The 72,089-nt window shown below is 34.5% G+C and overlaps 2 pseudogenes; one reads left to right on the top strand and one right to left on the bottom strand.

Moving 5' to 3' along the window:
• Positions 1-18,157: 18,157 nt before the first annotated feature.
• On the top strand, positions 18,158-19,242 carry LOC120149263 (annotated as a pseudogene).
• Positions 19,243-19,650: 408 nt separating this feature from the next.
• LOC120149308 lies at positions 19,651-27,640 on the bottom strand (annotated as a pseudogene).
• Between the last annotated feature and the right edge of the window lie 44,449 nt (positions 27,641-72,089).

Genomic DNA, 72,089 nt, shown 5'->3' on the forward strand with positions numbered 1-72,089 from the left:
ATCTTCTATTCTAATGCCATTTGCGTTCAAAACCGGGCTAAAACCTCAACCATAGGAATTTGATCCTATCTTCTAGGACAATTCTTTTATATTGACTCGGAATACATAGCCAACACATTAGGATTAGATAATGTAGGCTTAGACAATGAAAAACAAATGGTAGGTTCTCAGTATAAAAGAAGGGATAGTGCGAGTGTTTTAGATCTCCATGATCGTTGCCTTCATCTAATGATCTCTTGGTGGTTTTGACCATTCGGAGGTAGATACTCCACTCTTTGAGCCTTGGATCTCTTTTGGATACATTATATCCAAAATAATCTTAAAATAAACCTACCTCAGATTATCTTTGCTGAAATTATCGAAATCATAAATCTTGCTCCTAATAAGAAACTATGTTCATCTCTAGTTTACGGTTTCATTCTGAGTAATCTGTTTTCGAAAGACGAGCTTAGGGTTGGCCTTGATGCCGCTTTTTCACTCAAAAATCAAATCAATCTCTTTTCTTTAACTAAATCGGGATGGAAGGTCAATGAAGAAATGGGTTTATGGGTTCGTACCAGTGAGCAACCTCTAGAAGCTGACGAAGCCAAAGATGAGCCGGAGCAGCACGAGGAGCAAGCACAGCAAGAAGATCAAGTGCCTCCATACTTTTGATCATTTATGGAGAATCTTGATATGAGGTTTGTATCCATTGAATCACATCTGACTACTACCAACAAAATGATGAATCATCATTTTGACACTTTAGACGAGAGGATCGATGCACTTTCACGTGACGTGGCCAATATTTGGACACACTTATCTCCTCTTGATCCACCGATGGACGATTAGGCCCTGTTTTCTTGCTTAGCTTCGACCTTATTATTTTCAACATTTTGAATGCTTTTCGATTATTTTACTTTGGTTGTTGGATGTTTGAATTTGTTTGATATTGTTTTTGGATGATTTGAACTTATCTATATATGTGGAATTTGCTTAACGTTTAATTTTGTGCATCATTTACATCATTTTAGATATATAACCAATTTTACCATTTCACTTTCGCTTATGAATATTGATTATGAAACTAATGGTTAACATCTTCTCTTGATTGTGATCTTAGTAGCTTAAGCTTTAAAATTCTAAATTCAAGTGGCTAATGTTTTTCAAAACCTTGTTTAAAAACGTTTTAGAGTCTTTTTGATTTAACAAAAAAGGGGAGAAGTGTTAAAGTAAGGGGGAGTAATTTCAAATCTTGATTTCAAAATTTATTTTCAATTATAAAATCTTAAAATTACTAAAATGTTTTGTTATATCAAAAAGGGGGAGATTGTTGAAAACATCAAATTGATTCAATTATTCGAATATCAAAATATTACTCCAAGTTTTTCAAAGATCAATTTCAATCCTTACAAAAGTGTAAAATTCTGTTTTAAACTTAAAATATTTTTGAAACAATTTTACAAAGTATTTTGAATGAAAATTGAGCCAAAAATTAATTTTCCAAGGGGATGTACCAATGCACTCCATGATGCATCGATGCACACCCATTTTGAATGCATTTTGTGTACCGATGCACAGACCATGCATCGATGCACTCCTAGCTCTTTGAAACATCGAATGTAATTAGTGTACCGATACACCCCTAGTGTACCGATGCACTAAGTCTTATAACGGTTGAAATATTTGAATTTTACACATAGTGTACCGATGCACCTTGGCTATGCATCGATGCACACACGCACCCAACTGTTTTATTTAATTGTTTTCACACAATAACGGCTCTATTGACTTCACCAATGATCCCCAATGTTCATAAGTAATTCAAGGTGTATTTAAACAAGCTTAGAAATCATTGATCAACAACAATTAAGAAAAGAAGCTAGAGAATGAAAGAAAAAGCATCAAACCTCAAGTTTAAGCATTTCAAGCCAAATTTTCAATCAATATTCATTTTGCTTTCAAGAACACTTATTGTGCTCAATTGTATTCATTTTTTAGTGTTCTTTCTTTGTTCTAGAATTGTGCAAACATCTTACCTTGTGAGGTTTTTCTGTGAGTTTGCAAATTTGTGTATTTCTCTTTAGGAGAGAGTGTTCTCAAGAATTTGGGGTATAATTCTTGAGGGAGTTGTAAGATTACTCTTTGTACTCAAAAGAAAGAACAAATTAGTGAATTTGTTGGAAAATCCTTAGTGTGGATAGCTAAGGAGTGGACGTAGACTTTGGTTGAGAAAGTCGAACCACTCTAAATCGTTGTGCAAATATTTTCAATTTTCTGCAAAAGCTTCCACCAAAATTTTTATTACCAATTCACCCCCTCTTGGCTATTTCGTCGATCAATTAACTCAAAAATTGGTATCAAAGCCTCACTCATTTGAAGGTTTAATCGCCTCTTGAGTCGATTTGGGAAGAGTTCTATCAATATTCAAGTCATCAATGGCCTCCACTTTAAACTCTGACTTCAGTCTTGATTCTATGCCTGTCAATAAGCCTCCTTTCTTCAATGGAGCTAATTATACTTATTGAAAGAATAAAATGAGGTACTTCATTCAAGCAAGTGATATGGGAGCATGGAATATCATAGAAGACGAATACTTCATTCCTTCAACTCATTCAAGATTGTGGAGTGAAGCAGAGACAAGAATGTTCCAGCTCAACTCAAAGGCTATCCATATTATATTTTGTGCTCTTGGACCAGATGAATACGGGAGAGTTTTATCTTGTACAACCGCTAAGGAGATATGGGATAAACTACAAGTCGCTCATGAAGGCACAGACGAGGTAAAATAATCTAAAATTTGTCTTCTAACTCATAGCTATAAAAATTTCAGGATGAAACTGGATGAAGATATCAAAGCTATGACGGATAGATTTTCCATGATTTTCAATGGTCTCAAATCATATGGAGAGATCATTCCAAACGAAAAATTTGTGAGGAAGTTAGTTTACTCTCTTACAAAATCTTGGCAATCAAAGAAGACAACAATCATCGAGGGTGAAAACTTAAAGTCTTTAACTCTTGAAGAGTTAATTGGTTCTGTAATCACTCATGAAATGATGCTTCAAGATGAAGTAGACCTCGAGAAGATTGACAAGAAAAAGAAGGAGAAGGAGAAAAAGAAAAACGTGGGAGTTGCTCTCAAATCTACAAGAGATGAGAGTGATTTGGATGAAGATGACGATGACGATGACGATGACGAGGAAATGTCATTATTTGCAAACGATTCAGAAAACTGATGAAGCCCAACCAAGGAAGAAAATTCAAACGAAATAAAAGCTTCAAAACTTAATCAAAGGAGAAAGACCCGATCATTTGCTACGAATGCAAAAAATCAGGTCATGTCAAATAAGATTGCCCACAATTAAAGAAGAAATGTTAATCGAAGAAAAAGCACAAGGCTCATGTGGCTACATGGAGTGATGATGAAGGTTCCGATGAAGAGGAACAATAAGTAGCTAACTTGTGCTTGATGGCCATCAAGGAAAGCTCTTAGGTAACCTCTAACTGATTTAATTTCAAAGATTATTCTTTTGATGAGTTGTTAGAGGAATATAATGGGTTGGCTTCGGATTATGAGATTATTTTTAAAATACAAAAATGATATTTCAAAATTGAAAAATGAAAATAATTTCATATCCAAGACCATCAATGATCTTGAAAGTAAAATTAAAGATTTGCAAATCAAACTAGATGAGTTTGAAAAGAAAAATACAGATTTGCATAATTTACTTTCAAGAGTAAATGATGATCATCAAAAGAAAATTGATGATCTTAAAGCTTCTTTTGATAAAGTTAGAACAAAACGTTTTGAAAATGGAGAAAGTTCAAAATCCAACTTTGTTAGAAAAAGTTTTAAAAACTACAATAATAGAGGTCCCCGAAGAACCTCTAATGGAAAAATCATTAGAAGTATATGGGTTCCTAAAGACTCATTACTACTAAAGATAAGGATATCCTACATAAATGGATACCTAAGGGGCCTAGAATTTTTGAGACTAATGAATATGGACCCAAAAGAAATTGGGTACCAAAAATAAAAAATTAATCTATGTTTGTAGGGAAAGGAGAATTACTACAAGGCACGAGAAACAAGCTCAAACTCATGGTACCTTGATAGTGGATGCTCAAGACATATGAGTGGAGACAAGAGTCGGTTCATCGAGCTTAACGACAAAAATGGAGAAGAGGTGACTTTTGGTTATAATTAAAAAGGTCACATTGAAGGTATAAGTATTATAGGTAATACCTCTTCCATACAAATTAAAGATGTTTTATATGTGAATGGATTAAAGCATAATCTATTGAGTATTAGTCAATTTTGTGATAAAGGATACAATGTCTTATTTGAAACAAATGGTTGTAAAGTCATTGACATTGCATCTAATCAGATTATGCTTGTTGGTCATAGAATAGGAAACATTTACATGGTACATTTAGATTCTATTAATATGACTAATTTATGCCTAGTTGCTAAGGATGAGCATGATAGTTGGTTATAGAGCATGAGTGTTTTACAATTACTAATTCAAGGAGATTTAGTAAGAGGGTTACCAAAGCTAAAATTTGATAAAGATAAAATATGTGATGCTTGTGCTAAAGGAAAACATCAAATAGCTTCCTTTAAGTCCATTAATGATGTATCAACTAGTAGAGTATTACAATTGATCCATATAGATCTTTTTGGGCCAATTAAAACTATTAGCTTGGGTGGAAAACAATATTGCTTTGTATTGGTAGATGACTATTCTAGATATACTTGGATTCTATTCTTAAGTACTAAAGATGAAGCACTAGAAAAATTCATCACGTTTCCAAAAGATCCAAAATGAAAAAGGTTACTCTATAACTAGTGTTAGGAGTGATCATGGTACTGAATTTGAAAATCTTGGATTTACTAATTTTTGTAATTATAATGATATTAACCATAATATTTTAACACCAAGAACCCCTCAACAAAATGGAGTTTTTGAGAGGAAAAATCGAACTTTAGAAGAAATGGTTAGAACCATGCTTTGTGAAAACAATTTGCCAAAATATTTTTGGGCGGAAGCCACAAAATATCGCTTGTTATGTTATTAATTGAGTAATGATTAGGCCTATTTTAAAGAAAACTCCATATGAACATTTCAAAAATAAAAAGCCTAACATTAGCTTTTTTCATCATTTTGGATGTAAATGTTTTGTTTTAAACAACGGTAAAGAAAATCTTGGCAAATTTGATGCTAAAAGTGATGAATGAATTTTTCTGGGTTATTCCTTAAATTCTAAAGTTTATCGGGTATTTAATAAAAGAACTTTATTTGTAGAAAAGTGTATACATGTTATTTTCGATGATATTTCCCTTCCGAGGAAGGATTCTTGTGTGAAGGATTCTTGTGTGAATGATGATGTAGGTATTGTAAACACAAATGACATCAGACATGACGTTAGAGAACCATCATCAAAGGAAGAAACGAAAGATGAGGAAATTCATGTTCTCGAGAATCCAACCATTGAAGAAAGGGAAGTCTCTTACCCAAAAGAATACAACTATGTCAAGAATGGTGAGATAATAGGTGATCCATCCAAAGGGTAACAACTCGATCTTCTCTTAGAAATATATGTAATTATGTTGCATTTATCTCATGCATAGAGCCTAAGAATATTAAAGAAGCATTAAATGATGAACATTGGATTATGGCTATGCAAGAAGAGTTAAATCAATTTGAGAGAAGTAAAGTATGTACATTAGTTGAAAGGCCTAGTAATAAATCTACTGTAGGTACTAGATAGGTTTTTAGGAATAAGCTTAATGAAAATTGTAATATAGCGAGAAACAAGGCTAGACTTGTTGCTCAAGGCTATACTCAAGAAGAGGGCATAGACTATGCTGAAACATACGCTCTTGTAGCTAGGATGGAAGAAATTAGAATGTTAGTAGAATTTGCATGTTTCAATGAATTTAAATTATATCAAATGGATGCTAAAAGTGCATTTTTAAATGGTTTTATAAAAGAAGAAGTGTATGTGGAACAACCTCCTGGTTTTGAAGATTCAAAATTTCCATATCATGTTTTTAAATTGACGAAAGCTCTTTATGGCTTAAAACAAGCTCGTAGAGCTTGGTATGAAAGATTGTCAATTTTTTTAATAGAAAAAGGTTTTTCAAAAGGGAAGGTTGACACTACATTATTTTTAAAGCATAAAGGTAAAGATATATTAGTAGTTCAAATTTATGTTGATGATATAATATTTGGTTCTACTAATGATGTTCTTTGCCAAGAATTTTCTAACCTAATGCAGAGTGAATTCGAGATGAGCATGATGGGAGAGCTCTCATATTTATTGGGACTCCAAATCAAAAAAGAAAAGATGGTATCTTCATTAATCAAGCAAAGTGCATCAAGGATATGCTCAAAAAGTTTGGATTGGAAAATGGGAAACCTCATGCCACTCCAATGAGCTTATCAACAAAGCTTGACAAAGATGAAGGAGATAAATGTGTGGATGTTAAATTATATAGATCCATGGTTGGCTCATTGCTTTATCTAATCGCAAGTAGACCTGACATTTTGTTTAGTGTTTACTTATGTGCCAGATTTCAATCATGCCCTAAGGAATCACATTTACTAGCTACTAAGAGAATCTTTAGATACCTTAAGGACACTCCTAGTTTAGGACTTTGGTATCCTAGAGATTCTAGCTTTAGCTTGCATGCCTTCTCTGATGCGGATTATGGAGGATACAAATTAGATAGAAAAAGCACCTCCGGTACTTGCCAATTCCTTGGAAATATGTTGATTTCATGGTTTTCAAAGAAACAAAATTGTGTTACATTATCTACCACTGAAGCGGAATACATTTTAGCCGGTAGTTGTTGTGCACAAGTTTTATGGATGAAATAATAACTTTTAGATTATGGAATTGAAGTTAGTACAATACCTATTAAGTGTGACAATACTAGTGTTATTTGGCTCACTAAAAATCACATCCAACACTCTAGAACTAAGCATATTGAAATTAGACATCATTTCATTAGAGATCATGTCGCTAAAGAAGATGTAATTCTAGAATTTGTTGATACTTTACATCAATTAGTGGATATTTTTACAAAACCTTTAGATAAAGAAAGCTTTTGGACACTTAGGAAAGAAATAGGTTTAACTGGCCTATCTTCACTTAGTGTTTAAAATAAGTTTAGCACTTTTAAATTAGAAATGAAAAATGGTTATAAAAATAATATATTTGATTGCATTCTTTGATATTAGTTAGGGGGAGTTTATGATTCTTAGTGAAAATTAATTAGATGTTCAAATAATGTTTAAGGATAGATTTGATTGTTTGAACATTGTTAATTTTTGTGATATGAGTTGCCAATACCACTAGAGCTAATTAATTTAGCATTTTAAGTGTTTAAAATGGATTTTTGACATTTTCGTGCTTCATGCATCGATACACTAGACTATGTACCGATGCATCCCTTGAATGTGTATCGATACACCATGAAGGTGCACCGATGTACTCCTTGAATGTGCATCGATGCACTATGTTGTGCATCGATACACCCATCAGGTTTTAGGTTCTTAAATCCCTAAAAATCACATTTTCTCAAAAACCCAAAACACTCTCTTTGCCACCGTTTGAAACCTCTCTCACCCTACACTCCAATCTTGCTCATTTTCAACGATTCAAGTCGGAATTAACTCGTTTATAAACTTCTAATCATGCTTGCATCAACAAACTCGTGCAAAAATCATCACATTCTCACAAAATCCAAACTTTTCAAGGTAATATTTCAAAAACCCCTGTTTTATTAATTTTTGAATTTAGGACTAGTTTTAATTAGTTCTAGGTTAAACAAAGTATCAAGCATTGATTGTTTAATATTTAGAAACTAGTTTTTACAATCAATTTTATAGAAAACACACAATTTTTCAAAAAAATATTTAATTTCGAAATAAAATAATTAATTATTATTTTCAAAATTATTGTTTTAATTAATGTTTTTGATTCGGTTATGTTGTTTTCATGAAAACTATATGTATTATGTTTTTCAAACATTGTTTTCCAAATAGTTTTCAAAACTTTTCCCATTAGGATTCGGTTTAGAGAACCTTGAATATTGCGGACTCAATTGAGTTTTGGGATTGATTATATTGCATACATGTGTTTCAAATTTGCAGGTTATCTATCCTATTCTGATTTCTTAAACCATGTCTAATCCTAAACGCCCTAGGTCATCATCGAGTCGTTCGAGTCAAAACCGATCTCTCATTCCTCCTCCACCACAAAATCCAAATCCAAACGAACCTAAATTAACCATTCTTAATTCTTGCTTTAACCAACCCGGTCGTCATCGAGATGAATTATATCATAGGCTCGTTAATTCTTTCCAATCATACAAAATCTGAGAAGAACGTATCCCCTCCATTCAAGCAATGGTGGATATAAACTTTAAATATCGTCCTATCCTCCATTCCTGGAAGTTTGATAAATTGTGTCAAATTAAGCCCATTGTTTATCACCAATTAGTCCGCATTTTCTACTCCAATACGGTATGTGTCCAAAACGAGCGTCGAACCGAAACCGTAGGAATTCGATCCTATCTCTTAGGTGAAGTTATTATATCAATTCGGACACAATAACTAATGCATTTGGTTTAGACAATGACAATATAGATAATGAAAGAGACATTGTGGCTACACCCTATCAATCTAAGGGTAGTGTAAGTACCTTACGAACTCATCACGAGCGATTCCTTCATTTAATGATCTCTTGGTGGTTTAGACCATCCGAAGGTAGGTACTCCTCTCTTAGGGTTATAGATTTATGGTGGATACATTGTATCCAACATAACAAGAAAATAAATTTGCCACAGATTATTTTTGGTGAGCTAGTAGATACCGTAAACATTGACCCATCCAAAAATGTACAAACTTTAGTTTACGGTTGTCTCCTCAGTAACCTATTTATCAAACTCGGGCTTAAGGTTTCGGTTGATATTCTCATCCCTCTTCAGAACCAAATAAATCTCACATCCTTAAAGAAATCAGGATGGAGAAAGGAAGGTGACCAATGGGTTCGAACCTCTGAGAAAACACCGGGAGCTAGCTCCTCACGAGCTCCACCTACTACGGCACCGACAGCGGACGATGATCCAGAACTTCATCAACTTATGCAAGATATCGACGATATTGATAATGAAGCACCCGAGGACGATCCGACACTACAAGAGGATCTAATATCTCCATATTTTCGATCATTTTTGGAGTCATTTGATCTAAGGTTTGCATCCATAGAGTCTCATCTAACTGCTATGAGGGCTCAACAACGGGAGATGAACGAACGTTTAGATGCGCTCACACTCGAGATGCGAGCACGTTATCCTCCTCCTCCAGATCCTCCTTTGGATGACTAGACCTATCTTGATTTAATTTTCTTGGATTTAGGACTTATTGTTAAAACATTTTGAATTCTTTTGGATTGATGTGTTTGGATGTTTGAATTTTTTTGGATGTTGGATGTTTAACTTGAATATTTGGTTTGGTTAAATTTTTAATTTGAGCTTAATGTTTATTAATTTTTGCATCATTTACATCATTTAGAATATGACCACTTTACCATTACACATTGTTCATGAATATTGATTTATGAAACTAATGGCTAACATTTCTCTTGATTGTGATCTTAGCAGCTTAAGCTATATTTATTTATTTCAATTGGCTAATATTTTTTTAAAACGTTTTATAGAGTCTTTTTGATTTAACAAAAAGGGTGAGAATATAGTAAGGGGGACTAACTTTTACTTTTTACAAATTTGGTTTCAAAAATTATTTTCAATAAAAATCTTAAAATTTTCTTAAATGTTTTGTTATATCAAAAAGGGGGAGATTGTAAAAAAACATTTTGATGTTTTGATATAAAAATTAAGAGTTATTGAATTTTAAGATTTCACAATCATTTTTGAAGAATATTTGATTCAATTATTCGAATATCAAAATATTACTCCAAGTTTTTCAAAGATCAATTTCAATCCTTACTAAAGTGTAAAATTGTGTTTTAAACTTAAAATATTTTTGAAACAATTTTACAAAGTATTTCAAACCAAAAACGAGCCAAAAATTAATTTTCCAAAGGGATGTACCGATGCACTCCATGATGCATCGATGCACACCCATTTCAAATGCATTTTTTGTACCGATGCATAGACTATGCATCGATGCACTCATGGCTCTTTGAAACATCGAATGTAATTAGTGTACCGATGCACTAAGTCTTATAACGGTCGAAATATTTGAATTTTACACATAGTGTACTAATGCACCTTGGCTATGCATCGATGCACACACGCTCCCAACTGTTTTATTTAATTTTTTTTCACTCAATAACAACTCTATTGACTTCACCAATGATCCCCGACGTTCAGAAGTAATTCAAAGTGTATTTAAACAAGCTTAGGAGCCATTGATCAACAACAATTAAGAAGAGAAGCTAGAGAATCAAAGAAAAAGCATCAAACCTCAAGTTTGAGCATTTCAAGCCAAATTTTCATTCAATATTCATTTTTCTTTCAAGAACACTTATTGTGCTCAATTGTATTCATTTTTAGTGTTCTTTCTTTGTTCTAGAATTGTGCAAACATCTTACCTTGTGAGATTTTTCTGTAAGTTTGCAAATTTGTGTATTTCTCTTTGGGAGAGAGTGTTCTCAAGAATTTGGGGTATAATTCTCGAGGGAGTTGTAAGATTACTCTTTGTCCTCAAAAGAAAGAACAAATTAGTGAATTTGTTGGAAAATCCTTAGTGTGAATAGCTAAGGTAGTGAACGTAGACTTTGGTTGAGAAAGTCGAACCACTCTAAATTGCTGTGCAAATATTTTTAATTTTCTGCAAAAGCTTCCACCAAAATTTTTATTGCCAATTCACCCCCTCTTGGTTGTTTCGTCGATCGATTAACTCAACAAAATACCTTTTTCATTAATATACTTTCGGTATATTTCTCTTCCTTAACTCCTTATATACCAGCCACCGACCCTTCCTCATATCTTGCCACCGATGTCACCTTTCTCACATATATATAATTAAATAAACTATCTTGAGCATGAAAAGAACCTATCTAGAAAGTTATTTTATGAAATCATTTTGGTAATTATGTCCCGTTAAGTCAATCATCTTAACCATAATATTTCATGCTTAATTTTAACTATTTTGATTATATTTTTAATGAGCCAAATATCATATTTAATTGAGTTAAATTAAATTTTATCACTTAAGATAATTTTATGTATTTGATTTAACAAATATCTAAATCAAATAAAATAACATTGTGTCTTTGTGTGTGTGAATCACAAATATGTTCATCGTCCATTAATGATTTGAACAATAAAATCATTTTATCAAATATTTAACATTGATAGAATCTGATATTAGACGTGAGAATTTTCTATGGTATTCAATGGAACTTTTTATGAAGTTCAATGCTTTCACTTGGAACATAAAATAAATAAATTGTGTTAAAGAAACATATCACAGTCCAAGAAAAAAGAGAGGCCAGAATCTGATGAGAAAGTAGAGAGGGCAACTTCTCATCAGCAGACCATATCTTCACACCCCCATCTGTTATACATATATGCATCGAATATAATCTTATGCCTATGTTTATTCACGCTGCTTAGACAAGTCATACTACGAACCGAAAGGCAATAGTTATAATCATTGACAGGTCTACAAATTATTTTGAGGATCAATAAATATATATTAATTATAAAAATATTTATATGTGATAGACACAAATTTAAAAAAAAACATCATTAATAAAATAAATAATTAATATAAAATAATACAGATTTTAAAATGAATTCGTGTTTACCTTAAATACCTTAGGTGCCCGCCCTAAAAAAACCTTATCCGGCGGTAGTCCAAAAAGCAAATGTAAGTTTTGGTCAAAAACCTCTTTTTACATTACTTTTCTTACGATTTTTTAAGCATAAATTCCAAGTTCTATTTGGAAGCTTCATTGCATTGAATCATTGAAAGGTACAAGCACGCATCGTTATATTTGGAAAAATATTTCATGCAATAATGGTGGAAAAAAATAATTCACAAACGGAATTTTAATATTATTGTAGATATTCGTTTTTGTGGATTTAAAAAATATTATTTATTATTATTATTATTATTTATTATTATTATTAATATTTTTATTATTTTACAGGAACCATGTTCAACCCCATTTCCAACAAATTACCCACTCAAACACTACCCAACAACCTCCACTACTCCCATAACATCCATAACCCCATTAACTTCAACTCCTCACCTCACGTCTTTTGCTTTGGACGAGGGGTCTTCATTTTGGGATATAAATAAATGCGTGCATGGATGGAGAGGTGGGAGCACTCAAAGGATGCTGGCCAACCACGAGTTTAGCACCAAGTCTTTGAGAGACTTCATGGTGAAAACGCTCCAAGAAGAAGTCGACGATCGGCTGGCTCCGTTGTTTGGATCGGCAGCGGAAACCGATGAAGTTATTGATTTGCAGGACGTGTTTCGGAGGTTTGCGTTCGACAGTATGTGTAAAGTGTCATTGGGTTACGATCCTTGTTGCTTGGATCTTTCGAAACCCATACCGCCACTCATTAAGGCGTTTGATATGGCGTCGGAGATATCTACCATGCGAGGAATGGCACCAATGTTCGTGGTGTGGAAAATAAAGAGAGCATTTAACGTCAGATCAGAGAAGCAACTCAACGAAGCGATCGAGCTCGTTCATGGATGTGTCTCGGAGATCATTCGGAGCAAAAAGAAGGCTCTCGAAGAAGCGAATGCCAAAAAAGTGTCGCTGCCGTTGGGTGTGGTGAAGATCTCCTTTCCAGGCTGTTATTAGCCGGCCACGAAGAGGAAGCCGTGAGGGATATGGTGGTCAGCTCCATAATGGCCGAAAGAGACACCACTTCCTCCGCCATGACGTGGCTGTTTTGGCTGCTCTAGAAGCTAAAGCACCATGGAAGGAGTGAGGAGCAGATTTTGAAGGAGGAGCTGAAAGCGTGGAACCACTGCTTCTTAAAGAAATATTAAGAGTTGAAAAATTGGCCGGTATGGTACCAGTTCCGGTAGCTGCTATTATACCCGGTTCAGCTTGTTGTAAAAGCCACTCGATTGTTTCTAGGAATGGCAACGGGTCGGGTTCGGGGCGGGTTTTGCTCGTCACGTCTCCGAATTCGAAATGAATCCCCGTCTTCGACCACGACCCGATCCTCGATGGATTTTTTATCGTAGCGCCCTGTCGGAGATTTTTTTGTCCCGTCCCCGAACCCGACCCAAAATATTATACCCAAATCCGAACCCGAAAATATTTTATATATAATTAATATAAAAAATATAAAATATTATATATATAATTAATATAAAAAATATAAAATATTATATATATATATATATATATAATTGGGGCGGGTCGGGGCGGGGATACCTTACCCCGAATCCAACCCGAACAAATCCCCGAAAAATATCTCCGAACCCGAACCTAACCCGATATCATTCAACCCGATCTGACCCGAACTTGACCGGATTTTAAGTTTTCCCGTCGGATTCGGGTCATACTGCCATCCCTAATTATTTCCCTATCGGAGGCTCAACATTGTTGTTCTTCCTGCACTAGCCCTTGTAAAAAAAATGCCAAAGTGGATGATCATGTGGTGTGATTTAATGAGCGTGGAGGATCCAAAGCCAGTTTCTTTACACGTAAAGCATGGAAAATGTAACAACTTTTGATTTATTCTTTTTATTTTTTTTTTCATTTGATTTATTTAATATTCTTTTATTATTTCTTATCTGATATCTTTGACCTTTTAGGGATAATTTCAATTGATCAAAGGTAATTATTGTGAATTGAATTTTTAAAATTTAAATTTTCGTAATTAAAGACAACCGACAAATTAATTGGTACCGAAAGAGCGGTTTAAGGGTGTTGATCCTTCATTAACTCTAACTGACTCCGAACCCAACATATTTCTGGTAAAATGCAGATCAGGTAAGATGGTGTCCGATCAGCCTAAATATTTTTTTAAATGATCGATGGCGACTCTAACTAATTATTTCAAGTCGAAACCCAATTCCAGGCCCACCAGAAAGACGGCCGCGACAATTATTATTATGGTATTAAAGGTTTAGAGTTTTATAATTTACAATATAATATTTAACATTTAATATTTAGATTTAAGGTTTAAAGTAGGGATGTTTAAAAATTGATTTAAATTATCTAATCAGTTCACATGCTGATTCGAATGAAAATGATTGAATATTTAAAATAAAAATATCCTAATTCACGAGTCAATTACTCAACCCACTATTTTTTTACGGGATTTTAAGTCGAGTCTGGATCACAATATTTTTAACTAGATATTCGACTAACTGATACCTACTTCATTTTCATTTTATTTTTATACTATCTTACTCAAATTCAATAATACTCACCGTTTAGTTCTTATTGTTTAGTTAAATTTATACTCATGTAGACGCACGCTCATTCCCCAAAATGCAAAGCCAAACAAAGTGAATTTATAGATTTGTTTTTAGAAATGGAACTCAATTAAAAACTCCTTCTAAGACCTATGAGGGGAAAGAGCATCCATAGAAAATCTATTAACCTGAAAGAATATCGTTTGATACATCAGAATCAATAACTTGGGACAAACCGAGTCAAAAAACAAAATGTCCGGAACGAAGGGCCCGCGAAGCTAAAGTATGAGCAATCATATTACAAGTTATGGAAACATATTGAACATCAAAATCCATTCCTAACTAATATATCACGAGCTCCTCATCTGAACGCCTCAACTTGTTAACAACCATCATAGAATCGGACTCAAAAGTCACCTTACTCCAGCGCCTATCTTGAGCAAACCGTAACCCAACAATCAAAGCGTGGATCTCAGCAAGGTCGACTTCTGTACAACCAGGTGAGGACATAGCCATCCCTCATAGGACGTTCCCTAACGCATCACGTGCAACGACTCCAACAACAGTCAATCTTTTATGGGATCAAAAGCACCATTAACATTGATTTTAACTGCACCTAGCTTGGGGGAATCCATCGGTCAGGTACAATGCAATGACTCAATGTCCGCTCTCTCCTGTTTGGTTCATGGCCTTTAAGTACTGTTGATGAAGCATCTTACTTTGGCAACTAACAAACAAGGTGGCTGATAAGTATCATCATGGACCTTAGCTTTTCGCCCATTCCAGATATTCCAAATAAGCACTAGAAAGCCTGCAAGACCTCTCAAATCAAGTGTAGATATCATAGATTCCAACCAATTCAATGGGAAAAAAGCTGACTAGAGAGATGCATCAGTGAGTCCTGAATGGGAAAATGTTACTTGTGCATAGTCGTAATCCCATAAAGCATGGACAACTGTCTCCTCCTCAGTGGAGCACATAGGACATAGACTGTCCCCTATCCCAGCTTCACAGAGACAGTAGCCAACCGGCAGGCCTCTATGTGCAAAGATCGTGACCTTAGGGAGGACTTGAAGTTTTGTGATGATCTTCCATACCTTAGATGCAGTTGTAACAGAGTGTGTCAGCCTTTGTAACCACCAATATCCAGACCGGACTGAATAGAAATCAGAGTCGTGGTAGCCCCAGATTAAAGAATCTTTACCAATTGGCACAATAGATGTAGACAAGATTGGTTAGTATCCTCTAAAGTGAAGACTTCATGAACTTTTGTTCCTCCCAACTAGCACCATTCGGTTGCATGAATTCTGTTGCACAAAATCGATTCATAGCAGACTGCAAGTAATCCCTTGTAAGGGTGGCACTCTGTGTTCCCCCCTCTTATCATGGACCAGATTAAGCTTTCTACCAATTCCTATTCTCCAGAACAAGGCCCCAAAAAGAGCTTGAATTGTTTTACGGAGACCTTTCCAAGCATAAAAGCTCTCGTCTCCCATCAGAGTATTAAGCAAACAATTAAGACGTTTAACAAGTCTCCATACTTATTTACCCAACATAGTAAGTTAAAAGTATGGAGATCCCTCAAACCTAAACCTCATTGACATTTTGGCTTGCAAATGGTAGACCAGACCACCATCGACCAATCACACGCAGATATTTTCTCAGTCCACCAATACCGTCGCATGATCGTCGATATTTCATTAAACAAGTTTTCAAAGAGTAAATGACATGACATAGCATATTGGGGCAAGGCTTGGGCAACCGACTTCATGAAGACTTCCCTTCCCTCATAAGAAAGTAGTCCCTTTGTCCAGCCAGTGACCCTAGTTGTGACTTTGTCCTGTAAGTATCCAAAGGTATCCATTTTATTCTTTCCTAGATGTAAATGAAGGCCCAAGTAGTGTCCGAATTCACCCCCTGAATCCTGAAAATAACCGTTATTTGTTGTATGTGGCCTTCAATAGTCTTTGGACTAAAATATATAACAAATTTATCCAGGTTAATTCGCTGACCAGAAGAAACAACATATACACTGAGAATTTCCTTGATGTAAACTGCCTCACGCATAGAGTTTTTCAAAAAGACTAAGCTATCATCAGCAAACAATAAGTGTGAAACTCATGGTCCATTCTGCGGAGCTCTCATTCCTTTAATTAAACTGCTCTAATGTGCTTTATGAAAGAGTGTAGAAAGTCCTTGGGTAACAAAGAGGAAGAGGAACGGGGATAACGTATCCACTTGCCTTAATCCCCTTGTAAGGGTGAATTCTCTCCCCAATGAACCATTGACTCTAGAAGTAAAGGTGACCAAAGCTATACACCTCATAATTAAATTGACAAACTCACATTAAACCCAAGTTTCAGCATAACGCCATTAAGAAAAGTTCACTCTACTATGTCGTAAGCCTTTTCGATGTCCAATTTAACGACATCCCCCTTATTATTACCGTTCTTAGAAGAGTTCATGTAACGTAGAAGCTCATGTGTGACAAGGATATTGTCATATATTTGTCGATATGAGATGAAAGGCTTAAGACGGTTGACATTGGCCTTGGACACTATCTTATAAATTACATTACAAAGATTGATCGATCGAAGCTGTTTCATAAACTTGGGAATCAGGATAAGAATTGTCTTATTGACCGAAGACATACTTATTTGTCCCTGTAGTAACTGCAAACAAAGGTTAATCACATCTTCGCCCACAAGATGTCAATGTAATCGGAAAAAAACTCGTAGGAAAAGTGTAAACGATTATGTTATGAGGTTGATGATATTTACTTGTTAATTCTTTATCAATTTATAGATGATCTTGTATTTTTATTAAACTAAGGTGATTATAAAATAATATATGTTAGTACAGCCGTTGGTGTTCGAACCTGTGATATCTAGGAACAATAATGATTCTTTTAACCAATGAGATAAGTTGGTTAATACAATTATAATATATTCTATTTAAGTGTTTGATTAAGATGATTTTTTAAATTATGTAACTTTTTGAAATATATGCATAAAAAAAAATGGAACACTTTTAATCATTGTTTATATATATATATATATATAACTCACCAAATCTTTAAATTTTAAATTTAGTTTTATATCGATACATTTAAATTTATAAAATCGTTTTTTAATTTACTGGTTTGAAAATTCAATTTTTTGTACAAAAAATATATTATTATAATATAAAGATTTGATAAATATTATTTTACTGTAAAATATTTCACAAATTTTATTTTGACCCTATAAGTTTTTTTTTCAATTTCATCATAATGATGTAAAAATAAAAAAAAATTCATTTCAAGATGAAAATATTTTATCTCGTGCTCGTATATGCGTGAATACATGTGTTAGGCACGTATCACATTTTTCTCTCTCTGTTTTTTTAATAAAAGTCATGATTTTTAAATATTTTTATCTTATTATTCTTTTTTATTTTATATTGATATTGAATGATACAAATTTTAAAAATTTTGCTCGAAATTTATATTACATCAACAAATACACATCCTATATAATGTGTGTTTTAGAAAATATAATACTTACCTAAATAAATGTTAAATAAGTATTATTTTTATAAATTAATCTGAAAACCAACATAAATTAATATATTTTATTTTCACTATCTTTCTTTAAAAAAAAAAAACAAATGTGCCTGTAAAATCATAAGAATAAAGCTGAACCGAACAATTTGGTAAATTATTAATTTTCTTCTCATAACGATAAAATGCGGTCACTACCAATTTACTCCGCTCACTCTCTCGACACCATCCCCAATTTCATACCTCACCTCACCTTTCTCCTCCTCCACATGGCTACCTCCGCCGAGCTCATCAACCCATCTGTCACTCGGCTCGGATGGATCGGAACCGGTCTGATGGGTCGATCTATGTGTGCTCATCTAATCAACGCCGGCTACACTCTCACTGTCTTCAACAGAACCCTCTCCAAAGCCCAACCCCTCGTTGACATGGGCGCACGCCTAGCTCAAACCCCACACGACCTCGCTGCTCAATCCGATATCGTTTTCTCCATCGTCGCCTACCCTTCCGACGTCAGCCTAGTCCTACTCGATCCTACCACTGGAGCTCTTTCTGGCCTACGTCCGGGCGGGATACTCGTCGACATGACCACATCGGAGCCTTCTCTCGCCGTCGAAATATCCGCCGCTGCTTCGTCTAAGAATTGTTCCTTGATCGACGCGCCTGTCTCCGGCGGAGTCCGCGGTGCCAAGAACGGTACACTCGCGATATTCGCCGGTGGAGACGAAGCTGTTGTGAACAGGTTAAATCCCGTTTTTACCCTCATGGGAAAAGTCAATTACATGGGGCCGAGCGGGAAAGGCCAGTTCACGAACTTGCGAATCAAATCACGATAACATCGACGATGGTCGGATTAGTGGAAGGAATCGTCTACTCACACAAAGCAGGGATGAACGTGGCGTCGTTTTTGGACGCTATATCGACCGGGGCGGCCGGCTCAAAATCGCTGGATTTGCACGGGAGCAGGATCTTGAAGAGGGATTTCGAACCGGGCTTCTTCGTGAACCATTTCGTTAAGGATTTGGGGATTTGTTGAAGAGGGTTTCGCTCTGGCTCAACAGCTCTATTTGTCGCTTAAGGCTCATGGGGAAGGGGATCTGGGTACCCAAGCTTTGATTTTGGCTCTGGAGAGGGTCAATAATGCGACTCTTGATTCCTAAACTTGGTAAACTTTTGAATTTCTAAAATACTCCATTGATGAACCATGCTCGAATACTATGTCAAACTTGAAATTATGCAGTGTGATCGTTTGTTTTTATAAAAATGGTTCAGTTGTTCAAATTGTTTTTCATAGCTGATTGCATTTATCTGCTGCCATTAGTAGGCTTTTTTATGTGCTTTTGATGCTATAATGACTGTGAAACCCCGGTGTCTCTATAGCGAATCTAGACGGAACCGTTTCGGGTATATTAAGTAAAAGAATGGGGCAATGGCCTACATTATTTCTTTTAATTCTCAATGAACCGAGATCAAAAACTCAGAACAGTAGCTTACATATATATGCCTATCTTATTACCTTATAATTCAAGCTACAACAGCTTATACATCGCTGCATTGAGTATAATCCTTAAACACTGGAAGTGGAGCCAAGTTACGGATGTACTCTTGGATCCGGAGATGCAAAGTGAGAGTGGAATAAGAATGCTAAAGCTGAGAAAGATTATACAAAAATCCAAATAGTTGTGATTCTTTAACCTACCTATATAATTCAACTATCTTCAGCATTCCTCGACTCCAATGTATTGGGAGTGAAAGGCTGCCAAGAGGGCTGCCCCAATGCCAAAGCCATCGTTGGAGTGCTCGACGGCAATGTTCTCAGAGACTTCTTCTCCATGCAGGTCCTGAATTTAGTGTATTGCTCATACAATCCGTCATCTAAAGCTACCACCGTCTTCTGCTTTTCACCACCTTTTACCGTGTCTCTTCCTAGTTTCTTGAGGATGCCTACGATTCCTGCAGCAGATAAGCGAGCACCACGAGAAGCAACAATGTCGAAGTTTCCTCAATTTCTGGGAGTTATTTGATACCTGAAATGAATCAAATAATACACAACGTAAACATATAAAAGAACCTATAAAAGCAGTGGGTTCACAAGATAAAATCACATTTAATCTCATGTAAAACTTATTATATACCTCCAATATATCATTAAGTTTGGCCGCGACGACTTTCAGTTCCGGAGATGTGTCATGATGCATTGCAGACATGTGAGGAGTTCTGCATATTTAACAAATAAACGTTAATAGCTCTTAAAGCTCTCATCAGGCCGAAAACAAAGCCTGTTATATTCAATACATCACAAAACCAATCGTCTTACATGACAAACTCAATACACTACCAAGTACCATAATCCGTATGTATACATAGCTATACGCATCCAAGATATGTTGTAAAATACGAAGCTATATGTTGCGGAATACGGCTATCGGATAGAGCAAAATTGCAATTGATAATTTGAGAAAATAAAAATAAAGATAAAGAAGACACAAATTTTACGTGAGAAACCCCTAAATAATATAGGGTAAAAACCACGGGCAAAGATAGAAGAATTTCACTATGAGAAAATAGGAATTACAACTTCTCTCGATCTAACAAGGAGAAAACAAGAATAATTCTCTCTTGATAAAAAGGAGAAAACAACTCTCAAGAAAACTCTCTAAATTCTCTAGTATTGGGAGAAAGCTAGAACGATTTGGGATGATTTTGAAGCTAAATGGGTTAGAATATTTATAGTTGAAGCTTAAGGAATAATCGTGTAAATACCCTAAAGTACAGGGACTAAATTTGGTAATCTCCCCTTTCCAAATTTTCAACAAAAACTACTGTGAATAGTGGAAATCTGACAATGCACCATTCTGTGCATTAATGCACTGATCTTTGACTTTCAACAATCTCCCAATTGAAAATTTGATTGGAACAATCATATTTTCACAACATTCTTTCTACCTTGTACCTTCATGTTGCTCACGTTTCTGACAAGCCACAAGAGGATCGACACCAAGTAAATTTATCAGCATTGATTACCTTCATCATGAAATCTGCTATGTTGTCTTTAGTATGGATTTTCTTCATATCTACCGTCTTTCTTCCACCTTTTCACGAATGAAGTGGTATTGAACTCGTATGTGTTTTGTCCTTGAATGAAATGTTGGATTCCTTGCTAAATGCAAGGCGCTTTGACTGTCACAAAACAGAGAGACATACTCTTGATTGTGCATCTTCAACCATATTGTTTCTTTACTGGCTTGTGTAGCTGCTATATATTCTGCCTTTGTTGTGGATATAGCCACAACTGACTGTAATTTTGAAACCCAGCTTACAGCTCCACCAGTAACTTTGAACACATATCCTGTAGTAGATTTGCTTTTATCCAAATCCCTTGCATAGTCAGAATCAACATACCCATTGATAAGTAAATTTGATCCTCCGTAATATAATGTAACATTTGAGGTCCCTTTAATGTATCTCAAGATCCTCTTTACTGTATTCCAATGCTCTTTGCCTGGAATCACCATGTACCGACTAACCACTCTCACTGCTTGTGCAATGTCTGGTCTTGTGCATATCATAGCGAACATTAAACTTCCCACTGCCGATGTATACGGTACTCGAGACATCTCCATCTACTCTTCTTCACTGCTAGGACTCATACCGGAGGATAATTTGAAGTTAATAGGAAGAGGGGTAGAAATTGACTTACAATCTTGCATGTTGAATCGTGAGAAGATCTTCTTCAAGTAATTCTTTTGTGAAAGCCAAATCTTCATATTACTTCTGTCTCGGTGAATTTGCATCCCCAAAATCTTGTTTGTTGATTTCAAGTCTTTCATTTCAAATTCCCTAGCCAGTTGTACCTTCAATTCTTCAATATCATCTTTGTTGGATCCTGTAACCAACATGTCATCCACATACAACAGCAATATAACAAAATTGTTATCATCAAACCTCTTGAAATAAAAACAAGGATCTGCATTAAGTCTGTTGTATCCAAGACAAATAATGAAAGAATCAAATCTATTATACCAACACCTCAACGCCTGCTTTAGACCGTACAGAGATTTGTTCAACCTACAAACAAAGTTCTTCTTTTCTTTTTCTTCAAAACCTCCAGGCTAGAGCATATAAATCTCTTCTTCAAGATTTCCTTGAAGAAAAGTTGTTTTAACATCTAGCTGCTCTAGATTTAAATTCAATGTAGCACATATTGCCAAGACTAATCGAACTGTTGTTAGTCGAACCACAGGAGAAAAGATTTTATTGAAATCAATACCTTCTTTTTAGCATATCCTTTGACCACCAGTCTTGCACGATACCTCTCCACTTGATCATTACCATTTCGCTTGATTTTGAAGATCCATTTGTTACCAATTGGCTTCCTTCCTAGTGGTAGTGGCACAAGGTTCCATGTATTATTTTTATGAAGGGCTTCAATTTCTTCTTGCATCGTCATCATCCATAGTGAAGCATCTTAGCTGTTTATTGCCTCCTGAATGTTGATGTCTCACTGTCCTCTAATGCAGTATGCAATATTTCCTTCTATAACATAATCTAAGTGCCAATTGGGACGTCTTCTCACACGATCTTATTAACAAGTTATTGGAGCTTCAGAACTCTCTGGTTATTGTTCATCATGTTCTAGTTCTACTTCAGAAGAAGCTCCTAGTTTAAACTCTTTTTCCACATGTATCTGTGTAGTCTCTGACTTTTCAGGCTATCATATTCTTCTTTTCTTTGTAGTTTATCTTCTACAAAGATAACATCCCTGCTGATGATCACTTTGCGGGCAGTGGGATTCCACAAGCGATACCCCTTTACTCTATCATCATACCCCAAGAATTTACATTTCCTAGATTTTAGATAACACTTTGAAATTTCTTGGGAGTTGTACATCACGTACACATTACTTACAAATACATGGAGGTTTGAATAATCAGCTGGTTTACCAGTCCACATCTCCATTGGTGTCTTTAGCTCTATTGTAGTTGATGGAACTCGATTCACCAAATAATAGGCGGTATTGACTGCTTCTGCCCAAAATGATTTTTCTAGACCTACAACCCTTAATTGCTCTTGTTCTTTCTAACAAGGTTTTGTTCATCCACTATGCCACTCCATTTTGTTGAGGAGTGTTCACCACTGTGAACTGTCTTTTGATGCATTATTTCCTACAAAAGTTATAAAATTCTTCACTTGTGTATTCGCCTCCATTATATGTTCTGAAACACTTGATCTTATTTCCAGAATCAAGTTCCACCCGCTCTTTGAAGTTTTTGAAAGTTGAAAACACATCTGACTTCTTCTTAATAGGGTACACCCAACATCTCCTTGAGTAGTCATCAATAAATGAGACAAAGTATTTTGCTCCACCTATGGATGTAACTGGTACTTGCCATACGTCAGAATGAACCAATTCTAGAACACTTTTGCCTCTAGAAATTGACGTGTTGAATTTCAACCGGTGTTACTTACTTGTTATGCAATGCTCACACAAAGTAAGTGATACATTTGTTAAGTCTGGCAGTAGCTTTTGCTCTACAAGGACTTTCATTCCTTGTTCTAACATGTGTCCAAGTTTCTGATGCCATAACATTGCAGAATTGAAATACATGAGGCAACAAAGACTTTTGCTTCTAGCAAAGTCTCTCCCTTCAGCATGTACAAGTTTGTTGCTATCTTTTTGCCTTTCATCACCACAAGCGCTCCACGGAACACCTTCATAATTCCTTTCTGTGTTTCAATCTTGCTTGCATTATTATCCAACAATCCGCAGGATAATAAATTTTTCTTCAGGCCTTTCACGTGCCACACATCTCGAACAACTTTAATTGTTCCATCGTACATCTTCAATTTGATGGTTCCCACGCCAACGATCTCTAAGACATGATCATTGCAACTATACACAGATCCTCCTGAGACAAGTTTATAATAATGAAACCATTCTCTTCTTGAGGTCAAGTGATATGTTGCTCCTGAATCAATGAGCCATATATCTGCAAATCTTTTTCTACCTTCCACGATGGTTGACACTTCACAACATAGAGCATCTCCATCATCTGAAGTGTTTGCAGTATTGCCTTGTGGATTGGAGTTTTTACCTAGACTCCAACAATCCTTCTTCAAGTGACCCTTCTTTCCACAGTTGTAGCACTTTAAATTATTTTTGCTTCTCGACTTTGATCTACCATGTTTGTGACTGTTGCTTTGGCCATGTTCTGTTGATCTTCCTCTCATCGTTTTCAATGCTTCTTCTTGTTGCAGATTTACTTATCTTCCTTGTTCTTGCGTCGATTTTATTCTTGTAAAACAGCAGCTGCAACGTCATCGAAGACAAGACTGATGACATTACTGTTTGTCAAGTTGATGATGAGTTGATCATACGAATCAGGTAGATTTTGAAGTATAAGTTCAACACGTTCTTGTTCTCTTATGTACATCTTAAGGATGTAAGCTGAGAAAATAAAGTGTTCGGTGTGTTTAAGTGCTCCGTCACTGAAGTAGATTATGACATACGGAGAGTGTACAATTTCCTCTTAAGGAAAATTTTATTGTGCAATAATGTGGCCTCGTATAGTTTGGTGAGATGATCCCATATCTCCTTAGATGTGTTCTTCTCCTCGATGCTTGACAATACTTCATATGCTAATTCTAGATGAAAGTTTTCCATAGCATTCTCGTCCATTTCGATCCATTTGTTGTCATCTGTGAAATCTACCGACCTTTCACTGATAGCTACTAGACAACCGTCTTTCCTCAGGATGACCTTCATCTTCAATTTCCACAATGATAAATTTCTCTCATTTAAATTTTCAATATAAAATTTCATTTCCATACATTCTAATACGGATAGCTCCCACTATTTCACTATAATGAATAGTTCTCTGGAACCTTCAAAGAATGGGTAATAACTTCTTACTTTTTTATGTTGGAGGATCTACCTTTTGGTAGCAACCACAAAGACAATAAGTAGATTTTAAACACTCAAATCTAGCTCTGATGCCAATTATTGCAAAATACAGCTATCAGATAGAGAAAAATCACAATTGATAATTTGAGAAAATAAAAATGAAGATAAAGAAGACACAAATTTTACGTGAAAACCCCTAAATAATATAGGGTAAAAACCACGGGCAAAGATAGAAGAATTTCACTATGAGAAAATAGGAATTACAACTTCTCTCGATCTAACAAGGAGAAAACAAGAACAATTCTCTCTTGATAAAAAGGAGAAAACAACTCTCAAGAAAACTCTTTAAATTCTCTAGTATTAGGACTAGAAACTTGGGACTGAAGAAACTGACTTGTTCTCCGGGGTTTAGACTTCCAGCATCGAGTTATTGGTCGTATTCCGTTAGTGGAAGGTGTGAAGACTGAAAGTTACCCCACTCTATGTTGATAACCTTAAGAAATGAGGGGGAAACTTTATAACTCTCGACAGATATAGTAATAAGAATCACCAAGTACATTTATTGAATAACACAGAAGAAGTCTAGCATGATGAGGTCGATTGAACGTCTATTTCATCGAACATTAACAGAAGCAGAGAACATGTATACTAATACGACTTAAATCTCCCCTGATTTAGGTAAAAGACCATGCCATTTCAAAATTATATGTGCACGCTCCATATAAGTTGCATTCGTGCCCGTACCCAATATAACATCATCAACAACATCCTGGTCGTTGTATCTACCACCAGCCAATGTGCTAATCGTATCATTGACCTTCATAATCCATGGAGAATTAGGAACATCGACTCAAAAACATGTAACCAAGTAAATGCACCGAGTCGCATCCATGGATGGTAGAACAAAATTAGACTCACCAAAGCTGCCACACGCATATCGAGGTTAACCCTTTCTATGGCTTTGGTCAATTCTACAACATCTTCTCCAACTTGGCCAAGAAAAAACATTCAAGATCATTAGAATTAAAAAACAACAATATAAGACTATCAAATTCGAGCCAATGTTATTAGAATTAACTACATCTTCAACCGAGAAGCCCGAGCGATATCAATGTTTGCTTGACGGGAAACGAGAAAGTGAACCCCAAATCCCTTTATCTACCGGGTAAACATATAGACTGTCACTCTTTGCATCAATAAATTTTGCAAGTACTGAAGCAATATAATCGAATAATTCCTGAAACCACATTGCACAAAGAATGTTAGAGAGGAACAATCAGACTATAGGCATGATTTTATACTGCTAGGCCAGATGGAGAAGGGTCTCACATCTGAAGAACCAGTCATCAATTGTGGAGGAATATAAATTTCCTCGAATTCATTATTAACGACAAGGCTTTCTTTATCGCCCAAGTGTACACGAAGAACACATAAATTAGTGCCACCAAGCGGTGGCGGATCTAGAAATTGAAAAATGGGAGTTCAAAATTTTAATACTCGATTCAAATAAATTTAACACTTTTCTCAAAATAATGGGTGTACAATGGGTCCCCTATGGAGCCATGTACATCCGCCCTTGCTACCAATGTCGAGTGCATAAAATACACCTTTCTCATCACTACAAAGTGGAACATGAAAAATGCTATTAGAATATGTCAAAACTATGTCACTTAGACTCGAATGTAAGAGCCATATATGCGTGTGTAACACAAGTGTTCCAATTCCAATGTACTGATTTTCATCGTACAAATGAGTTAAATACGACTGCGAGTACTTAAAAAATGAAGAGTCGGAGCAACATAGAGTCGAATAACCCGCTTAACTACAATATCAATCCGAATCTCGAGTGTCTTTTAACTACAACAAATCGTCATGTCAAATTAGACACAGAATGAAGTCGAGAATCATTAGAGGAGAATTTTCATCATAAAAATTTCAACAAAAGCGGTAAAGGAAGCGCCTATGATCAAGAATTAAAATAAAATAAAAAAACTATTTATCCCATGGATTAAAAGAAAAAGTTGGATATTAATGGATGTTGGATCTCTCCTTAATTGGAGAGGTTCTGAAAAATTCTAGAGCTTTCTAGAGAAGTGTAGAATTTTCTAAACATTTTAGAGAACTCTAGAGAAATTTAGAACTCTCTAGAAGCTTGTAAAAGAGTGTGGAATCCTCTGGAATATTCCTGAGATGTGTAGAACCTTGTGGAAGAATATGGAATCCTCTGGAATATTCTGGAGATGTGTAGAATCTTATGAAAGAGTATAGAAGAATATGAAAGGAATAAAGATTCTAGAGTTTCTTAGAGTGTGTGGAACATTCTAGATAATTAATCTCCACCATTCATTGTGGAGGTGGAGTAGTATAAATAGGGGTGAGAGACTTCATTCCTAACCATCCCAAGAAATTCAAAAATCCAAAAATACTATGAGAGTCCACTTCTTAGAGTGAGAAACTAGAGAGTTAGAGAACCTCTTTGAGAGAGAAGAGAGATAGCTTGGGAAGTCTTTATCCTCAAGCTTGAGTGAGCCACCGAGTGTGAGTCAAATTTTGTGAACACATCATTGTAATCCTACTATTCTTTTGTATAGTGAAATAATCTCTAAATTGGAGAATTATACTCTTGTGCTCTCTTTACTATCCTTAATCTCTAAGTTCCTATCTTAACTTCACGAAGCGGTAAAGACCGTGATTCACAACTGTGGTATCAGAGTGAGGTTCATCCTTAGCCGTAATTAGCTCGTGCAGTTCAAGATGGAGGATAACGTTGCTCATGATGGAGACATGTTTAAGCTCACAACCAATAACTACTCATATTAGAAGCCGATGATGGAGGACCACCTGTACTGCAAGGATTTACATGAGCCCATCATCTACAAAGACAAGGTAGAAGGAAAAAGTGATGCTCAATGGGACCTACTAAATCGGAAGGTCGTTGCTATGATCCGTAAGTACATTGTAAAATCTTATTTGAGCATGTTTCTACTTATACAAATGCTTATGAATTACAAATCTTAAGTCCATGATTCAAAAGAAAATGCCTCGTAACAAAGCCAATTTAGTTTGGCTGTTAGTGAAATTGGAGTATAAGGATAGTCAAAGTATGATTGGGCACTTAAATAATTTCAAGGGCTCGTAAATCAATTAACAAAAATCGAGATGAAAATTGATGATGAGTTGCAAGCCCTTCTACTCCTTAGTTCCTTACCAGAAAATTGGGATACACTCATTGTTACACTTAGTAATTCAGGTCCGGAAGGAAAGCTCACCATGGATACTGTTAGTGATAGCTTCCTAGGTGAAGAAGCAATGAGAATGGAATAAGGTGAGACCATTCATCTCGAAGCTAATATTATTGAGAATTGGGGTAGGAATGAAACTTGTGGACATAAAAAAATTCAAGATCTGCATCAATCCCGAGATAGATCCAAGTCACGCTCGAAGATTACATGCTACTACTGTAGAAGGATGAGCCACAAGAAAAGGGAATATCGATATTTCAAGAGAGACCAGAAGGCTGGTATTGTTAAGCCAAACCAAATCAACCCAACGAAGAAGCAATAAGAGAACAATACTTGATGTAGGCTGAATCTACACGCTTTGGTGAAGAGAGTAGATAGCCTTATTATGTCCTGATCTAGGATTGACAAGTATTTGTGTCCTTAAATTAATAAGCTTGGCTGCAATAAAATAAGAAAGAAATATGATTAATGATGGGTTTAAGAAATGAAAAATAATATAAGTAATGGAAATGAAAAAAGAAATGAAATAAAGATATGATAGAGATGGTTGCGGAATTGATGGTCTTGATGTATGATGATGATGGTGTTGATGATGAAATGTAGATGGTGATGATGTTGTATCTCAAGCACGCCAAAGAGGAAATAATGCTATGAAGCACAATCCCGTTCTTCACAAACTTACTTGAAGGGTGTGATAGTGTCTTCAACCCAGTAGATATTAATCTAGGAATTTTGGAATCAGGATGGAAGGAATGATGCCACAAGTATATGAATTATACTTGTTTAATCGATAAAGTTCACAAAGAACTTTGAAGAGAAATTAAGTCAAAAGGGTAGTTTTTATATATGAGATGAGATGATTACAAATGAAGGCAAGCCTCTCTATTTATAGGAAATGAAAGGGCTTGGCTGAATGGTTACATAGGTATTCGGTTGGTACATGACTTTTGATGGAAGTACATGATGCTTAAAATGAATGGATAAGTCCTTTGGGCTTGTGATGGTTCGGCTAACCCTTCATGAAGGGGCTTGATGGTTCGGCTAAGGATGAGAAGACATCTTCCTTGGCCGAATGGGCATGATTGTTCATCTTGGTGCAATTTTCTTCTCTTTGGTCAAATGGTGATGCCCCTCCTCATGTTGGTACCAAAATCTCTCATATGCATGGCATGTGTTGTGGCCGAATAGGTATGAAGCTCTATGTCTTGTCTCTTGGTGATTAAAGCCTCCAATGGTTGTAATTTCTTCACCAACGTGCTCTTGGATGAAAAGGCATCTTCATGGGGCAACATCATTCATGAAAGGTCATAATGTTTGGGAAAGGTAACCCTTCATGTTTGAGCTACTTCTGGTGTGAATGAGTTGGCCTTAGATGACTTGTAACATGGTGAATGTTTGGGCAGCTCCTTGTGAAAAGGTACATCCTGAGGTGGCAACTATTCGCGAAAAGGTACGATTTCACAAATTTTGACTTAGGACATATTTGAAGTGTCCTAAGTGGCGATGATGATGGTGCAGCTCCCCAGTTGAAATGAGGTCATCTTGTAGTTCAAATCTTCAGCTCAATCCAGCTATGAGCTCACGGGCCTCCGGATAACTTTTCACCAATGAGTCCTTATGCTCTCCTAAACGTCCCTATATGAGTTTCCTTGCTGTTACATGCTCCATTTAGCTCCAATTATAGCTCCCAAGTGTTGGCCAAATATGCCTATATGCATAACATAAGAAAATAAACTAAGTATATAAACTTATATAATGTGTATATTAGAAGAATGTGACTATAATAAATAATACTAACTTATATCTCACATATTAATGAATAAGTTATTATCATAATAACTATAGATATAATATATATATATATATATATATGATAATAACTATAGTATAACATATGCAATAAGCAAAGTTAGAAAGTTTCTTCCCTTGTAAGGTTGAAATATCCATTGTAAATATGATGCTGAATTGGATCACATCATCCTCCCCTTCTTTTAATCGATTTGTCCTCAAATCGAATGATATTCTTTTCCTTGAGTCATTCCATTTGATAAGTTCCTTTTTGAAAAGGTTCATATATATTGAAAGAAAGCTTTGGAAGTTCTTGACCTGAAAAGAAAGAAAACTTTCATTAGTAAAAATATGATCAAACATATCTAAAGTTAAGAAATATTTCCTGTAAAATGTATGTTCAAAGTTCATGTATATTGAAGTCATTTTGCTTTGAACGTTTGTGCCCTTTTGCATTCCTATAATCATGCCCCTTTGTTCTTCAATTGATTCATGAAAAGTGATGACTCTTGGAATGGTGATGTCATTATAGTCTTCATAAGTCACGTCCCTTGAGTGAAGAATCGTCTCCATTTGCCTTTCATTGGGTATAACTCTTGATGCCTGAAGGGTTACATCCTTTGGATGAAGAATTACCACTCTTTGCTTTTCAATAGTCGCACCTCTTGGCTATTGAAAGGTCACGTCCTTTAGTCCCCCAAATTGATAGATTGTGTCACTTGGATCATCCTACAAATCAAACGAAACTCTTACATAGTTAAGGTTAGAAAAATCTTCATCGACCTGGCGTCTCGTCAATAAACATCTTTGTAACAAGCACTTAGATGTATAAGCACTTATTTTTGGACTAGTTTCCTCCTGGTTTGCCTTCGATTTTCCCTTCCTCATAGCCTAAACACTTTGTTTCATCTTGATTTGATCAATTTGGACTTTTTTAGGTGTCAAGGGTGTTAGGATAATCTTCTTTCCTCCATGGTTGAACGAATACTGGTTGGTAAAACAATCATGGATAGTCCTTCGGTCATATTGCCATGGTCTTCCAAGGAGCAAATGGTTAGCATGTATAGGAACAACATCGAACATAACCTCGTCCTTGTACTTACCAATTGAGAAAGGAACCATCACCTGTTTGTTGACATTAAGTTCTCCTCGTTTATTTAGCCATTATAATTTGTAGGGATTAGGATGCTTCAACATTTTCAAGCCTAATTTCTCAACCATTATGGTACTTGCTACATTGGTACAACTTCCACCGTCTATGATCATGAAACACACCTTTTCATTCACATGGCAGCGGGTATGAAAAATGTTTTCCCATTGTGTCCCCTACCACTTGAGCACGTAGGCTTCTTTTGACCACTAGGGCTTTGCCTTCCACTGGAGCACCAATTTCTGCTTCTTTCTAGACTTCAGTTGGTATTGTTTTTTCCTCCTCATGGTCAGACTCAATTTCACCATTTCCAAGTAGTAACATGGTATTTCAGTTAGGACATTATGTAGAGACGTGTCCCCTCCCAAGACATTTGAAGCATCGAATGTCTCTTGATCATTCAGAGGTCTCTTTTCCTCGAATATCCTTGTTGTGTTGGGGAGCACTTGATGATTTGGCCTTTTCTTTGGTAGGAGTAGGAGTAGACTTCTTCAAATTTTTGGGACTCCATATTGATGGTGTAGTCATGGTAGTGTGTGATATAGATATTCTCCGTAATTGCCTCTCTATTTTCATAGCCATTTGCACCATTTCATCAAGTTCTATATAATGGTACAAGTCTAGTGTGTTGGCAATCTCGAGATTAAGTCCAGCAAGAAATGTAGCCATGGTTGCTTTACGATCCTCCTCAATATTGACTCGGATCATTGGCACTTCCATTTTCTTATAGTAATCTTCCACACTTCGTTGGCCTTGTTTAAGGTTCTACAATTTCTGAAACATGTCCCGGTGATAATGAGTAGGAATAAAACGTTTACGCGTGATACCTTTCATTTCAAGCCATGTTGTGATTAGTCTCTCTACATTCCTCCTTCGGGTAATAGTAAGTTGATCCCACCAAATCAAAGCATAGTCGACAAACTCCATGGATACCAAGCTTACTTTCTTGAGTTCGGAATAGTTGTGGTAACTGAAAACATGTTCCACCTTCCTTTCCCATTCAAGATAGGCTTCAGGATCAGTTTTCCCTTGGAATTGAGGAATTTTGATTTTGATGTTCCTCATATTATCATCAACATTGGCACGCCTAGGTCCTTGTATCAATACTGGTGTTTTTTCATCATAATTGTTTAGGACATCATCTTCTGGAAGAGGTTGTTACCTTCGAGGAGTATCATTGTTCCGAGCGTGTGGTTGATCTTATTTTTTGTCTAGTTTCTCATGAAGAGCATCAAATTATGTTCTAAACATTCTCATCATTTCTATTCTAAACATTCTCATAATTTCTCCAATCAGTGTTTGCATTTGTAAGTTTGGCTGACCTGTATTTCCTTTAGGACTTTGAGACGTGGTTAGTAGATAAATAAAACAAAAGTAAACCTTACCACCACACTCGCAAAGTCTCACAAGTTCACTCCAAAGAAATAATAAGATCACTCCACTCAACACTCGTGTTTACTCTCGATAATATAATTTCGGCTTTTAACAATTCCCCTTATGATCTCACTCTCTCAATTAGCCTTTTTCCACTCAATTTATCTTGCTAAGTCCTTTGAGAAACTTACTCAATATTAGAACAAGTTAATTCTTTCCTTGTGTGCGCCGGCTGCAAATAGGTTAGGGTAGAAACAATAGAAGAAAATTTAAAGGTAGAAGGAAGGTTTTATGGTATTAAAAGAAGGAAAATGAAAGGATAGAAAAGGAAGAGGTGACTTACAATTCAAGAAACAACACTTACTGCATCATTTCTCAAGAAATAATAAGGGTATATTCTCTAAGTGTAGATGGCCTCTTTGATGTTCTTGCAATGGTAAAGCACTTTCCTTGGCTTGCTTTCTTTTTGACTTTTTCTCCTTTTTTTATTTTATTTTCTTTTCTGAAATTTTCTTCTTTTTGTCTTTTATTTTCTTTTTGTACTCCAATTTTGTTGGAGTCTTTTTCTTTTGCATTGCACTCCAATGACACTTTTGTTGTCAATCCAACTATGCTCTGATTACCGCTTGATGTAGGTTGAATCTACACGCTTTGGTGAAGAGAGTAGATAGCCTTATTGTGTCCCGATCTAGGATTGACAAGTACTGATGTCCTTGAATTAATAAGCTTGGCTGCAATAAAATAAGAAAGAAATATGATTAATGATGGGTTTAAGAAATGAAAAATAATATAAGTAATGGAAATGAAATAAAGATAGGATAGAGATGGCTTCAGAATTGATGGGCTTGATGTATGATGATGATGGTGTTGATGATGAAATGGAGATGGTGATGATGTTGTATCTCAAGCATGCCAAAGAGGAAACAATGCTAGGAAGCACAATCCCGTCCTTCACAAACTTACTTGAGGGGTGGTGATAGTGTCTTCAACCCACTAGATATTAATCTAGGAATTTTGGAATCAGGATGGAATGAATGACGCTACAAGTATATGAATTATACTTGTTTAATTGATAAAGTTCACAAAGAACTTTGAAGAGAAATTAACTCACAAGAGTAATTTTTATATATGAGATGAGATGATTACAAATAAAGGCAAGCCTCTCTATTTTATAGGAAATGAGAGGGCTTGGTTGAATGGTTACATAGGTATTCGGTTGGTACATGACTTTTGATGGATGTACATAATGCTTAAAATGAATGGATAGGTCCTTTGGGCTTGTAATGGTTTGGTTAATCCTTCATTAAGGGGCTTGATGGTTCGGCTAAGGAATGAAAGACATCTTTCTTGGCCGAATGGGCATGCTTGTTCATCTTGGCGCCATTTTCTTCTCTTTAGCTGAATGGTGATGTGCCTCCTTATGTTGGCGCCAAAAGCTCTCATGTGCATGGCATGTGTTGTGGCCGAATAGGTATGAAGCTCTATGTCATGTTTCTTGGTGATTTAAGCCTCCAATGGTTGCAATTTCTTCACCAATGTGCTCTTGGATGAAAAGGCATCTTCATGGGCAGCATCATTCATGAAAGGTCATAATGTTTATGAAAGGTAACCCTTCATGTTTGAGTACTTCTGGTTTGAATGAGCAGGAAATGAGCTAGCCTTAGATGACTTGTAACATGGTGAACGTTTGGACAAATCATTGTGAAAAGGTACCTCTTGAGGTGGCAACAATTCGCGAAAAGGTATGATTTCACAAATTTTGACTTAGGACATATTTGAAGTGTCCTAAGTGATGATGATGATAGTGCAGCTCCCCAGCTGAAATGAGGTCATCTTCTAGCTCAAATATTCAGCTCAATCCAGCTTTGAGCTCACGGGCCTCCGGACAACTTTTCACCAATGAGTCCTTATACTCTCCTAAACGTCCCTATGTGAGTTTCCTTGTCGTTACATACTCCATTTAGCTTCAATTGTAGCTCCCAAGTGTTGGTCGAATATGCCTATATGCATAACATAAGAAAATAAACTAAGTATATAAACTTATATAATGTGTATATTATAAGAATGTGACTATAATATATAATAATAACTTATATCTCACATATTAATGAATAAGTTATTATCATAATAACTATAGATATAATATATATATGATAATAACTATAGTATAACAAATGAAATAAGCAAAGTTAGAAAGTTTCTTCACTTGTAAGGTTGAAATAGCCATTGTAAACATGATGCTGAACTTGATCACATCAATACTACTGTCGTAGTATCAAAAGAAGATCTGCTATATCTCGTTTATGAAGGTAATATCCTAAATATTGCTTATGATGATTGCTCCTGGATTGTTGATTTTGGTGCTTCCTTCAATGTTACTCCACATGAAAGTTTCTTCTCATCCTACCGAAGTGGTGAATTTGGTACGGTGCAAATGGGAAATCAAGACAGGAGCAAGATCGTCAGGATATGAGACATTATCCTCTCGACAAACACTGGATCAAGTTTATCTTAAAAGATTTTAGGTATGTTCCGGCCATGCGCCTCAATCTTATCTTTGCTGGGAATCCAGGTGATGCTGGTTTGATAAATTACTTTGGTGAAGGAAAGTGGAAGCTCACCAAAGTAAGCCTAATAATGGCGGAAAGAAAAAAGTGTCATTGTACGTGATGCAAGCTAAGCTCTGCAAATGAGAGGTAAACATCACCACTGAAGATGTAGAGATATGGCATAAACGACTTAGGCATATCAATGAGAAGGGTATTCACGTGCTCGCTCGGAAACAACTCCTACCTGACATGAAAGGTAAACCACTTGATCCTTGTGATCACTATTTGGCTAAAAACAACAAAGTGTTGTTTTCCAAAGATCTAATCCGTCCACAAGGAGAAAAATTATCCTAGACCTCATGCACACCGACGTGTGTTCGATGTCCAAGAGATCAATAGGTGGTGCATTGTACTTTGTCACCTATCAAAGGATCAAGTGCTTATGCATTCAAAGAATTCCACGCCCTAGTGGAGCATGAGACTGGATGAAAGATCAAGTGTGTAAGATCTGATAATGGAGATGAGTATAGAGGTATTTTGAAGCATATTGCAAGAAATATGACATCAGATTATAAGGACTCCACCTAAGACACCACAATTGAATGGACTAGCTGAGAGAATGAATGAAACTATTGAAGAAAGAGTTTGATGTGTGGTCTCTCATGCTAAGTTACTCAAATCATTTTGGGGAGAAGCTATAATGGCAGTGGTTGACATTGTCAACATTACACCATCAATTCCCTTGAACGGAGGTATCACAGAAGAAATCTGGATGGGCAAAAGGGCTTCATATAATCATCTCAAGGTATTCGGGTGCAGAGCATTTGTTCAGATACCCAAAGATGAGAGAGCCAATCTTGACGCAAAGATGAAGGAATGCATCTACCTTTGTTCACCTAAGGATGAATTTGGTTATTGACTTTGGGATCGAGCCAATAAGAAGGTTTTCTGCAGTAGAGACGTTGTTTTCTTCACAAACCAAACAATCGAAGATATCAAAAAATCAGAGGCCCAAGATTGAGAAACAACAAGAACACCGAACCAACTCCAGTTTGACTTGAGGATAATAATACACAAGAAAATAATAATGCTGAAGATCATGAACCTATGTTAGAGTAAAGCAACCAGGAGACTCATGATGAACCAACTCAGGAAGAGCCTCAATCTAGCTCTCCAACAGCACCAGAGCTGAGACAATCCTCGAGAGATAGATTCTCATCCACTTGGTATAATATAGATGAGTACGTTATGCTCACTAATGAGGGGGAGCCTCAAAGCTATAAAGAAGCAATGAGTGATAGTCATAAAGAAGAATGGAGATGAGCCATACAAGAAGAGGTGCAATCCTTGCATGATAATCATACTTATGAACTTATGGAGCTATCAAAAGGGAGAAGAGCCTTGAAGAATAAGTAGATGTATCAAATCAAGACCGAAGATAGCAGCTCAAAGCCTCGCTATAAAGCTCAGTTGGTCGTCAAAGGATTCGGACAAGAAAAATGTATAGGCTCTGAAGAAATATTCTCTCTCGTGGTAAAAATGTCATCCATCCGAATGGTCCTTGGCTTAGCAGCCGTGTAAGATTTGGAGATTGAACAGCTCGATGTTAAGACAATGTTCCTACATGGCGATCTAAAGGAAGAAATTTACATGGAACAACCTAGGGATTCAAAATTCCAGGCAAAGAAAATCTAGTGTGTCGTCTAACTAAGAGTCTATACAGATTTAAGCAAGCACCAAGACATTGGCACAAAAAGTTCAAAGATTATTGTCAAGGTACTGACTTGCTACTACCTCCCAATTAAGTCGAGAGGGGGAGATTTGTTGGATCTCTCCTTAATTTGAGAGGTTCTAGAGAATTATAGAGCTTTCTGGAGAAGTATAGAATTTTCTACAATATTTCGAAGAACTCTAGAGAAGTGTAGAACTCTCTAGAAGGTAGAAGATTGTGGAATCCTCTGGAAAATTCTGGAGATGTGTAGAATCTTGTGGAAGAATGTGGAATCCTCTGGAATATTCTAGAGATGTGTGGAACCTTATGGAAGACTATGGAAGAATATGGAAGGGAGTTGAAGAGTGTTGAGTTTCTTAGAGTGCGTGGAGCATTCTAGATAATTAATATCCACCCTTAGATGTAAGTAATCTTCACCATTCATTTGAAGGTGGAGTAGTATAAATAGGGTGAGAGACTTCATTCCTAACCATCCCAAGAAATCCAAAAATCCAAAAACACTATGAGAGTCCACTGCTTAGAGTGAAAAACTAGAGAGTTAGAGAACCTCTTTGAGAGAGAAGAGAGATAGCTTGGGAAGTCTTTATCCTCAAGCTTGAGTGAGCCACCGAGTGTGAGTCAAATTTTGTGAACACATCCTTATAATCCTACTATTCTTTTGTATAGTGAAATAATCTCTAAATTAGAGAATTATACTCTTATGCTCTCTTTACTATCCTTAATCTCTAAGTGCCTATCTTAACTTCACGAAGTGGGAAAGACCATGATTCACAACAATGGTATCAGAGTGAGGTTCATCCTTAGTCGTAATTAGCTCGTGCAGTTCAAGATGGAGGATAACGTTGTTCATGATGGAGACATGTTCAAGCTCACAGCCAATAACTACTCATATTGGAAGTCGATGATGGAGGACCACCTGTATTGTAAGGATTTATATGAGCCCATCATCTACAAAGACAATGTAGAAGGCAAGCGTGATACTCAATGGGACTATGGTTGGTGTTTGAGATTCGAGAATGGACTATGGATTATAGATTGGTACAAAGCTTGAGTTTTATTTATTTACCAATAAACCGTCTGACTCAAACATACGCAAAGCCAAAATGTTATTTATTTACTTGGAAACCATTTTACTACATTGTTCCATTGAACAGAGGTTGTTCACCTTGGAGACCTGATGCAGTTATGAGTACGACCGGGCGCGGAAGATACTAGGTCCTCTAGATTTTCAAGGGCAGCCGAGGGCGCACCACACACCACGTGATGCGCGGTGCTCTTTTGGTGGCTGGTTAAAAGCTACACACTCTATAGGTAAGCTAAGACAACGTACGATGAAATGGCTTCAATCATATCATTCTTTTATAGCTTAATTATAAAACAAGTGTCCAAAACTATACCACTTCTCTTAAATAGGCCTCCAAACATTTTTTCGATTCATCCCCAAACATAAAATTCTATTTTCAAAAGATATGTCATAAGATTAAATCAGTAATGGGACACCACAAACATGTCAACATGCACAAGAACACAACTGTGAAAGAGTAACTACCTGATCAATTAAAGGGCAATAAACATGCATGATTCTCTATGATTTGTTCACCAGGTATGTGTTTTTATCATTGATTATTCTTGGGTTTTATACATTATCAAAAACTTACATTGGTCTATTACACTTTGGACTCATTTTAGATTGAGACGTACAAGGATATTATTACTCCAGTTGCCAATGCATTCAAGTATTTGACACATGTCAAGCCTCATCTTCAACACCAAGATCAATTGAGTCTCTATTGAAGGAGTACATCTCGAGAAATAAAGATGTGATCCAAAGTCAGTCATCATTGCTGAAAGCATTGGAAAATCAAGTTGGATAGCTAGTCAATGCACTCAGCAACAAACCACAAAGAGCAATGTCGAGCGACAAATGTTAGCAAGCTAATATAAAAATAAACCTTGATGAAATCAATAAGGGTCAGATATTAAAATGAGCAATGATGAGATAACTACGTAAATCACTCTAAATAATCTAAGCTAATTTGAATCGTGCAGTATTTACCCTCATTAAGGATTCAAAACCATTCAATTTAAATTCAATAGTCGTTTTATATAAATAATAATATGTTAAAATTTTAAATAAAATCTTGTCCAACATCATTATAATCTTATATAATAAGAGAAGAAAAATGAAAGTAAAGATGAAAGAAGAAAAACAACATGAAATGTTTGCTACATGTATTGTAGTGTAAAAGATGAAGAAAATTGATATTCTTAGCTTGCAAATTTCTAGCTCAAGGTACTTGCAAGGTGCAGCATTTTTTGACAAGCTCTTTAGTCACAAGTTGAATTTTTCAAGGAAATTCAAGAAGAATGGAGAAAGTAGGGTGAATGTTAGAAAGATAATATAACTAAATGTAATTAGTTGGTATTAGGGTAGTCAAAATTAGTTGACTTTGTTAGAGGTTAGTTAATCTGTTGGATCAAGGCTATTAAACATGTTTAAGTAGTGTTATATAAGCATCGTTTGTAATGAGTTGAAGTACCTTTTTCATTAATATACCTTCGATATATTTCTCTTCCTTAACTCCTTATACACCAGCCACCGGCACTTCCTCATATCTTGCCACCGATGTCACCTTTCTCACATATATATCATTAAATAAACTATCCTGACCATGAAAAGAACCTATCTAGAAAGTTGTTATCTGAAATCATTTTGGTAAATATGTCCCGTTAAGTCAATCATCTTAACCATAAGAATTCATACTTAATTTTCACTATTTTGATTCTATTTTTAATGAGCCAAATATCATATTTAATCGAGTTAAATTAAATTTTATCACTTAAGATAATTTTATGTAATTGATTTAACAAATATCTAAATCAAATAAAATAACATTGTGTTTTTGTGTGTGTGAATCACAAATACTTCATCATCCATTAATGATTTGAACAAAAAACTAATCTTGTTAAATTAGATAAATCCACAATAACAATAAAATCATTTTATCAAATATTTAAATTTGATAGAATCTGATATTAGACATGAGAATTTTCTATGGTATTCAATGGAACTTTTTATGAAGTTCAATGCTTTCACTTGGAACATAAAACAAATAAAATGTGTTAAAGAAACATATCACAATCCAAGAAAAAAGAGAGGCCAGAATCTGATGAGAAAGTAGAGAGGGCAACTTATCAGCAGCATACCATATCTTCATACCCCCATCTGTTATACATATATGTGTCGAATATAATCTTATGCCTATGTTTACTCACGCTGCTTAGGCAAGTCATAGTACGAACCGAAAGGCAATAGTTATAATCATTGACAGGTCTACAAATTATTTTGAGGATCAATAAATATATATTAATTATAAAAATATTTATATGTGATAGACACAAATTTTAAGAAAAACATCATTAATAAAATAAATACTTAATATAAAATAATACAGATTTTAAAGTGAGTACGTGTTTACCTTAAATACCTTAGGTGTCCACCCTCAAAAAACCATATCCGGCGGTAGTCCGAAAAGCAAAAGCAAGTTTTGGTCAAAAACCTCTTTTTACATTACTTTTCTTACGATTTTTTAAGCATAAATTCCAAGTTCTATTTGGAAGCTTCATTGCATTGAATCATTGAAAGGTACAAGCACACATCATTATATCTATACGAAAAAATATTTCATGCAATAATAGTGGACAAAAATAATTCACAAACAGAATTTTAATATTATTATTATGGTATTTAAGGTTTAGAGTTTTATAATTTTCAATCTAATAATTAACATTTAATATTTAGATTTAAGGTTTAAAGTAGGGATGTTTAAAAATACATGATTTAAATTATCTAATCAGTTCACATGCTGATTCGAATGAAAATGAATGAATATTCAAAATAAAAATATCCTAATTCACGAGTCATTTACTCAACCCACTATTTTTTACGGGATTTTATGTCGAGTCTGGATCACAATATTTTTAACTAGATATTCGACTAACTGATACCTACTTCATTTTCATTTTATTTTTATACTATCTTACTCAAATTCAATAATACTCACCGTTCAGTTCTTATTGTTTAGTTAAATTTATACTCGTGTAGACACACGCTCATTCCCCAAAATGCAAAGCCAAACGAAGTGAATTTATAGATTTGTTTTTAGAAATGGAACTCATTAAAAACTCCTTCTAAGACCCATAAAGGGGAAAGAGAATCAAGAGAAAATCTATTAACCAGAAAGAATATCGTTTGATACATCAGAAGCAATAACATTGGGACAAACCGAGTCAAAAAACAATGAATGTTTGGAACGAAGGGCCCGCGAATCTAAAGTATGAGCAATCATATTACAAGTTATGGAAACATATTGAACATCAAAATTCACATTACTAACTAATATATCACGAGATCCCTGAAGATGAAAACTAAGAGTGGAGATATCCTCATCTGAACGCCTCAACTTGTTATCAACCATCATAGAATCAGACTCAAAAGTCACCTTACTCCAGCACCTAACCGTAACCAAACAATCAAAGCGTGGATCTCAGCAAGGTCAACTTCTGTGTTGAAAGTTGGTCTTGAATAATGCACCGAAAGTTGTATTGTAAGTTGGCAACAATATACACCGAAAGTTGCATTGAAATTGTTGAAAAAATGGCATGGTAAAATTTCTCAATTAGTCACTGTACTTTAGGGTATTTATAAGTTTAGTCCTTAAGCTTCAACTATAAATACCGTAACTTATTTAGCTTCAAAACCATCTTAAATCATTCTAGCTTTCTCCCAATACTACAGAATTTAGAGAGTTTTCTTGAGAGTCGTTTTCTCCTTTTTATCAAGAGATAATTGTAATTATTTTTTCCTTGTTAGATTGAGAGAAGTTGTAATTCCAATTTTCTCATAGTCAAATTCTTCTATCTTTGCCCATGATTTTTACCCTATATTATTTAGGGGTTTCCACGTAAAATTTATGTCTTCTTTATCTTCATTTTTATTTTCTCAAATTATCAGTTGCGATTTTGCTCTATCCGATAGCCGTATTCCACAATAATTGGCATCAGAGCTAGATTTGAGTGTGTAATATATACTTATTGTCTTTGGTTGCCACCAAAAGGTGAATTCTCCAACATAAGAAAGTAAGAAGTTATTACCTATTCTTTGAAAGTTCCAGAGAACTATTCACGATAGTGAAATAGTGAGAGCTATCCGTAATAGAAGCTATGGAAACGAAATTTGATATTGAAAAGTTCAATGGGAGAAATTTCTCATTTTGGAAATTGAAGATGAAAGTCATCCTGAGGAAAGATGGTTGTGTAGAAGCTATCAGTGAAAGACCGGTAGATTTTACAGATGACAACAAATGGATCGAAATGAACGGGAATGTTGTGGTAAACTTTCTTCTAGCATTAGCAGATGAAGTATTGGCAAGCATCAAGGAGAATAAGACAACTAAAGAGATATGGAATCATCTCACCAAACTGTACGAGGCCACATTGTTGCATAATAAAATTTTCCTTAAGAGGAAATTGTACACTCTCTGTATGCCAGAATCTACTTCAGTGACGTAGCACTTAAACACACTGAACACTTTATTTTCTCAGCTTACATCCTTAAGATGTACAATAGGAGAACAAGAACGTGCTGAACTTCTACTTCAAAGTCTACCTGATTCGTATGATCAACTCATCATCAACTTGACAAACAATAATGTCACCAGTCTAGTCTTTGATGACTTTAAAATTGTTGTTCTATAAGAAGCAAATTGGCACAAGAGCAAGGAAGACATACAAGTAAATCTGCAACAAGAAAAAGTGTTGAAAACGATGAGAGGGAGATCAACATAACGTGGCCAAAGAAGCAATCACAAACATGGTAGATCGAAGTTGAGAAGCAAAAAGAATTTAAAGTGCTACAACTATGGAAAGAAGGGTCACTTGAAGAAGGATTGTTAGAGTCTAGGTAAAAACTCCAATCCACAAGGCAATACCGCAAACACTTCAGATGATGGAGATGTTTTATGTTTTGAAGCGTCAAACAACGTGGAAGGTATAAATAGATTTGCAGATATATAGCTCATTGATTCGGGAGCAACATATCACATGACCTCAAGAAGAGAATGGTTTCATCATTATGAACCTGTCGTAGGAGGATCGACATATAGTTGTAATGATCATGCCTTGAGATCGTTGGTGTTGGACCATCAAATTGAAGATGTATGATGGAACAATTAAAGTTTTTCGAGATGTGCGACACGTGAAAGCCCTGAAGAAAAATTTATTATCCTATAGATTGTTGGATGATAATGAAAGCAAGATTGAAACATGGAAAGGAATCATAAAGGTGTTCCGTGGAGCGCTTGTTGTGATGAAAGGAAAAAAGTTAGCAGCAAGCGGGTACATGCTGAAGGGAGAGACTTTGCTAGAAGCAGAAGCCTCTGTTGCCTCATGTAGTTCAGATTCTGCAATGCTATGGCATCAGAAATTTGGACATATGTCAGAACAAGGAATGGAAGTCCTTGTGGAGCAAAAGTTATTTACAGGCTTAACAAAGGTATCATTTACTTTATGTAAGCATTGTATAACAAGTAAGCAGCATCGGTTAAAATTCAACACGACAAATTCTAGAGGCAAAAGTGTTCTAGAATTGGTTCATTCTGACGTATGAAAAGCATTAGTTATATCCCTAGGCGGAGCAAAATACTTTGTCTTATTTGTTGATGACTACTCCAGGAGATGTTGAGTGTACCCTATTAAGAAGAAGTCAGACTTGTTTTCAACTTTCAAAAACTTCAAAGCGCGGGTGGAACTTGATTCAGGAAATAAGATCAAGTGTTTCCGAATAGATAATGGATGAGAATATACAAATAAAGAATTTGATGACTTTTACAAGAAAGAATGCATCAAAAGACAATTCACAGTGGCGAGCACTCCTCAACAAAATGGAGTGGCAGAGCGGATGAGCAGACCCTTGTTAGAAAGAACAAGATCAATGTTGAGGGTTGCAGGCCTAGAAATATCATTTTGGGCAGAAGCAGTCAATACCACATGTTATTTGGTGAATCGAGCTCCATCAACTGCAATAGAGCTGAAGACACCAATGGAGATGTGGAGTGGTAAACCAACTGACTATCAAACCTCCATGTATTTGGAAGTATTGTGTACGTGATGTACAACTCCCAAGAAATTTCAAAGCTGGATCCAAATCCAGAAAATGTAAATTCTTGGGGTATGCTGATGGTATAAAGGGGTATCGCTTGTGGGATCCCACTGCCCGTAAAGTGACCATCAGCAGGGATGTTATCTTTATAGAAAATAAACTACAAAGAAAAGAAAAAGATAGTAGGGCTGAAAAGTCAGAGACTACACAGATACATGTGTAAAAGCATTTTAAACAATGAGATTCTTCTTAAGCAGAACCAGTACATGATGAACAAGAACCAGAGAGTTCTGAAGCTCCAAAACTCGTCAATCAGAACGTGTGAGAAGACTTCCCAATTGGCACTCAGATTATGTTATAGAAGGAAATATTGAATACTACCTTTTAACAGAGGACGATGAGCCATCAATATTCCAAGAGGCAATAAATAGCTGAGATGATTTACTATGGATGATGGCGATGCAAGAAGAAATTAAAGCCCTTTATAAAAATATTACATGGGACCTTGTGCCACTACCACAAGGAAGGAAGCCAATTGGTAACAATTGGGTCTTCAAAATCAAGCGAAATGATAACGATCAAGTTGAGAGGTATCGTTCAAGACTGGTGGTCAAAGGATATGCTCAAAAAGAAGGTATTGATTTCAATGAAATCTTTTCTCCTCTGGTTTAACTAACAACAGTTCGAGTAGTCTTGGCAATGTGTTCTACATTGAATTTACATCTAGAGCAGCTAAATGTTAAAACAACTTTTCTTCATGGAAATCTTGAATAAGAGATTTATATGCTCCAGCCTAAAGGTTTTGAAGAAAAATAAAAAAGAACTTGGTTTGCAGGTTGAAAACATCTCTGTACGGTCTAAAGAAGCCGCCAAGATGTTGGTGTAAGAGTTTTGATTCATTCATTATGTTCCTTGGATACAACAGACTTAATTCAGACCCTTGTGCTTATTTCAAGAGGTTTGGTGATAACGATTTTGTTATATTGCTATCGTATGTGGATGACATGTTGGTTGCAGGACCCAACAAAGATCATATTGAAGAATTGAAGGCACAACTGGCTAGGGAATTTGAAATAAAGGACTTAGGATCAGGAAACAAGATTCTAGGGATATAAATTCACCGAAACAGAAGTAGTAGGAAGATTTAGCTTTCACAAAAGAATTACTTGAAGATGATCTTGTCACGATTCAACATGCAAGATTGTAAGCCAATTTCTACCACTATTCTTATTAACTTCAAATTATCCTCCAGTATGAGTCCTAGCAGTGAAAAAAGAGCATGGAGATGTCTCGAGTGCCGTATGCTTCAGCAGTGGAAAGTTTAATGTTCGCTATGATATGTACAAGACCAGACATTGCACAAGCAGTGGGAGTGGTTAGTCGGTACATGGTGAATCCAGGCAAAGAGCATTGGAATATAGTAAAGATGATCTTGAGATACATCAAAGGGGCCTCAAATGTTGCACTATGTTACGGAGGATCAAACTTACTTATCAATGGGTATGTTGATTCTGACTATGTAGGGGATTTGGATAAAAGCAAATCTACTACAGGATATGTGTTCAAAGTTGATGGTGGAGCTATAAGATGGGTTTCAAAATTGCAGTCAATTGTGGCTACATCTACAACAGAGGCAGAGTATGTAGCAACTACACAAGCCAGTAAAGAAGCAATTTGGTTGAAGATGTTATTGAAGGAGCTTGGGAACTATCAAGAGTATGTCTCTCTGTTTCGTGACAGTTAAAGTTCCTTGCATCTAGCAAGGAATCCAACATTTCATTCAAGGAAAAAACACATACGAGTTCAGTACTATTTCATTCGTGAAAAGGTGGAAGAATGGACGTTAGATATACAGAAAATCCATACCAAAGACAACATAGCAGATTTAATTAAGAAGGTGATCAATGCTGATAAATTTACATAGAGTCGACCCTCTTGTGGCCTGTCAGATATGTAAGAAACATAATGGTACAAGGTAGAAAGAATGGTGTGAAGATATGATTGTTCCAATCAAATCTTCAAGTGATAGATTATTGAAAATTGGTCTTGAATAATGCAACGAAAGTTGCATTGTAATTCGACAGCAATATACACCGAAATTTGCACCGAAATTATTGAAAAAGATGGCATGGTAAAATTTCTCAATTAGTCCCTATACTTTAGGGTATTTACAATATTAGTTCTTAAGCTTCAACTATAAATACCCTAACCCATTTAGCTTCAAAACCATCCCAAATCATTCTAGCTTTCTCTCAATACTAGAGAGTTTTCTTGAGAGTTGTTTTCTCTTTTTTTATCAAGAGAGAATTGTTCTTGTTTTCTCCTTGTTAGATCGAGAGAAGTTGTAATTCCTATTTTCTCATAGTGAAATTCTTTTATCTTTGTCTGTGGTTTTTACCCTATATTATTTAGGGTTTTCCACGTAAAATTTGTGTCTTATTTATTTTCATTTTTATTTTCTCAAATTATCAGTTGCGATTTTGCTCTATCCGATAGTTGTATTCTGCAACATTCTATACAACCAGGTGAGGACATGGTCATCCATCATAGGACGTTCCCTAACGCATCACGTGCAACGACTTTAACAACAGTCAATCTTTTATGTGATCAAAAACACCATTAACATTGATTTTAACTGCACCTAGCTTGGGGGAATCCATCGATCAAGTACAATGCAAGGACACAATGTCTTATCTCTTCTGTTTGGTTAATGGCCTTTAAGTACTCTTGATGAAGCATATTACTTTGGAAACTAACAAACAAGGTAGATGATAAGTATCATCATGGACCTTAGCATTTCACCCATTCCAGATATTCCAAATAAGCACTAGAAAGCCTACAAGACCTCTCAAATCAAGTGTAGATATCATAGATTCCAACTAATGCAATGGTAAAAAAGCTGACTAGAGAGAAATGCATCAGTGAGTCCTGAATGGGAAAATGTTACTTGTGCATAGTCGTAATCCCATAAAGCATGAACAACTGTCTCCTCGTCAGTGGAGCACATAGGACATAGATCGTCCCTTATCTCAGCTTCACAGAGACAGTAGTTAACTGGCATGCCTCTATATGTCATTCTCCATGCAAAGATCGTGACCATAGGGAAGACTTGAAGTTTTGTGGTGATGTCCATACCTTATATGCAGTTGTAATAGAGTGTGTCAGCCTTTGTAACCACTAATATCCAGACCGGAGTGAATAGAAATCAGAGTCATGGTAGCCCCAGATTAAAGAATCTTTACCAATTGGCACAATAGATGTAGAAAAGATTCGGTTAGTATCCTCTAAAGTGAAGACTTCATGAACTTTTGATTCCTCCCAACTAGCACCATTCGGTTGCATGAATTATGTTCCACAAAATCGATTCATAGGAGACTGAAACTAATCCCTTGTAAGGGTGACACTCTGTGTTCTCCCCACTTATTGTGGACCGGATTAAGCTTGCTACCGATTCCTATTCTCCAGAACAAGGCCCCAAAAAGAGCTTGAATTATTTTACGAAGACCTTTCCAAGCATAAAAGCTCTTGTCTCCCATCAGAGTATTAAGAAAATTACCATTAGAAAAATATTTCACTTTGACCACTCTAGAGAGCAAACAATTAAGATGTTTAACAAGTCTCCATACTTATTTACCCAGCATAGCTAAGTTAAAAGTATGGAGATCCCTCAAACCTAAACCTCATTGATATTTTAGCTTGCAAATGGTAGATCAGACCACTATCGACTAACCACATGCAGATATTTTTCTCATTCCATCAATATCGTCGCATGACCATCGATATTTCATTAAACAAGTTTTCGAGGAGTAAATGACATGACATAGTATATTGGGGCAAGGCTTGGGCAACCGACTTCATGAAGACTTCCCTTTCCTCATAAGAAAGTAGTCCCTTTGTCCAGCCAGTGACCCTAGTTGTGACTTTGTCCCGTAAGTATCCAAAGGGTATCTGTTTTATTCTTTCCTAGATGTAAATTAAGACCCAAGTAGTGTCCAAACGAGTTCACCTCCTGAATCCTGAAAATAAGTGTTATTTGTTGTTTGTGGGCTTCAATAGTCTTTGGACTAAAATATATAACAAATTTATCTAGGTTAATTCACTGACCAGAAGAAACAACATATACACTGAGAATTTCCTTAATGTTAACTGCCTCACGCATAGAGTTTTTCAAAAAGACTAAGCTATCATCAGCAAACAATAAGTGTGAAACTCATGGTCCATTCTACGGAGCTCTCATTCCTTTAATTAAACTGCTCTAATGTGCTTTATGAAAGAGTGTAGAAAGTCCTTGGGTAACAAAGAGGAAGAGGAACGGGGATAACAGATCCACTTGCCTTAATCCCCTTATAAGGGTGAATTCTCTCCCCAATGAACCATTGACTCTAGAAGTAAAGGTGACCAAAGCTATACACCTCATAATTAAAGTGACAAACTCTACATTAAACCCAAGTTTGCATAACACCATTAAGAAAATTTCACTCTACTATGTCGTAAGCCTTTTCGATGTCCAATTTAACTACATCTCCCTTATTATTACCATTCTTAGAAGAGTTCATGTAACGTAGAAGCTCATGTGTGACAAAGATATTGTAAGATACTTGTCGATATGAGATAAAATGAGCTTGGTTATCAATAATACAAACAGTCGTAAAAGGCTTAAGACGGTTGACAATGGCCTTGGACACTATCTTATAAATTACATTACAAAGATTGATTGATCTAAGTTATTTCATATACTTGGGATCCTCAACCTTGGGAATGAGGACAATAATTGTCTTATTGACCAAAGACATATTTATTTATCCCTATAGTAACTGCAAACATAGGTTAATCACATCTTCGCCCACCAGATGTCAATGTAGTCGGAAAAAAACTCGTAGGAAAAGTGTAAATGATTATGTTATGAGGTTGATGATATTTACTTGTTAATTCTTTATCAATTTATTATTGTTGATTAGTTTTATTTCACTTATTTATGTACATGAATCTATTTTCTAGAATCAGCAGTGAGAATGGCGTATTCTATATTTTTTTATTATTCAATCGTGGCTAGAGACATGGGCACGACCTGAGGCATGACATAGTCTGATGTGGTAGTTTCTAGAAGGACTAGCTAGTAGCAGTAGTCTCTAGGAGTAGTTCAGTCAACATTATCTGGAAAGAAGAATGACGAAATTATTTAGGACCTTAAATTTAAGTTTGAATTTGAAAAATATTTTGGGATTTATATTTTGATTATTATTAGGATTTATCTTTTAGATATTTTATTTAACATTTTTATATTATTTTTAGGAATCATGAGACTATAAATATCCCGTTGAGGTTTTGCTTAACAATGTATTATCTTTTCATTTTTCTTTTATTTTATAAAAGTTTTCTTAGGTTTGTTTTATATTTTTATTTCAACTTTTATTTTAATTTTTTACTTTTTTTGTAAAATGTTAAGTATGATTTCCATCATGCTTAGCTAAACTTTTAATTAGTAGATGGCTTAGCGATGACTCAATTCATTTGGTGAGAATTGAAAAACACTTAATATCTTCAGATATTATTCGAAATTTTCTGTAAACTTGGCATGACAATCAGTCTTTCCTTTAAAAATCTCAACACTTTCATTTCAAAAAGAGATCGTTGGTTTGAATGTTGTTCTGATTTACATTTGAGAGGAAGAGTCGGCTCGTAACAAATTTTTGACTTCCTATGAACATACTTAGCTTCGATCCACCAAGGACTGGATTTCGAATATTGATTTTAGAATATTAGTTTACCTGAAAGAAAAGTAAGTTATAAGGGTTGGGCCTTGTATATTATAATCGGCATGAATCCCAGAGTAAAATCTCTTTTGATGATCAAAATGAATTGAGTCAAAGCGAATCGAGTCTATTTTTCATCCTTATTATTTTCAACTATTTACTTTTATTCTTTTTCATTTTTTACTTAATTCACTTTACTTAATTTTTATTATCAACCCCTCTTTTCTTTTTTACTTATAGTTTTCCTAGATCAAGATCAACACAATTTGGTGTTAGAAATTTCTAAGTCCCTGCTGATCGATCAATTCTTCTCTATACTATATTTTAATTTATTTCATTTGAGAAAAAAATAAATATTTATTTGACAATTATGACGTTTGCTAGAGGTATTCTATAAACTTAATATTCTTATAATGGAATCATCTATGGACTATAACCATATAGTATATAATATTTTCTTATAAATTTCACTATCTTAAAAGATTATTTAATTTTAAATCGTGCTTAAATATAGAATCGAAAAAAATAATAACTTTTTAGTTATTAAGATAGTTCGGTTCATGTTTAATATTAAATTTTAAATTTAAAAATTTAAAAATTTTAAAAGATTTTATTGATTTTAATATCCTTCGACCTTCGTTATTGTTTGGAGTTATTTAAATGTATAAAATAATATTTAAATAAAAATACTTGTATAATTGCTTTTTCACACTGTATATATATATAAAGGGGAGAGTTTGGCCATGGTTAACAGCAACCCACCCCAAAAACCGTATTTTCCTCGGCTTCTTCTATTGAGATCAAGCTCTTTGCATACAGATAATACTTTAATGGAGACAACTCAGAAGAACAAAGGCTACTTCAAAAGAAAATTACCCAACCCATTCACTTGGCTGGTCACTAAGGCTAGCAACTCTAGCCGAAAGGTCTCATCCTCGACAATCTCTAACGCCGACCAGAACATGGCAAAGCTAAACTATTCGACAATCCCAACGGTGTCCAAGCGGCCGACTGGTTTCAATAAACGAGGCAGTGTCTTACATAAGCCACCTAGCTTCTACGACGACCACAACGGCTTTGCGAATGAGACATGGGGTAGCGGTGAGACAGAATTATATATATATATATATATATAACAAGTATTTATGCTTCTAGTGATGAAATTTTATCCATTCTGAAGTGTATTTCTGTCAAGAATTGAATCATGACAATTATATTTTCATAGCTAAGTAACGAACTGTAGTATGTAGAGAAACGGTAGTTTCTGTAAGTATAAATTGTGTATTCCATATATCATCTCTTCCTTCTACAAAACGTATCAACCCTTTTATACAATAATTAATTATCTAACAATCTTTGTAATAAACTGCCAGATTAACTAACCCTTTGAACACTCCTCCTTAAGTTGGAAAATGATATATATATCTTTCATTCCCAACATGCACATCAAGTACCCATGCTGGCATACTCTATTCCTTTCGTCAATATATTAGCCTACTGTTCTTTAGTGGACACATATAGAGTACACACAACACCCTTTTAAATGTTTTCTTATACAAAGTGACAATCTATCTTTATGTATTCTGTTCTTCCATGATCAATTGGATTAGTTGTTATTTGCAATGTTGTCCGACCATCACAATATAACACTGCTGGTTCACGTTGCTCAACGCCCAATTCCTCAACTAGTTCTCTCATTTATACTAACTCAACCACCGTTGATTTCATGTCTCTATACTCTACTTCAGTCGATGGCCGAGAAAAAGTACCTTGTTTCTTTGACTTCCAGCAAACCAGTGAGTCACCCAACTTGATGCAATATCCGGTGATTGATCTCCTTATCATGGAACATGGATTCCAGTTCGAATCACAAAATGCACTTAATCGAGGTTTACTATTTTCTGATAACAAAATACCTTTCCATCGATGTCCTTTAATATAATGCACTACACATAGTGCAACTTCATAATAATCCTTCTTTGGAGCTATCATAAATTGTCTTAGAAGCTACACTGCATACGTGATGCTTGGTCGTGTATGTGTCAAGTAGAGCAGCCTGCCAATCAACCTTATGTACACACTAACATCTTTCATCAACTCTCCTGCTTGAGACCCCTTCGTATATGTGTTTATCATACTTACGCGACGTAAGTTTTTAATTTTGCTCAAGAGGAGTCCAGACGCATCGTGCCCCCAACCTCGAATCTAAGGTGAGTTCTAAAGCATATTTCTGTTGGCTCAACATTATTTCCTCTTTTGACCTTGCTACTTCAATACCCAGGAAGAACTTGAGCTGTCTAAGATCATTATCTTGAAACTTTGATGAAGATTTCCTTTAAAATCATCTATAAGATTATTATCGTTTCATGTGATTAAAAGGTCGTCAACATATATCAACATTAGTATCATCTTATCACCATCCCCTTGGTAAACATAAAATGGTTATACATGATTTGTGAGTAACCATAAGGAACTAGAGTTGTAGTCAATTTAAGGTTTCACTGACAAGATGTTTGCTTCAAATCATATAAGGATTTGGGCAACCTACAAACACGATGCTCCCCTCATTGTAATCGTTGATACATCCCATGACGTAATTAAAAAAATAAATCCTGCAATCTCCTCTAGAGATCCAAGTACGAGAAACAAATTGAGGAGAAGGTTTCAAAATATTACCTGGAAAATTTTAATCCAAGATGGAAGAATTATGTTGTGAATCCAATTTCTTTCACACTATGTCGCTTTCAAATTGCCATGATAGCGTCAAGAGCTCGACACAATCCACCCAGTTGGATCAAACAATTTTGATTAACTATCTGTTAAAGAATTTTACCTAAAGGCATAATTTGTTTGCTAGCCCTTGTGCCTTTATATAGCTTTTAAAACCCAAATTTAACTCGCATTAAATCTTATATATTATCTCAAACTAAGTATTATATTTTAAAAGAGTTTGATAATTACAACAATTATCTTTATTTTAACTATAAAACACATCTCAACTCAGATTAGGTTTTATTAAATAAATATATATTTTTAATAGAGTTTGATGATTACAATAATTATCTTTGTTTTAAATATATAAATTTATTTCAACTCAGATAAGGTTTTATCATATAAAGATATATATTTCAATAGAATTTGATAATTATAACAACCATCTCTCTTTTAAATATATATAAATTTATTTCAACTCAGGTGAGGTTTTATCATATAAAAAAATATGACAACACGTCGTTTCATTTTCAAATAAATTTATCTTTAATCTTAAATAAAATAAATAGAAAAAAAGTATAGAGAGAATAAGGGTAGATCTAAAGGGACTAAGGAAGTTGTTGTCGTTGATTGCTTTTGATCTTGATCTGGGCGATAGTAACCATTAAAGTAAAATGGGGGGATTGATATAAAGATTTGTGATGGAAGTAAAGAATTAAAGAGAAGAAATTTAAATTATAAAAAAACCAGATATGACTAAAAACAACCTCAAGCTTCTGCTTTGCCTCAAATTTCCATCAATCCTTGAATAGAATTTTACTCCAGTTAAATGTCGGTTTCAGTTCACAAGGTTCAATCATTGTAGCTTATTTTCCCCTTTGGTGATTGATTTTCTCAAATCTATTTTAGAAATCTTAATCCTTGTTCAGATTAACCAGTACTATCGTTGTTATCTCAAAACAGTTTGAAAGCGCATGGAAAAATCTCGCCTTGAATTATGCTTTCTATATGATAGTCCAACTCGATCTCAATCTCCCCTTAGCGTGTTATCGCTAAGTGTGTTCTAGGGAATTCAAATCAATAGATTTTATAGTCCCAAAGATGAACCATAACAACATCCAAGCCAAAATCTACTTTTGAAGTGGAAGTGTTTTGATTTTAAGAAAGACTACCCGTCAATCTAGTTTCCGGAAAATTGAGAAATTTAACCCGAAAGGTATGAGGTACTTTTTAATTCTCATGATAGGAATTGATTCGTTGCTTCAGCCTTTGGCTATGAAAAACTTAGCTGAGCATGATATAAATCATACTCAACATTTTTAAAAGAAAGTAACTTGAAAATAAAAGAAAAACGAAAAAGAAGAAGAATAATTTTATAAAACTAAGGAAAGAAAAGGAAAAAAGTAACTAAAAATGTTTGGAATAATCGGGATGATCTCTAAGACTTACCCCAAAGGGGTATTTATAGTCTCCTAAAACCCTAGAAAATTACATTTGAAATAATTCAAGATAAATCCTAAAATTATCCTAATAAAATCTAAAAAAAGATAAATCCAAATTTAAAGTTTGAATTTGCGGCTAAGTCTTCTGTCTCTATGGAAATGGTGACTGAACCTTCTAGAAGATACTGACTAGATGCCAAGCCAACAGATTCATGCCCTAAGTCATGCCCACTAGTCCATCCTTGACTCTGGAAAATAAAAAAAATGCATAAATGTGCCTTTTTAATGTTATTTCTAGAATCCAATGCCCTGCACAGAAAATAGGAGTAAACGACCAAATAAAAAAAACCAATAAATCAAGGAGTAGTTAACAATGAAATATAAACTAATTTGAACACTAATTAAGTTCCCCCTCACTTATTCAATGTTTGTCCTCAAGCATTTCTCAATTAATTATGTTCAAAATCTTAAGTTACCAATTCCCATTCATAAAATTTCCAAAGTTTCTAAGTATATTCAATCGAGCAAATGAAGAGACTTAAGGAGAATTAAGCAAGGCACAATTAATTATGTTTAAATCAATCTTAGCATTTCAATTATTCGTCGATTTACAAAGAGTACGAGACCTAGTTCCTCAAACAAGTTCACTCATTTCGCTCAAGTGTTTCGGGTAAGAATCGATCAAGTCCAAACCAATCAATTCATTACCATAGGCTTGTAACTAATTCTAATCTCCACTACTTAACATGAAAATGATGCAAGAATCAAGAGGTTTTTAAATGGTTGTAATGGGGCTAAGGTTTAGGTACGGTAATGATAAAAAAAAGGGTTAGAATTCAAGACAAGAATAAGATCATTGCACAATTGTGTTCGATGGGAAACAAAAATGAAGGAAAGAAACAAGAAATCAATTAAACAATAAAAAAAATTCTCTCTACTGTTAAAAACATGATAACTCTTTTTTTTACTATTCAAAACATATCAATATTTTTCTATTGCACTGTTCGAATAGTGCAGATTTCTGCACTCCTTTCTTATTTTTCCTTTTTTTTTAACATTTTGTAATTTTTATTTTACAGAACAATTATAGAATAATCTTATATTGATTATAGAATAATCAACTAGTTCGGCGCACTCAATTTGAAACAAAGAGCAAGAATTTAAAGATATGCTCTATAGGCTCAAAACTCACATGAAAGGTTTCAATAACTAAGTCATGCATCTAATTTAATCAACGAATTAATTAAATTGCCAAGAGATTCACACAAATTAATCATGCCATGCTATTTACATCCAAAATTTCAACGAAAGCAAGTATGAATTAAAATTGAAGAAATGACAAGGAAACTAGATGAAACAAGAAAAAGGCAACCAAGATTTTCAACAATCAAGATCAAGAAATATCTCAATTCCAATCACAATTAAATAAAAGAAGCTGAACTTGAATTCTAATTTCACCCCTTCACTTTGGTCATATTGCCCCAATATGGAATGAAAAATGAAAAGTGTAAGAGAGAGGGTGAGAATACTCTTCGATCAATGTCGGCCACTGCCATGGAAAAGGCTTAACTAATGTGCAGCGTTAATGAAACGGTGCACTCCACCAAATCAAGAAAAAATTGCTTGCTGCCACGCGACTCTTCTCACGCCTGGGATGAGTTTTCACCATTTTCTCGCTTTTGGTTCGAACAATTCTTGATTCCATCTTGCTTAAAATTCAAATAGGAATAATGGGCTACCTACAAAATTAAAATTAAAAATTATGAATGCAGAAAATAATAAAGTATAATTACCAAACAAAGTAAAATTGAAAACAAATTAAACTAGAAACCATTAAATTAAAAAATATGGGTTGCCTCCCATGAGCGTTCTTTTTAACGTCGTTAGCTTTATGACCTATTTTAGACTACAAGTTTGAAAAGAGATGCTTCCTCCACTTCATACGCTTTTTCCATTGAAGATTTTTTTACGAGAAAGTCTACAACCATTTTGTTATTTTATTTTGTCCTTGTAGCTTCGAACAGTCTCAAAATCATTTTTTCGAATCTTTTCTAGCTTCAAAAGCATAAAATTATCTCCTTCGCCCAAAAAGGCTTTCTTCAAATGTTCCATAAACAATTTTAGTTTAAATTTTGATGTGCACAAATGGGAAGGTCAAAATTTAGCTTTTGTTGGAGTTAAGCGCAAATCTGAATGAACAAATGATATATTTTCAACCCCCTTGATTTGTTATCTTGCACCTCCGATTCCCTGCACAAATTGTCATAAAAGTTAGATTCTATAAATTCATCAACGTTAGGTTCAATTATATCAAAATTTGAACTCACAATATTATCATAATATCACATCACTTTATACACATCAAATTCAATGACCTGACCATCGAATTCTATCGTATGCATTCCACTTCTTACGTCGATCTTTGTATTCATTGTACTAAGGATGGGGTGCCCAAAGAGAATTTCAAAACAATAATTTTTCCCGTCGTTTTCAATGACAATGGTATAGAAATATGCCTGAAAGATAATTTCATTTACCTCAACTAAGACATCCTCCAAAACCTCTTCCAGGTAAATTACTAAGCAGTATGCAAGCTATATCATTACTTTTGTATCCTTCAAGGGCTCAACAGAGAGTAAATTTTAAATGGACAAAGGCATCAAATTTATCGATGCTCCTAAATCACACATTGCATGAATAATATTAAAATTTACCAATTTTACATGGGATATAAAACATACCTTGGTCCTTCAGTTTTGTTGGAAGTTTTCGTATTAAGACTGCAAAAATGTGTTCTCCCAGATTTACCTTCTCGTGTTCGGTAAGTCTTCTTTTTGTAGTGTATAATTATTTAAGGGATCGAGCATACCTTGACACTTTCTAGATAAATCAAGAAGAGGGATATTGATTTCTACCTTTAAAAAAACTTCCAAAATTTCCCTTTGTTTAGCTTGTTTGTTTCTTTTCAACAATCTGGAAGGAAATGGTGGTGGAACTTCTTCCAAATCATTTCTCTTCTTTATCTGTGAATATGCCCCTACTATTGTTTCCTCTTCTTGGGATTCTAGTTTTTGATATTTTTCTTGGGATTATTCTCCTACACCCTTTGGGATTGACTGTGTGACAATTTTCCATTCCAAAGGGTTATAGCGCTCACATTTTCTCTAGGGTTCGTCTCAATTTGAGATAGGAGTTTACCGTGTGATTCTAAGCGGCTCATGACTTTTTCTAGTTGGCTTATTTGTTTGTCAATATCTTGTATATGGGCTTCTGTACGATTCTGGAACTTCTCCTGGGATAGAACCAACCACTCAACAATTGACTTGAACGAGGACTTCGACGGCTGATAAGGTTGTTGTTGGGGTGGTCTCGGTTGATAATTCGGATTAGGCCTCTGATTCTATGCATAATTGAAGTTTTGGTGGTCTCTCCATCCCATGTTATATGTGTTACTTTGAGGGTTGTAGGGACTCTAGGGAGGTCCCGAGAAATTGCCAACGACATTGGCTTGAGCACTCGCTTCTTCTTATAGCATTGGGCAATAATTCGTCAGATGATCGGGCATTGTGCATATACCACACAATCTAGATGGTCTAGTTTTTCCTGCTACAAGAGAATTAACCACTTCAGTAAGTTTATCAAATTAATTTAAATCAAAATTTTACTTACCTCGTGAACCCGTCGACTAGGATCACATGTTACGCTAAACTGTTGAGAGTTGGTTGTCATTATTGAAATTAAGTTTCGTGCTACCTGCGGGGTCATGTTAATGAGTTCTCCTCCGCTGGAAGAATCAACCATCTTCATTTCCAAGGGGAGTAGTTCTTCATAGAAATATTTGAGAAGCGTTTGTTTAGTTAATCTGTGTTGCAGACAACTTGTGTAAAGCTTTTTGAATCGCTCCTAGTAATCATAAAGGGATTCTCGATCTTTTTCTTTAACACCATGATGTTCTTTCTTAGTTCGCTAGCCTTTACTGCTGGAAAAAACCTGGCAAGGAATATTCATGTTAAATCATTCCAAGTAAAAACTCACTGGTAAATAAAATAATTATTCTTTAGCAATGTCAGCAAAGAAAAAGGGAAAGCTATTAATTTAATTTGGTCATTGAAAACTCCTTGTGGTTTCATGCTTGAATAGACCAAATGAAACTCTGCCAAATGTTTATGTAGGCTTTCACTAGGAAGACCATTGAAAGTGGGAAGAAGATGAATCAGTCCCATTTTTAGTTGAAACGGAGTTTCACCTTAAGGGAAGGCGATGCAAAGAGGTTTTTAAAATGTGGGTGCTACAGTTAACTGACGAATGGTTCAATCAGCCATCAACTCAGGTGTTTGTGTGTTTGCTTCAGGTAGTGTAGAATGTAATTCGACTTGTGATGCTTCAGGATTCGTCGACTCTTCTTGTGTGGAATCAATGACAGTTTATCCTTCAAGATTTGATTGATCTTTTTATCATCTTCTTTTCTCTCGAAGCATTTGTCCATGGATTTTTCTAGCTCATGCTTCGATTTCTGGATCAAATTCTTCCAAAGTGCCCGGATTTTTCTTGGTCATAAAAAAACAAAATATCAATAATTTTCTGTAATTCACTGACAATGGCATCAATTTGACAATGAATCATTTCATTGTCAAATAAATTTATCCTTACTCTTAAATAAAATAAATAGAAAAATATAGTATGAAAAGAGTAAGGGTTTATCCACAGGGACTAAGGAAGTTGATGGCATTGATTGTTTTTTATCTTGATCCGAGCGATAGTAACAAGTAAAGTCAAATGAGCGTATTGATAGAAAGATTTGTGAAGAAAGTAAAGAATTAAATAGAATAAATTAAAATAAAAATAAATTGATATGAATAAGAAAAACCTCAAGCATATGATTTGCCTCAAATTTCTATCAATCCTTGAATAAGATTTACTCTAGTTAAATATCAGTTTGAGACCACAAGGTTCAATCCTTGTAGCTTATTTTTTGCTTTGGTGATTGATTTTCCCAAATCTATTTTAGAAATCTCAATCCTTGTTCGGATTAATTGTGACTATCGTTTTTAACTCAAAACAATTTAAAAAGGCTTGAAAAACCCCAAATCGAATTATGCTTTCTTTATGAAAGTTGAACTCGATCTCAATATCCCCTTAACGTACAATCACTAAATGTGTTCTAGGGAGTTCAAATCAATAGATTCTATAATCCCAATGATAAACCATAACAACATCCAAGCCAAAATCTATTTTTAAAGTGGAAGTGTTTTTATTTTAAGAAAGATGACCTGTCAATCTAGTTTCCAGAAATTTGAGAAATTTAACCTGAAAGGTATGAGGTGCTTTTCAATATTTATGATAGGAATTGAGTCATCGCTTCAGTCTTTGGCTATGAAAAACTTAGCTCGGCATTATAAAATTCATACTCAACATTTTTAAAAGATGATAACTTGAAAATAAAAGAAAAGCGAAATAAAAAGAAGAAGAACAATTTTATAAAACCAAGAAAAGAAAAAAAACAAAGTAACTAAAAATGTTTGGAATAATCGAGATGATCACTAAGTATTACCCCAAAGGGGTATTTATTGTCTCCTAAAACCCTAGAAAATTACATTTGAAATAATTCAAGATAAATCCTAAAATTATCCAAATAAAATCTAAAAATAAAGATAAATCCAAATTTAAAGTTTGAATTTGTAGCTAAGTCTTCCGTCTCCATGAAAACGCTGACTGGGTCTTCTAGAAGATGCTGACTGGATGCCACGTCAGTAGAGTCATGCCCGTTAGTCTAGCCTTGACTCCGAAAATAAAAAAACTACAAAAATGTGTTTTTCTAGTGCTATTTCCATAATCCAATTCCCTGCAAAGAAAATAGGGGAAAACACTCAAATAAACAACAAAAACAAAGAAATGAATGAGTAATTAACAATGAAATATTAACTAATTTGAACACTAATCAATATATTTTAATAGAGTTTTATAATTACAGTTATTATCTCTCTTTTAAATATATAAACCTATTTCAACTGAGATTATGTATTATCTAATAAATATATATTTAATAAAATTTGATAATTATAATAATTATCTCCTTTTCAAATATATCTATAAAAGTGCAATAGTTACAATAATTTTTTTTAGTTAAAATATTAAATACATTAAGTTTAACTATATATATATATATATATATATGAACTATTGATATTTACAATTAAATAATTTTAGTTAAAATGTAATATATATCAAATACATACATTATTTTTATCTAAATATCTTATTTATACGCATCTAGTTTGTACACATGTAATTCAATTTACCATTGTCCGTTTCAACCATAGGGTGTGACCCTTGTAGGTTCATGTAACATTAGTAGTAATATCTAGAATGATTCTAGTATTACAAACAATGAGTGGTATCTAGTAATACATCATCGCTACCAAAGTTACAAGAAGTCATGGTTCAACATAACCTTTATTTGATTAACTTTTATGTATCAATTCATATTGTTCTTTATATCTATATTGAGCACAAGTTATGGATCAGTCACAATTTTATAGTCCATCTAATATTTCTTGACATCTGGAGTAGACTATTCAAACAAATAACCATGATATCTCATATCAATTTATTCAAGCGTGACCTTACATTTTATAGTCTCACTCAATCAAGTGGTCTAAGATATTAGTCTCATTATGTATGAGGGATAAATCTTACATTTATCAACCAAATCTCACTACATAGATCATGGCACGTCCAACACCAATCTTTATAGTATAATCAATTATGACAGACGTTTGAATACATAAAAAATGTGACTCAGAATGTTGGAATAATGATGATTTCAAGTCTGAGAATCATATATGTTGTTATTACCATGAGTAATGTTGTGACTATCATGTAATGATCCTAGAAACATGCTCATATAATGTTAGTCCGATATGTTATTCTAAAAACACATACTTATTGATTGATTTTGACATCTATATGTTAATGACAACACAATGGCATCAATCAACTATACATTAGTCTCAATTCATTATTATTATCCTAGCCTATAATAATACTTGACTAAGGACTTTTAAACATAATCATATTATTTTCAAGACATTATTATAATTCAGTTTATTTATATACAAAGGAAAACATGTGAAATAATAATAGTAATATCTTATATTAATAAACAAGGTAAAATAAATATGTCATTACAATTATTTCATGATTGGTTTTTAGACATACTCTAACACCCCTAGTTACGAAAGCACTAAGGAAGTGTCATGTAAACTTCCTCACAGAAATCTCCCTGCAAAAAAGCAATAAACATATATATCTTCCATAAAACCCAGTCGAACATAAAAACCAATGCAATTACCATTAGAATAGTGACATGCTTTGCTACAGGCAAAAACATATCATAAAAGCTAACCTCTTTCCATTAACAATACCCTTTGGTAACTAGTCTGGCCTAAAATTGTTCAACTGAGCCATCAACATTATATTTCACCTTGCAAACTCACATCTAATTGGTTTCTTGTCAACTGGTAATATAACACCTAAATCTGATCTAACCAGAAATTTAGAGGATTTCAATACTACACGGGACCACCAAAGAGGCTAACCAATTTTTTTTTGAAATCATTTCTCAAGTTTCATAATAAACACCCATAGTTTAAAACATAAACATTCAAGTTCTACAAACCGGGAGCTCCAAAAATATAACATCTCAAATACACGAGTTTAACAAAAGAGAGTTACGACTCAATTACACATAAGGCCTATGAAATATATGCCCTCTAAAATAATTGAGATGTACTCTAAAGCTTGATTGAATCTGGAATCCATAGTCTGTCGATAATCTCCTCAAAATGAAACCTAAGAACATGTGAACAAACAATTCTGAATGTTGAGCTACGAGCTCAGTACCACACAAATAACTCTATCATACTATATGCATTCACCAAATTAATATGCTAGTAAGTATAGTAATGAGCAACAAAATATATCAAGTATAAATCACAACAAATCATCATGGGGTACTTCAGAGTTACGAAGTATTATGAGAGTAAATCCATATAACTAATATACCTTAGCACTTGTACTAAAATATCTCGTCACTAATACAGATGTGTCGTTAGCACTGATAGGAATATATCTAAATATTTCTCACACATACATTTTAGACAATCATCATATGAATGAGTAGCTCGAGTATCAAACAAATGTATAAGTCGTATGGAATGTTTTATCATAATGGTCTTATGATTATCACACAATTATGCAATTTTTTCACTTGAAAGCTTTTATTATTAAGGTTTCTAATATTTGGACTCCTCATTTGAACCCATAAGAAAAATAAACTTCCAACTCTTTCTGATCACGACGATACTGATACTTAACCATGCAATAGCAATACTACTTCTTTATGGTGTAGATATTACAAAGAGTATCGTTATTCAAATCACATTTCATATTTTTGAAATGACTTATAGTATTGGTACCCCAACAAGGAATATTGATACTTCTCTCTTAAGGGTATCAATACCCGCACGGGCACTATTACTAAATTTAGATTTGATATTTAGAAAATCTGCCTAGTATTGATACCTTACAAAGGGTATTGATACTACACTTTAGTGGTATCGATACTACCTGAGTATCGATACTAATTTTGCATTCTAAAATTTGAAATAAACTCCTGGTATCGATACCACGCCTTCGGTATCGATACCATGAGAATAATATTGATACCCTATGAAGAAGGTACCAATACTATCTAATCAAAACCCCTTGAATTTGGCCTCTCAAATAACAATATTAGTATTGTCCATCTAATATCGATACCCCAAACTTAAAAACTCTATTTTCCACCATAAAACACTCCAACTCAATTCAAAATTTTCATTTTTATGTTTATATGAACCCAAAACTTAGCTTAATGAATCCCAAACTTGACTTAACTCTTTATGATGGTCTACTATATTCACTCTAAACCCACTCAGTTTAACTCGAAACTACTAGCTCAGTATTTGAGGTGCTAAAACTTTCCCCTCCTAAAAAGAAATTTCTTCTTCAAAAGTTACCTAAATAGAAAAAAATATTGATATTATAGTTGCATAGCTTTCTCGAACTCCCAAGTTGCTTCTTAAATGTCATGAGCCCTTCAAGGAACATTTACCAACAAAAACATCGTGTTTCATAGTTCCTTGGCCTCTTTGGCTAAGATCCTTAGTGGTTTCTCTATATAGCAGATGTTAGGGCTCACATCAATTTGCTACCAAATGATTTTGGATGAGATATAACGATACCTTTGAAGAGAGTTTTAAATTGTCTCTTTTTACTTCCTAATTCTCCTATTTTACAAATTTTCCACTGCTGATTTTGATTGTATTTCATTTATTTTCTATGTAGTGACTTGTTTACTGGAATTGGTAGAAAAAGGGTGCAATCTGTATTTTTTATTTTCTTGGTCGCAACTGGAGACATGGGCATGACGTCGGGCACGACGAGGGTTTAACGTGGCAGTTTCTAAAAAGAGGAAGGTTCTGGAAGCAGCTTAGTCAACATAATCTGGAGAGATATTTTAGGGATTTAGCTTTGAAGTTTGAATTTGAAAACATTTAAATTATCTTTCATTTTCTAGGATTATTTTTTAATTTAAATTCCTTGTTATCTTTAGGATTTAGAAGTTTATAAATACCTTTCATGGGGTAAGGCTTAACATGAAATCTTTTTATCTTGAATTTACTTTGTTTTCTTTATTACATTTTAATCAAAGTTCCTTCTATTTTCATTTACACTTTTTTCTTTTATACTTTTATCGTTTTCACAAAATATGATAATTATAGTTTCCGCCATGATTAGCTAATTTCTTTATTAGATAAAAGCTAGTGATGACTCAATTCAATATGTGAGAATTGAAAAGCAATATAATACCTTTAGGGTACGTTCTCGATTTTTTGTTTTATTGGCTTGGCAATCGACCTTACCATACATAATTAAAACGCTTTCAAGTCAAAAATAGCTTGTTGGTTTGGATGTTGTTTTAATTTATAGGTGGGAAAGAGGATCAACATGTGGCAAATTCGACTTCTTCTGAACACACTTACCGGCGGTCCACTAAGGAAAATCGATATCGGATTCGATTCTTGATGAGACAACATAATTTGAGTTAGGTATTTCCAGTACTTAATTTTGTTTATTCTAACAAAAATAGTTATGGTTATCCCATTCAAGAATCGGATTTCATATATTGCCTTGGGAAGATCGGTTACTAGATAGAAAGGTAAGTTACAATGGGTTAAGTCTTGTAGACTGTAACTGACATGAATCCAGGAAACAAAATTCCATTTCAATGATCAAACGAAAATGAAACAAACCTATCTTGAGCCGATTTCATCGTTATTGTTTTCAAATTCATTTACGTTTCCATTTCTTTTACTTTGATTTTTATCTTTATATTTTTACCTTTCTTTTTTCTTACAATCACAAAACTCCTCCCGTTTTCATTTTATTGTTTTATTTTAACCGATTGGAATAAGATCAACACAATATTACATCAACAATTTCTAAGTCCTTGTGGATTGACCCTCTTTAACTATACTCTACTTATTTTTATTTAATTTATTTGAGAAGAGGATTTATTTATTTTGATGAGTAAAACGACACTTGCCAAAATTGGCGTCGTTGCTAGGGACTTCGAAAAATTATTGATCTATTATTTTGTTTTGATTTATGACTAGGGGATATCCAGGAAATCTAGTAGAACTTGACCAGGAGATTGAAGCAAAACTCGTAGAACTCATGGCCAAACTCTTCGATGAAAAAAACAACAAAGAGAACAAAACAAGCATCAATTAAATTTGGAATCCACTTGCAAAACACCATCTCATACTCAATCCTACGAAGAATCAGTACCTGACACCAATTCAATTGCACCATTCATAGACCCCACAACTGAACCGAAACTGATGGCGCATAGAACGATTAGAGAGCTAGCCGCAACTCCCTCCATGAAATAGCAACTCTCTACTTCTTTCCCTAATGGTGAGACCCCTTATCAAGTCAATACGGGATTAATTCATCTTCTTCCCACCTTCAAAGGTTTTCCTAGTGAGTGTCTGGAAAAACATCTCATAGAATTTCATATGATCTGCTAGAACTCATGGCCAAACTCTTCGATGAAAAAAACAACAAAGAGAACAAAACAAGCATCAATTAAATTTGGAATCCACTTGCAAAACACCATCTCATACTCAATCCTACGAAGAATCAGTACCTGACACCAATTCAATTGCACCATTCATAGACCCCACACCTGAACCGAAACTGATGGCGCATAGAACGATTAGAGAGCTAGCCGCAACTCCCTCCATGAAATAGCAACTCTCTACTTCTTTCCCTAATGGTGAGACCCCTTATCAAGTCAATACGGGATTAATTCATCTTCTTCCCACCTTCAAAGGTTTTCCTAGTGAGTGTCTGGAAAAACATCTCATAGAATTTCATATGATCTGCTCCAGTGTGAAGCCCCATGGAGTTTTCAAGGATCAAATCAAACTAAGAGCATTTCATTTTTCCATAGTAGGATCAGCTAAGGAATGGTTATTTTATTTACTGTCGAATTTCATTACTACCTGGGCTAATTTATCACGTGTTTTTCTTGACCGATTTTTCCCATCGGTGGAAGTGAGAGAACTAAGGAGAAGCATTTTGGGAATTCGATAAGACAAATGAGGGACCCTCTACAATTATTGGGAGAGATTTAGAAAGTTATGTGCTAGTTGTCCACAGCATGGTTAGTCTAAACATACACTCATTCAATATCTTTATAAAGGAATACTTTCGGTGGATAAGAAAATTGTAGATGCTGCCAGTGGCAACGCTCTCATCAACATGACACCGGATGCAACAAGAAATTTAATCTCTATGATGGCGGCTAATTCACAACAATTTAGATCATCAAGTGAACTCAGTCGAGGGTGACAACACTTTTAATCCAGTATGGAGAGTCCATCTGAACCTAAGTTATGAAAGCAATCCTAGAATCAACCCAATTATCGATCGATACCTCTTCTGTTTCCTATCCAAACGCCACAAAAATCCTCCCTTGAAACAATTGTCGAAAATTAGCCTTGTTCCAAGAGAAATTCCAAACTCAAACACAAACCTGCTTTCAAGAGATCAAAAAACAAATACGTCAATTGGCTTAAATAGTTGAGGCACCTAAAGTCACGAGGTCGATTATCTTTGCAAACTAAAAAAAATCCGAGGGAAAATGTTAATGCAATTACTCTCTAATCAAGAAAACGAATCTGTTACCCCACCAATGGTACTCGGTGGCCAATAATGACTCACCGCTCCTACGTTCGTGGAAGTGATGAGTAACTTTGAACCAACGTCGTCGCCTCCCCCTCGTCACGGTGGGCGTGTACAACAAGCTCCAGCACGTCAATTCACTACGCTTGAACCAATTTCACCTCTGCTTGCTTCTCCTCTTTTCGTTAACCATCATTCGTGAAGCTTCGTCATGGCCAGACCAAGCACCAATCGCCACCAATCACCCCTATAATCATTGAACCCTCATTTCACTCCATGTCGACCATTGCATCCTTTTCATCTTCTCATTTGAGATGTTCAGTTGTGCCGTCATATTCCATTTCTTTCGTGGATTCGAAACAATATCCCGAGGTAAATTCTACACTCATTTCAATTCAACCATTACTAATGTACCATCTTATTTTTGGTTTTACAAAGGATTTCTCTGTTAGATTTTTCCTAAGAGAGCCCGATGATGATTCCACTCTGTAATTTCATAGCAGGAAGCCTTCCTCACCGTTTCATGCATCGAGCGTGACTGGATTTCTAGCACCTCCCAACAGTCTACCACCTGCTCCAAAAAATCTTGAACGTAACCGACGAGCTTACTCCTATGTATTTCCTGTCGAGGAATAATTGAAGGGGTTCCTACACTTTGAAAATGATTAACTGGTTTGTTTTGAATCAATACATCATCAACCCACACTTTAGAAAATCTTCATATCTGAGATGTTGTGTATGCTTATTTTGATGCGACTGGTTGGACATTATTTTCTCATATTAAGTATGGCACGTTTTATTAACTCGTCTTTGAATTCTATTACACAGTCACCCTTTTGCAATATCGTTTTATTAAAGTAGCATCTTCCGATATCATCTCATTTCGTTTATGTGGCCATTATTTTAATATGTATATTTCCAAATTTAACATTGTAATGGGATTAATGATAGATATCACTAATCATAATTATCTAACCACTTTGATTGAGATGCCTCAGGAGTTTGACATAGATTGTGCATATGCCGCACTCACCGGCGTAGTCGACCAGCTCTTCAATCCTCGCTCGACAAAGGCAATCCATATTCATAACCCTGTATTTCACTACATACACCAATTCTTAACCTACAATTACTCTAGCCAAAATGATTCTTCTAGCGGTTTTAGTAAAACTAAACTTTTCTTTCTTTGGTGTATCTTAACCGGTTGAAAGGTAAATTTGGGCTTTTGGTTTCCCTATGCGTTCGAGATCATCATCGATCTAATCGTTCACTTATCCTTGGTCCATAAATTATTGATCTTGTTACTCGTATTACCAATTTTGATATTATGGATTTCACTTTGCCTTTTCTATGGATAGCTTAGATGAGTGTTGCTTGGATTCGACGGGCTTGCTTTCCATCACTACTACTACGCCTTACCTCGTTCCCCTAGGAGTGATGACTCCACAAACAGAATGTGTTTTCAGTCGTCGCAGTGCACCTCCACCATCGCCACAACATTTGTTCCCGGACAACTAAGCACAAATACATGATGTCAATGATCATCTCCACTCCATCGAGGCAAACATTACTGAGATCCTATCCTATCTTCTCCCTAGTCGCGACCGCCAATGAACATGGAGAGTTTCTCTGTCTTTTCTCTTATATTTTCAAATCTTCGTATTGGGAAAATACGACTTAAGTGTGGGGTAGAGAGTTCATTGAATTTTTCCTAGCTTGTCTTATGCTTAGTTTATTAACTATGCATTGGTTGAATTAGTTTTACATTTGATTGAAATTCTTCGCCTTTATTGAATGTTTTTAGTATGTCATGCTTGCTTATTATCGTATGATTTTTTGAGTTCGGATATTCATGATAACGGAATGCATGAGTAGAGATTTGAGTAGACTTTATTATGACTATCCATGACTTCGTTGATTGAAATTTTTCCTACCCCAATGCATGTACACACTTCAGTAAGGTTTGAGCATTGATGAACATGTTCTTCATATTTTTGCTATTATTCTTATTTGAGTGTGTCGAACTAAAACATTGGCGATCTAGAACTTGTAGTACAATGCATGTCAATATTACATAAGAAATTGATGCTTGGAAGTGATTTGGGAACTTAGGATACAACTAATTTTACCCAAAATGCCTACCCTTTTCTCCACCATTAGTTAACCATGTTTTGAGTCTATTCCTATTTCTTTGCTTTCACCGCAATCTTAAACCTAAGTGTTTTCATTTATCCCTCTTTTCCACCATTATCAAGATAAAAAGTATGAGTTGAATGATCATGTTCCACAAACAAAAATTAACAAGAAAAAAAAAAAGAAAATCGAATAAAAAATTGAAAAAATAAAAGTAAAAAAGGGGGATTGTTTGATATTTTGTTATTTTATGTAATTGTTTTTGTTAATTTTGTTTACTTTGATTGTGGACTTGATTTAATTATTTGAAAAACACTCTTGTCTTGAATTTTAACCTTATTTTAACCTTATTACCACCTTCATCTAAGCCCCATTACAACCCTTTTTCAAGACCCGATGATTATTGCATCTTGTTCTACTTAAGTAGTGGAGATTTGATTGTATTACAAGTCTATGGATATGTCATCTTAGGTTCAACTTTGAGCGTTCTTGTACCCAAAAACATTTGAGTGAATTAAGTGAACCTTTATGAGGTGTTGAGTTAGGTAACATTAAGATTAATGAATGATTGGATGTTATAATTTTGTTTAACTTGATCCAACATAAGCTTTCGAATTGATTGATTTCTTAACTTGAATAATTGTTGTGAACTTAACTTGCAGGACTTGCTTTGATATGAGATGAGGCGGAGGAAGATGAATCGAGTTTTAACTTGTTTGATTGAAGAATGCTTAAGGACATGCATAAGATAAGTGAAAGGGAATTTGATGAGTGTTCTAGATTGACATTATTTTCTTGTTAATTTTCTCGTGTTAGCGATTTATTACTACTGATTTAGTTCTATTATACATATTTTTTAGCAGAGATTCATTTTGCAAAACTAGTAGCTAAAAAGGTGCTTTCTGTATTTTTATTATTTGATCGTGATCGATGAAATGGGCATGACGTGGTTTGACATGATAGTTTTTAGAAGGTCTAGTCAGCATTGTGAAGATTCTGGAAGTAGCCTAGTTAGCACATTTCGATGAGATCTTTTAGGAAATTTAATTTAAGTTTGAATTTAAAACACTTGGAATTATTCTTAGGATTATTTTGCATTTGAATTTATTTTATTATTTTAGGGATCTGGGAACCCATAAATACCCCCTTAGGGTATGGTATGGATATCTTGAATTTTACCTTTGTTATATTGTTTTTACTTTTATAAATAAGTTTCCATTTCTTACGTTTAGCTTTCTTTATTTTTAAGTTTTATTACTTTTTTTAAAAATATGTTAAGTATGATTTCTATCATGTTTAGCTAATTTTCTCATTTAGCCAAGAGGTAGGAATGACTCAATTCCAAATGTGAGAATTGAAAAGCACTTAATACCATTCGGGTTACATTTTTAGTTTTCTTCAAACTAGGATTGGCAATCGGCCTATCCTTTAAAATCAAAATGCTTTCATATCAAAAAGTGATGTTGGTCTGGATTTTGTTCTGATTTACAATTGGGAGGAAGGATCAGCCTGTGGCATATTCAACTTCCTATGAACACACTTAGCGATGGTCCGTTAAGGGAAACTGAAATCGAATTCGATTCTTATTGAGACAATATAATCCAAGTCAGGCTTTTCCAAAACTTAATTTGATTTGTTCTAGCTATGATAGTCGCAGTTAGTTCATTCAAGGATCGAATTTCGGAAGTTGACTTGGGAAGATCAGTTCACCAAAGAGAAAAGCAACTTACAAGGGTTTGGCCTTGTAGACTGTAACCGACATAAATCCTGAAGTAAAATCCATTTCAATGATCAAAGTGAATTGAATCAAGTGGAGCTTGAGGCTATTTTCCATTATATTTGTTTCAAGTATTTACTTTAATTCTCTGTTCTTTTCATTTGTTTAGTTTTACTTAATTCTTATTCTATACCAAACCCCTATTTATTTTTTTTTTTTACAATTTACCTAGTTCATAATCAATGCAACTAAATATCAAGAATTTCTAAGTCCCTGCGGATCGACCTTTATCTTCTCTTTACTACTCTCATTCCTATTTACTTTTTTTTATTTTGAGAAAATGAATTTATATTACAATTCACGACGCTTGTCAATGATTATATTTTATTATTATGATAAAAGAAAAGCTTACAAGAACGAGATTGAATCAAATGTTATAGTAAATCAAAAGTTTACAAGTATAAAATTTTAATTAATTGGCAAGATCGGTTAGACCATCCCAATAAATAATGATGCAAAAATTATTGAGATTTACATAAATAAAAGAACCTATAGTTCTTGTGTTATTTGTTCTCAAAAGGAATTCAGAATATCATTAGTTAAAGTTGAGACTGAATGTCTTACATATCTTATTAAAACATGGGCCCATATATCCACAAAGTGGAAAACTTTGATATGATTTCATTAGATGCATCTACGAGATAAATCACATATATGTTATCAACTCACAACTTGTAGTTTATGAGATTATTTACTCAATTATAAAATTGAAAAGTTTCAAATTATGCAATTAAGACTATTCATCTTGCTAAATATAGTGAGTTTATATATATTCCAGACTTGTAAATATTATATTGTATATAAGTTGAAATAAATGTCACAAAGTCTACTATTATGAACAAAAAGTTTAGCAAAATTTTAATTGATTGTCTCCTTTTAATAACTAAATTATGAGAACAGAAAAAATTTATAGTATCTATATGGTAATTCACATATGGAACTTATACGCGTCAAGACAATAAATTATACTCGTTATGATTGGTTTATGGTCAGAAGTCATATTTTCGATTATAAAATTTATGGTTGTTCATCCATCACTAATGCATAAAATTGGTATTTGAAGTAGATTGGGAATATATATACATATATGTTGACTATGAGTCACAATTTATTGAATGTTTTGAAATTCAATTATGGCATAAATTGAATATCATTCTACATCAAGGGGATAAAAGAATCAGCTAGATGAAAAATATATATTAATTATCATTTTATTTAGATCCTCCTACATAGTTATGTGAATCAGGAGTTCATAAGATAATTCATTACAAGTTAACTGTCAGAAATATTCACTGACCTAATGAAAATAATAATGTTTTATATATCAGCTGGAAAGGCTCTAATTTTTAAATTAAAATCCCAAAAGATAACATGTTAGAGCAAATGAATGTGAACCATGCCCAAAGCATAATAGTTAAATTTGTTCCAAATATTGAAATTCTCATAAGTGAAAGGTAGTATAAGATGGTCATATAGCGGAGGCAGGTACTCCTGAAGAGACCCAAGACATAATTAATAATACAACTCTAAAAGCATTTTAGATACTTGAAAATGAAAACAATGAAGAGATCTCGAAAAGTTACGAGAAATGAATGAAACCAAAATGGAAAATTTGTCAACAACAATATTACAAATAATGTTTCTATAGAAGTAAAGAAATAAAATGAGGATCTTTAATTGAAGTCTATTTGGGAGCATAGATGTGAAAATAATTGAGATACATAAAAAAACGTTATTCAAGTGAAGTTAACATGGACAAGTAGTACAAACATCTACAGGTGTAATGCAGGTGAGGTATAAATGAGTAGTCGTAAGATATACAATATGACTTGAATCATAAATATTTTTACTTCATGGTGGATGCAATTACTTTATTACTATGGCAGTTATAAAAAAAACTTATAATGTGTCTAATGATTTGTGGATCCATATATAATGATATTTATCCCTAAAGGATTAAAATGCTAGAAGCATTTAATTTTTTTAGGAAATTTGTACAAATATATTTGCTTACTTGCTCATATGACTTTATAAAGACACCAAGATCAAATTATGATAAATATTACTTTAAATTAGAACTCCTTAAGAGCTTTAAAATAGAATTCCTAAAGAATTTTAA

The sequence above is a fragment of the Hibiscus syriacus genome, unplaced genomic scaffold (genome assembly GCF_006381635.1).
Source record: "Hibiscus syriacus cultivar Baekdansim isolate YM2019G1 unplaced genomic scaffold, ASM638163v2 tig00111000_pilon, whole genome shotgun sequence".
Taxonomy (NCBI): Eukaryota; Viridiplantae; Streptophyta; class Magnoliopsida; order Malvales; family Malvaceae; genus Hibiscus; species Hibiscus syriacus.